The 72089-nt window shown below is 39.5% G+C and overlaps 1 long non-coding RNA gene and 1 other non-coding gene across 2 annotated transcripts; one reads left to right on the top strand and one right to left on the bottom strand.

Annotated features, from left to right (window-relative positions):
* Positions 1-5485: 5485 nt before the first annotated feature.
* On the bottom strand, positions 5486-5592 carry LOC132253984 (small nucleolar RNA R71). Its single transcript, XR_009465934.1, has one exon. It is a non-coding gene; the product is annotated as a small nucleolar RNA R71 (small nucleolar RNA).
* A 27089-nt stretch (positions 5593-32681) lies between these two features.
* Positions 32682-34102, top strand: LOC132253945 (uncharacterized). Its single transcript, XR_009465862.1, has 2 exons — positions 32682-32870; positions 33864-34102. It is a non-coding gene; the product is annotated as an uncharacterized LOC132253945 (long non-coding RNA).
* The last annotated feature ends 37987 nt before the right edge of the window (positions 34103-72089 follow it).

Here is a 72089-nt window from a genome sequence, read left to right on the forward strand (position 1 = left end):
ATGTTTCTGAGCTTTCCATTGCTTTTCCATGGATTCCAAATAAATCTCCTCAATCTCATATTGGTTTGGTGATCAAAAAGCTATCAAAACACCAAAACTTAACACAAATTGATTAGAAGTACTTGCAAAGGTCCTTAATATGTTAATTGGGTTAAAAGGCAATAACTACTACTCAAAAGTGTTTAAAAGAGTTAATTACAAGCTATGAAATAGCACTTTTTGAGTAGTGATCATAGCCTTTAAAGTCGTGAGCTCATGACCAAGAATCGTTCATATCATCTCCAACCTTGATTTTTTCATTCCATACAGAGGCATAAGCTCACAGGATCCAAATTCGTTCATATCTTCCAATACCCTGAGTTCTTCATAGCAACTTGAGTTGTAAGCTCATGACCCGGAGTAGCTCCGGTAACCCACAACCTTGAGTTATTCAGAGCATCTAAAGCCTTGAGCTCACGACTAGGACTCATTCTTGTCAACCATAACCCTGAGTTGTACATAGCATATAGAGCCCTGAGCTCACAACTAGGAGTCCTTCACATCATGCACTGCCCTTAGCTTTTTATAGAATATAAAGCCATAGGCTCATGACCAAGAACCATTCATATCATCCTCAACCCTAAGTTGTTCATAGAATCTAGAAGCCTAAGGTTATGGGATCCTGAGTCATTCATATCATCCACAATAATAAGGTGTTCATAACATTTAGGGTCCTAAACTCATGACCCGAAGTCGTATATTCATCCATAACCCTAAATTGTTCAATATAGATAGAGCCTTAAGTTCATGACCCAAAATTGTTCATATCATCCACAACACTAAGTTCTTCATAGCATTTAGATCCTTGAGCTCATGACCTAGAATCATGTGTATCATCCATAACATTAAGTTGTTGATAGCATCTAAAGACAAGAGCTCATGACCCAGAGTAGTTTATGTCATTAATAGGCATAAGTTGTTCATAGCATCTAGAGCCTTGAGCTCATGACTTGGAGTTGTTCATGTTAACCACAGGCCTATGCTCTTCATAATATGTAGAGCCCTAAGCTCATGACCTAGATTCATTCATGTCATCCACAACCCTGAGTTGTTCATAGGATCTAAAGCCCTCAACTCATAACCCAGAGTCATTCATGTCAACTATAACCTACAGTTGTTCATAACATCTGAAGTACTGAGCTCATGACCCAAAGTTGTTGATGTCAAACATAGTCTTGAGTTGTTCATAGCATCTAGAGCCTTAAGCTCACTACTTGGAGTCATTCATGTCATCTACAGCCCTCAGCTGCTCATAGCATTTAGAGTCATGAGCTCACGAAAAAAAACTATTCATATGATCCATAACCTTGAGCTGGTCATAGCATTTAGAGGACTAAATTCACAGGATCACGAGTCATTGATATCATCCACAACCTTGAGTTGTTCATAGCATCCAAATTTATTAGCTTATGACCCGAAGTAGCTCATGTCATTAACAACCGTGAGTTGTTTATACCATCTAGAGCCCTGAGCTCATGACCCAAACTCATTCTTGTAAGCCACAACCCTAAGCTTTTCATAACATATAGAGCCCTAAGCTCATGACTTAGATTCTTTCATGTGATGCACAATCTTGCGTTGTTCATAGCATTTAAAACTATTGGCTCATGACCAAGAATCATTCATATTATCCTCAACCCTTAGTTGTTCATAGCATCTAGAAGCTTGGTCTCACGGGATCCTAAGTCATTCATATCATCCATAACTCTGAACTCACGACTCATGATCATTCATGTCATCCACAACCCTAAGCTTATGAAGCAGATAAATTCATATCATCCACAATTTTGAGTTGTACTTAGAATCTAGAGTCTTGACCTCATGAGATCCTAAGTCATCCATATCATCCATAATGCTTAGTTGTTCATAGCAGCCATAACCCTCAGCTCATGACTTGGAGTAGTTTATATCATTCACGACCTTAGGCTATTCATAGCCTTTAGAGTCGTGAGCTCACGACTGAGAGTCATTCGTGTCAACCACAACCCTAAGTTGTTCATAGTATCTAGATCCCTAAGCTCACAACCTAGATTCATTCATGTCATCCATAGCCTTGAGGCATTTATAGCATTTAGAGTGTTGAGCTCATGACTAAGAGTTGTTCTGGTCAACCATAACCCTAAGTTGTTCATAGCATCTAGAGCCCTGAGCTCACTACCTAGGGTCGTTCATGTCATCCATAGCCTTAAGCTATTCATATCATTTAGAGCCATAGGCCCATGACCAAAAATCACTCATCCCATCCTTAGCCCTGAGCTATTCATAGCATCTATAGGCCTAAGCTTACAAAATCTCAAGTCATTCATATAATCTAATAGCCTGAGATCTTCATAGCATCCAAAGTTGTAAGCTCATGACCTAGAGTAGTTTGTGTCATCCATAATCCTTAGTTGTTAATAGAATCTAGAGCCCTAAGCTCATGACCCAAACTTCTTCTTATGAACAATAACCATGAGTAATTCATAGCATCTAAAGCCTTGAGGTCATGACCTAAGGTTGTTCATAGCATCCACAACCTTGAGTTGTCCATAGCATATAGAGGCTTGAGCGTATGATGTAAAATCATTACTAACATCCACAACCTTATGTAGTTCATAGCATCTGGAGGCCTCAAGTCATAGGAGATCGAGTCATTCATATCATCCATAACTATGAGCAGTTCATAGCATCTAGACCCCTAAGCTCACGACCCAAAGTTGTTGAGGTCGACCATAACCCTGACTTATTGATAGCATCTCGAGTCTTAAGCTCACAACCAGGAGTTGTTCATGTCATCCACAACATTGAGCAATTCATAGCATTTAAAGGCTTCAGCTCATGACACAAAATCATTCATATTTTTCCCAGCCCTGATCAGTTCATCAAATCTAGAGGACCGAGCTCACGGAATTCCAAGTCATTCATATCATCCACAACTTTGAGTTGTTCATAACTTGTAGAACCTTGAGCTCAAGACCCCGAAGCCTTTCATGTCATTCACAACCTTGAGTTGTTCATAGAATCTTGTGGCCATGACCTAGATTCGTTCATGTCATTCACAATCTTGAGTTGTTAAAAGTATCTAGAGCCCTAAGCTCATAACCTTGAGTCGTTCATATCAACCATAACCCTGAGTTGTTCATAGCATCTAGAAGCCTAAGATCATGACTCAAAGTGGTTTTTATCCACCACAGCCTTGAGTTGTTCATATCATCTAGAGCCTTAAGCTCATGACCAAGAGTTGTTCATGTCTGATTACTACCCAAAAAGTGCTATTTTGCGCCTTTAATTCATTATGTTTTAAGCACTTTTGTGTAATAGTTATCCATTTTTATTCCAATTGGCATGTTAAGGACCTAGCAATGACTTCTAATCATATTTGTGGCTAGTTTTAGTGTTTTGACAGTTTTTTGGATCATTAAGACAAGCCAAGTAAAGGAGAGAAGCAAAGAGGAAAAACAGAGGAAAGAAGCAGTTTTTGTAGCGTGCACTGTCACTTTGGGAGGCTCTATTTTGTTCATCGTGCAAAATCACCTTTCAAGAATCTCATATTCGGAACCGGCTTGGAATTGCTGACAAATCAAGTACCTATAGTAGTATATTGCCATTCGTATAAGGAGCTCAAAATGGCAAATTTCGCACTTTGTACTGTTCATGCGAAAATGCCATGCAAGTGCGAATTTCGCACCTTGTATTGTTCATGCGACTTTGGTGCGAAATCTCCTCTGTTCTGCCGACTCCACATGAGATATTTTCTTTTGTATTTTTTGATGTAAATTCCTTTCTTATCCTTGTAATTAGCCAATCACAGGCTTTGCTTTGTAAAGACTATAAGAGGGGTGGAAATCATCTCTCGAAATATAATTATTGTATATTTTACACTTAGTGAAATTTTCCTCTGGGGGGTACAAAGATCTCTTTGCTTTCCTTTTCTCTCTTCTATTTTCTTTTTCTTGGAAGCCAAACAACCTCTGAGGATGTTTTCCCAGAGGATGAGAGGCTAAACCTTTGGTTTCTTGGAGTGAAGGAAGCTAGGTGAAAACTCCAGATGCAAAAGTGGAAAACTCTCGTGCATTAAATACAGGTAGTTGGAGTTCATAAATGGCTTTTAAATCTAAAGTTTTGCTTTAAATCCCTTAGAATATCTTTGAATGGCCAATACATGATAAGCTTTTAGGTCTCTGTGGATACTTATTGCTAGATCCACATAAGACCATTAGTTATCATGTACGAGCCATTGGAAAGTGGCTCAAGGTGAAGACCCATAGTGTCTAAAGCCATTAATGGGACTTGACTACCATTTCTAGTGACTTTTTATGGATTAAATCTTCATTGTTAAACCTATACCGGTTCGGGAAACAACCATCCTTTATGTTGTTGTCCCCAATACGAGGAGAAAAATCCAGAATTTCCCACTTTGCATTCTGAACTTGATCCTAGCAACCTTTAGCTCCGGGAGACTTTCTTTCTTCCATTTTTACCTAGTTTTATGTTAGTTTAGTTTCAAACACCACTTTCAAAACAAATTTTATTTTCTTTTAAACTTTAAGTTTTTGACAAAGGAAATCATCAGATTCAATTTCTAATCTTTAGTCTATCACCGGTAGAGTGAAAACCCATCCCAGAGTTCGACCCTAGAGCTGCTATACTATAGTAGCTTTGCTACGCTAGTATGAGGTCATAGGATTTATAAATATTTTTGATTAAAATACCCAATTAGGCACGAATCAAAATGGCGCCGTTGCCGGGGATGGTGCCACGATACAGTGATACAACTTTTTAGAGGCTAATTATGATTTCCATCACAAGTTTGGTGAATTCCTTTTTCACTAACTTCATTTCCTTTCTTTTAATTGTAGAATTCCTTTTGTTAAGTTTACTTTTATTTTCTTTCTAACCTTAACTTTCTTCTAGTTTTCTTTTGTTTTTGTTGTCTTTGTTTTGTTTTCAGGGAATTTGTAACTTGTGCATGCCCTATTGGATTCGGGACCAAGAGGGAAGACTAGTAAGGATAGAGAATCCTCAAGACACAGAGTTGGATATCTCTGTAAACATCATGGACCCTCCACAAGAGGATCAGAATTCTCAACACGGTCAAGTGAATAATCCAAATGCATATCTATCCATGAGGGATAGAATGCACCCACCAAGGATGAGTGCACCCTCATGCATCGTGCCTCCTCTTGAGCAGCTGATTATAAGGCCCCATATTGTGCCCCTCCTACCAAATTTCCATGGAATGGAGAGTGAGAACCCATATGCCCCCATCAAGGAGTTTGAGGAGGTGTGCAATACTTTTAGAGAGGGAGGAGCTCCAATAGACTTGATGAGACTCAAGCTATTCCCTTTTACTTTGAAGGACAAGGCAAAAATATGGCTTAATTCTTTAAGGCCAAGGAGCATAAAGAATTGGGTTGATCTTCAGGCCGAATTTTTGAAGAAATTTTTCCCCACCCATAGGACCAATGGGTTGAAGAGACAAATCTCAAACTTTTCTGCAAAATAAAATGAGAAGTTCTATGAATGTTGGGAAAGGTATATGGAGGCCATCAATGCTTGTCCTCATCATGACTTTGATACATGGCTCTTGGTGAGCTATTTTTATGATGGGATGTCTTTCTCCATGAAGCAAATTCTTGAAACCATGTGTGGGGGAGATTTTATGAGTAAGAATCCGAAAGAAGCCATGGACTTTTTAAGTTATGTATCTAAGGTATCAAGAGGATGGGATGAGCCCAACTCAATAGAAACACAAAGGATGAAAGCTCCTGTAAATCCAAAGGGTGGAATGTACATGTTAAGTGAAGACATGGACATGAAAGCTAAGGTGGCAACAATGGCAAGGAGGTTGGAAGAACTTGAGTTGAAAAAAATGCATGAAGTCCAAGCCATTTCCGAGACACAAGCCCATGTCATGCCATGCACCATTTGCCAATCATGTGATCATGTGGTAGATGAGTGCCTAACCATCCCAACAGTGAGGGAGATGTTAGGTGATCAAGCCAATGTTGTGGGGCAATTTAGGCCCAACAACAATGCACCTTATGGAAACACTTATAATTTAAGCTAGAGAAACCATCCAAATTTTTCTTGGAAACCAAGGCCACCTCCATACCAACCACAAGCCCAAACCCAAGCACCTTGATTCGTGCCCAATTGGTGTCTCAGCTGATTCGTGTCCAGCTGGTGCTCCTTCATTGAGGGAGTAATCAACAAAATTTATAACCTATTACACCATTTACTAGGGTAGCAAAGACAAAGCTACTATAGCATAGTGGCTCTAGGATCTTTCACTGGGAAGGGTTTCCAAATTACAAATGATACCAATTCAAAGTGAATTGGTATTGTTTCATTTCAAGGTTAGCTCAAGAAATAAAATACACACTTTGATTGGCAAAGATTTAGATTTAAAATGACTACCAAGCAAGTGATGGAAATTACTTAGGAAGAAAACATTCCTTGGAGGGTCAGGTTCACTTGGGAGGTTCCTCATGCAAAAGACATAGCTCAGGTCAGTTGGTTCATTTCCTCGCGTGAGAGAATCAACATATAGTCAATTCTCTAACCGGTGTTGTACAGATACATCCTTTAATTAGATTTCAACTTTAATTCTCTCACTGATGCAACTTGCAATGGTTCAAGCCTCTCACTAAGCCTTAACCATTCAAGGTGATCTTTAACCTTGGACTTCCCTTCTCAAGCTCGCAAGAGATAACTAATAGATGTCTCCTTGGAGTCCAAAAGCTTACCAAGTGTTGGAAATTCCAGAAAATCCTACCTTAAAGTCACCTCCCAGAGGCTCGCAAGGGGTAAACTAGTGCATCTCCTTGGTTGGAGATCACTTGCCTTACCAAGTGTTGGCCTAGGTGACTCTAAGGTGTTTTAAGTTAACTAAAAACATAGAAATCACTAAAGGATTTCACTTCCTCTTCATTGATGGCTGAAACCACAAAGCTTTGCATTCTTGCACTTGGAACCTTCCCCGGCAACCTTAGCTCCAAGGAACTAGAGGTTTAGTTACTCATTCTCTGGGGAAAATTCCTCAGAGAGTGCATAACTTAGTAAGAAATAAATAATACAAAGTGAGAAGGTAAGACAAAACAAAGGGCCTGAACTTTACTTGCTTTTCAAAACTTTACAAAGGGTCTCCTCTCCTTCGAACAGGCTCTCGAAGAGTATATATATGAACATAATACAAAACTAATTATTACATAGATATTTTCTCTTTTTACTAACTTAAAAGCTAAGGAATCTTGTAATTGGTGGCTTACAAGGAGTATTTTGGGATTTAGACAACAAAAATCTGATGGAAAATATCTCCCAACGTCGGTAGCAAATATCGGGAAGCACTACGGACCATTTCGCAAGAGAAAATGATGTCTGCGAGATTTTGCAGACACACAAAAGGGCTGCGAAATCACTTCGTAGCAAAAGGTTATTCTCGCAGGGCTGCGAAGTTAGCTTCCATCTTGAGGTTCTCAGCTTCTAGCTTGTGGCATATATCAGGCAACTTCAGGAGGAAATACACCACACTATACAAAAAGGCTGCAAAATCACTTCGTAACAAAAGGGTGATTTCGCAACACTTTGCAAAATGCTTCCTTCAGCTTGGAGTGATTGACTTTCAATGGCTGTACTTTCTTCGTTTCAACTCTGAATTGTGCACCGTTTGAAGCATTGGATTGTTGACTTCCTGAGCTTTGAAATGGTATATAGCATGTATCAATTGGACTTCAGAAAGTGCTCCAAAAGTGGCTGCCACGACTGTCATCAAGAATATACTTCATGGCAGATTCTCTTTACTTCTTCTCCTTGCACTCCGGATTTACTCTTGGCAAATGACTTCCAAGCTTTGCCCAAGATTCCTCATAACTCTCCTCAATCTTGGATTGCTTTGGTGATCAAATTACTAACAAAAACACCAAAACTTACACAAAGTGATTAAAATTGCTTTCAAGGGTCCTTAACATGCCAATTGAGTTAAAAGGCCAAAACTACTACTCAAAAGTGTTTAAAAGGGTTTAATACAGGCTACCAAAGAGCACTTTTTGAGTAGTAATCCGTTTAAAAGTGTTTAAAAGTGTTCAAAAGTGTTTAAAAGTGTTTAAAAGTCATTTTCGCACCCACTTCGCAATCCGTTTCGCAGCTGCGAATTGAGTGTCACTGTGCTGCGAAGTGGCACACGTGTGCCAATATCGCTTTCGCAATTGCGAAATACCCTGCGAAATGGAACTTTGGTTGCGAAATCAGGGATTTTCACGCTTTATCGCTTCGCAGCCGTTTCGCAGCTGCGAAATGGGGGTTCCTGTGCTGCGAAGTGGCACACGTGTGCCAAAGTCGACTTCGCAGCTGCGAAAATTCTCGTAGAGAATTCCAATGTGTTGCGGAATGGTTTGGCAACAAAGTGCTCTTTTTGCAAAAGTTTTCCTCAGGCTGCGAAGTCTCGCAGAGTCTTGTTTTTGCTCTATTTTTGCTCCAATTTCGCTCCAATTTTTTTTCTTTCAATTTCCTTGCAATTTCTTCCACCTGGGATCATTCAAAAATATTAAAACACACATAAAAACATGATTTAAGATAAAAAAAAATAAGATCAAAAGTATGGAAAAAACTTGGAAAATTACAAAATTTACAAAAATTTTGGACTGTGGTAAAACCACGTCCACCAAACCCCTTTTTGCTTAGGCTTTTTGTGGCTCAAGGAGGTTGATTTCCTCCTTTTTCTGGTTTGAATGGCTCTATGAATGGCTTGAGACGATGTCCATTGACTCTAAAGGTGTCCTTGCCATTGAAATTCAATAATTCCACCACTCCATTAGCAAATACTCGGTGAATAATGAACGGGCCTATCCACCTTGACTTGAGCTTCCCAGGAAAGATATGGAGTCTTGTGTCATACAGTAAAACTCTTTGCCCTTTCTAAAATTCCTTGTTGGAGATTAGTTGATCATGCCACTTCTTCATCTTATGTTTTGCAACTTTGGAATTGATATAAGCATCATTTCTTAATTCCTCCATCTCATTAAGGTCTAGATATCTCTTTTCTCCAGCTCTAATCAAGTCCATGTTCAGCTTCTTTATTGCCCACCAAGCTTTGTATTCAACTTCCACAGGGAGATGACATGCTTTACCATACACAAGACGATAGGGAGACATGCCAAGAATAGTCTTATAAGCTGTTCTATACGCCCACAATGAATCATGAAGCCTAATAGACCAATCTTTTCTGCTGGAATTCACCACTTTCATCAATATATTCTTTATTTCCCTGTTAGCTAGCTCAACTTGCCCGGAAGTCTGAGGATGATAAGGTGTAGCTACCTTATGCTTCACTCCATACTTGGATAACAGAGCTTCAAAAGGTTTGTTGGAAAAATGAGCACCTTCATCACTGATTATGGCTTTGGGCACCCCAAATCTCGAAAAAATGTTCTCTTTAAGAAACTTGAGAACCATCCTGTGGTCATTTTGTTTACAGGGGATTGCCTCAACCCATTTAGAATCATAATCCACCCCCACCAAGATGTAAGAATTACCAAAATACATTGGGAAAGGTCCCATGAAGTCAATGCCCCATACATCAAATAGCTCAACTATTAGAATGGGGTTCATAGGCATTTGATTTCTTTTTGTTAGTTTTCCAAGCCTTTGGCATCTATCACAACTCCTACACATGATGTGGGCATCTTTGAAAAGAGATGGCCAAGTAAACCCTGATTGCAACACCTTCATGGCTGTTTTCTGAGAGGCAAAGTGGCCTCCACATGCATTTTCATGACAATGAGATAGAATCCCTTGCTGCTCATCTTCAGGAACACACTTCCTTATGATCTGATCTGCACAATACTTAAAAAGAAAGGGCTCTTCCCAATAATAAGCATGAATTTTTGCAAAGAAGTGCTTCCTGTCCCGTGCATTCCACTCACTTGGAATTTCACCAGTTACTAAATAATTAGCAATATGAGAATACCAAGGAGTTTTCACTAGAAACATGAGTGATTCTTCAGGAAAATTATCATTAATAGGCAAGGGATGGGAATTATGTGCTATAATTAACCTTGAAAGGTGGTCCACTCCTTTCTTATCTTTGATTTGGAGATCGAATTCTTGTAGCAAAAGAATCCATCTAATCAACCTTGCTTTTGCATCTTGCTTTGTCAATAAATACTTCAAGGCTGAATGATCAGTGAAGACAATGATGAAAGACCCCACTAAATAAGCACGAAATTTGTCCAAAGCAAATACCACAACTAACAATTCTTTCTCTGTAGTTGTGTAGTTCCTTTGAGCTTCATTCAGTGTTTTGCTCGCATAGTAGATCACATAGGGCTTCCCATCATCTCTTTGGCCAAGCACAGCTCCTATAGCAAAGTAACTGGCATCACACATCAGTTCAAAAGGTAGTTGCCAGTTAGGGGCCCTCACTATTGGAGTTGTTGTTAAAAACTTCTTCAGTTGATCAAAACTATTTCGACATCTTTTATCCCATATAAACATAGCATCCTTAGCTAACAGCTCACAAAGAGGTTTTGAAAGACTTGAAAAACCTTTTATAAACCTCCTATAGAACCCTACATGGCCAAGGAACTGCCTTACTCCTTTTACAGTTGTTGGAGATGGTAATTTGACAATAATCTCCACCTTTGCTTTATCAACTTCAATGCCTTTTTCAGAGATGATATGGCCAAGGACAATTCCTTGACGTACCATAAAATGGCATTTCTCCCAGTTGAGCACCAGGTCTTTTTCAATGCATCTGTGAAGAACTGTGATTACTACCAAAAAGTGCTATTTTGTATACCTAATTATAATGGTTTTAAGCACCTTTGATTAGTAATCATATTCATTTAACCCAATTAATTCATTAAGGTCCTTAGTAATTGGTTTTAACCATTTTGTGGCAAGTTTACATGTTTTTATCAGCTTATGAATCAATTCAAGCATGCCAAATGATGGAGGAGCTACTTGGACAAGTTATGGAAAAGCTTTTGGAAGCTCAAATTCATGAAGAACCAAGCTTTGGAGCTCCATAGCCCTTTGCCAAAGTCGTTCAAAGTATGCAAAGAGAAGCAAAGAGGAAAAGCAAGCAAAGTGAAGAGAAGCAAAGAGGACAGCAGCTGCAGTATTCTTTCGCACTTTTGGAGCACTTTCCAAAGTTCATTTTTTACATACTATATACCATTTCAAAGATCTGGAAGTCAAGAATCCAACGCTTCAAACCGTGCATGATTTGGAGTTGAAATGAGGAAGATATGGCCTTCTGAAGCCAACTGCTCCAGGTTATGCGAAATTCGCATAACACCTTCAAAATTCGCATAACCCATGCGTGTTGCGAATTTTCCTCTGCTTTTGTCGACTCCACTTTAGATATTTTCCTTTGTATTTTGTGATGTAATTTCCTTTCTTATCCTTGTAACTAACCAATCACAAGCTTTTGCTTTTGTAAAGACTATATAAGGGGTGGAAATCACCTCTTGAAAGATATAGAAGAGATATTACGTTTAACACTTAGAGAAAATATACAGAGCTCTCTCGTCTCTCTTTTCTCTTTACTATTTTATTTTCTTGGAAGCCAAACAGCCTCTAAGGGCTTTTCCTCAGAGGATGATTGGCTAAAACTTTTAGTTTCTCAAAGTATGGATGTTATGTGATGGCTTGAATGCAATCCCATGGAAATTTCTCGCACCCGGAAGGTAAGGTAGTCGTTTTTCATTAATGGTTCATTAATGCAAAGTTTGGTTTTTATTTCCTTTGGACAACTTCCAACGGCCAATACTTGATAAGCTTTTGGATTTCTATCCATTAGTTATCTCCTACGAGCTATTGGAATGTGAGGTTTTCAATTCCAAGTTTTGCATTAATCCCTTAGAACCAATTTCAATGGCCATTGAAAGGTGAGTTTATCACCTGAAATGACTTTGAGTTGCCAATATTTGGTAAGCTTTTGGCTTTAGACCGTTAGTTATCTCTTACGAGCCATTCAAAGGAAGTCTAAGGTGAATAACCATTGATGAAATTCACTACCATCTATTTTGCCATTTTAAAGGATTCAAACTTGATTTGCTAAATCCATACTGGTTCGGGAAGCAAGCATCACCATAGTTGCAACCCCAACGCGAGGAGCCTATCCTAAGATTTCCAATTTGCATAAGAGCTAGAGCATAGCTATCCTATCTTTGAGAAACTTGTTTTTACACCCTTTCATTTTAGTCTTTAATGTTAGCTTAGATTAGTTTAAATCTTTCTAAAACATTTACATCTTCTTTTAAAGCTAACATCCATAAGAAAATCACCTATTTTCCTAATTTGAATATCACTTGTGTTTGCGAAAACCCTTCCCAGTGAACGATCCTAGAACCACTATGCTATAGTAGCTTGGCTACTTTAGTAATAGTATTTAAGGTATAAATTTTGTTGATACGCCTTTAAAGCTAAGCTACCATGAGTCGAATCAAACTGCTTCTAAATTTATTAAGCATTCCTCAAATGTACCTCCATATACGGTGATGTCATCCATGAAAACCTCCATAATTCGCTCCACCATATCACTGAAAATACTCAACATACATCTTTGAAATGTTGCAGGTGCATTGCATAAACCAAAAGGCATTCTCCTGTAAGCATATGTTCCAAATGGACATGTAAAAGTGGTCTTTTCCTGATCTGCCACATCAATTTCAATCTAAAAATACCCTGAATACCCGTCCAAGAAGCAATAGAACGGATGTCCAGAGACTCTCTCCAGCTCTTGGTCAATAAATGGCAATGGAAAATGATCTTTCCTAGTTACAGCATTCAACTTTCTATAATCAATACACACCCTCCAACCTGAAGTGAGGCGTGTAGTAATTTCTTCTCCTTTTTCATTCTGAACTACTGTGATCCCTGACTTCTTTGGTACCACTTGAGTAGGACTCACCCAAGGGCTATCTGATATAGGGTAAATAATACCTGCTTGAAGTAGCTTCAGCACCTCAGCTCGCACCACCTCTTGTAAATGAGGATTCAATCTTCTTTGAAGTTGACGAATTGGCTTTGCTTCCTCCTCCATATATATATGATGAGTACAAACTAAAGGACTAATGCCTTTCAAGTCGGATATTTGCCATCCCATTGCCTTCTTACACCTCTTGAGAACTTCTATTAAACAATTCTCTTGATGACTGGTCAGAGATGAAGATATCACAACAGGACATTGATTATTTTCTTCAAGATATGTATATTTCAGCTCCACGAGTAGAGGCTTCAGATTGAGTTTTGGAGTCTCTTTTTCAGTAGCTGCCTCTTCTTCTTTATTGAACAAAGGTAGAATCTCTTCTATCCTTCTCCAACTTTGTAGAGTAGCAAGCACATTAGGGGGTTCAGACAAACCTTCCTCAAAATCCACAAGACTTTCATTCAGCTTGTCCTGCATATTTTGATTACAGTGCTCCTCTACTAGAGTGTCAATAATGCACACCTCTTCTGGACCCTCTTCTTCTTTCGGAGTGGTTTGCTTTTTAGACATATAGAAAATATTGAGATCAAGTGTCATGTTGCCAAAAGTGAGTTGCATAAGCCCATTCCTACAGTTGATGATTGCATTTGAAGTAGCAAGAAATGGCCTTCCAAGGATGATAGGAACTAAATTAGCTTCCTTTACAGTAGGATCTGTATCAAGAACAATAAAATCTACTGGATAGTAGAAATTATCCACTTGCACCAAGACATCCTCAATTACCCCCCTTGGAATTTTTACTGATCTATCTGCTAGAGATAGAATGATTGCCGTTGGCTTCAACTCTCCAAGTCCCAATTGCTTGTAGACAGAATATGGAAGCAAATTCACACTTGCTCCCAAGTCTAACAAGGCTTTCTCCACTACCTTCCCTCCAATCATGACTGAAATGGTAGGACTTCCCGGGTCTTTGTACTTCAAAGGAGACTTATATTGTAAGATTGCACTTACTTGCTCAGTCAAGAAGGCTTTCTTATTTACAGTCAACCCTCTTTTGATAGTACATAAGTCCTTTAGGAATTTTTCATACGTTGGAACTTGTTTAATCATATCCAGCAGTGGAATATTGACTTTCACTTGTCTCAATACTTCAAGGATTTCAGCTGCATTTCTAATTCCCTTTTTCCCATGTAATGCTTGAGGAAAAGGAGGAGAAGTTGACTTCTTCAGCATTTCTTCCTTCAGAAGTTCCTTCTCTGGAATTGCATTGATTGTTGAATCAGAGTCCTTCTTCTTTTCACTGATCTCCTTCTCTTTATCTTCCATTTCATCCCCTTTCTTTATCTCTTCTTCTTTCTCAACATGTGGCTTGGGTGTTGGGTGCTCAATTTTTTTACCACTCCTTAGAGTGATCAAGGCTTTGACATCTTTCATTTGTGCTGATTCTCCCTCTTGGCTTTCCACTTCATGGACACCTTTGGGGTTTTGGTGGGGTTGAGAAGGAAATCTTCCATTTTCTTGCACTGTGTTCAAATTTGTAAGCCTTGAAATTGAATATTGGATGTTATCAAACTTTTGGGCTATATCATTTTGCATTCCATCCATCCTTTTATTCAAAGTACTCTCCACTCTGTCAATTCTTTGATTGATTTGAGCATTGGTGGCTTCTTGGTTTCCAACAAAATCTCCCACTACCTTGCTGAGATTAGCCATTGCTTGTTCAAGACTTGAAGATTGTTGAGATGGTTGATCTGGCTGTTGGTACTGAGTTGCTCTGGCCTTCCATGAGAAATTTGGATGATTCCTCCAACTTGAGTTGTAAGTATTTCCATAAGGCGCATTGTTATTGGGCTTGAATTGTCCAACAACATTTGCTTGATCTCTAAACATTTCCCTTTCAGCTGAAATTGCAGGGCATTCCTCCACCAAATGTTCATATGATTGACAATTGGGACACAGCTTCACTTGCACTGGTGTTTCAACAACAGCTTGCACTTCATGAACTTTCTTCAGTTCCAGCTCCTCCAATCTTCTTGTCACAGCTGCCAATTTTGCTTTCATATCATCATCTTCTTTCAAGGTATACATCCCAGCCTTAGCATTAAAAACACTCAATTGAGACTTCATCTTCCCCACTTCTCCTTTGGTTGGTTCATCCCATCCCCTTGAAACATCAGCTACATAGCTCAAGAAATCCATAGCTTCCTCTGGATTTTTGCTCATGAAATCTCCTCCACACATTGTCTCGAGGAGTTGCTTCATTGAGGAAGACATTCCATCATAAAAATAGCTCACCAATAGCCAAGTATCAAAGCCATGGTGAGGGCAAGCATTTATAACTTCCATGTATCTTTCCCAACACTCATAGAATTTCTCATTCTCTTTAGCTGAGAAATTTGAAATTTGCCTTTTCAAGCCATTTGTTCTATGAGTGGGAAAAAATTTCTTAAGGAATTCAGCTTGTAAGTCAGTCCAAGAATGGATACTCCTTGGCCTTAAAGAATTAAGCCAAATTTTGGCCTTATCCTTTAAAGTAAAAGGAAATAACTTAAGCCTCATCAAATCGATTGAAGCTCCTCCCTCTTGGAATGTATTACAAACATCTTCAAATTCCTTGATGTGTGCATAGGGATTCTCACTTTCCATCCCATGGAAAGTTGGTAGAAGTGGAACAAGATACGGTCTGATCACTAGCTGCTCTGTAGGGGGCACTATACGTGATGGTGCACTCATACGAGGTGGATGCATGCGGTCCCTCATTGATCTGAATTCATTGAGATTGTCTTGACAACCTTGGTGACTATGCTAATCTTCAGGTGTAGCTTCCATGATATTCAAGCTCAATTCCAATTCTTTGTTATGAGGTGTATCACACTTAACAAGCCTTCATCCACTGTCTCATATCCACTTTGGCATACACAACTAGTATCTATCTGCAACTTGAATGAAAATAAAGGACAACAAAAGGAAATAGGGCTACAACAACCAAATTAAACTAAGCTGAATTTAAAAGATAAATTTGGATTATGAATAAATAAAGAAAGAATGAGAATTAGTAAAGTGAAAGAAATGTTACCAAACTTGTGATGAAAATCACAAGTGCTCTAAAAATGGTATCACTATAAACTTGACACCTTCCCCGACAACGACGCCATTTGATTCGTGCCCAATTGGTGTCTCAGCTGATTCGTGTCCAGCTGGTGCTCCTTGATTGAGGGAGTAATCAACAAAATTTATAACCTATTACACCATTTACTAGGGTAGCAAAGACAAAGCTACTATAGCATAGTGGCTCTAGGATCGTTCACTGGGAAGGGTTTCCAAATTACAAATGATACCAATTCAAAGTGAATTGGTATTGTTTCATTTCAAGGTTAGCTCAAGAAATAAAATACAAACTTTGATTGGCAAAGATTTAGATTTAAAATGACTACCAAGCAAGTGATGGAAATTACTTAGGAAGAAAACATTCCTTGGAGGGTCAGGTTCACTGGGGAGGTTCCTCATGCAAAAGACATAGCTCAGGTCAGTTGGTTCATTTCCTCGCGTGAGAGAATCAACATATAGTCAATTCTCTAACCGGTGTTGTACAGATACATCCTTTAATTAGATTTCAACTTTAATTCTCTCACTGATGCAACTTGCAATGGTTAAAGCCTCTCACTAAGCCTTAACCATTCAAGGTGATCTTTAACCTTGGACTTCCCTTCTCAAGCTCGCAAGAGATAACTAATGGATGTCTCCTTGGAGTCCAAAAGCTTACCAAGTGTTGGCAATTCCAGAAAATCCTACCTTAAAGTCACCTCCCAGAGGCTCGCAAGGGGTAAACTAGTGCATCTCCTTGGTTGGAGATCACTTGCCTTACCAAGTGTTGGCCCAGGTGACTCTAAGGTGTTTTAAGTTAACTAAAAACATAGAAATCACTAAAGGATTTCACTTCCTCTTCATTGATGGCTGACACCACAAAGCTTTGCATTCTTGCACTTGGAACCTTCCTCGACAACCTTAGCTCCAAGGAACTAGAGGTTTAGTTACTCATTCTCTGGGGAAAATTCCTCAGAGAGTGCATAACTTAGTAAGAAATAAATAATACAAAGTGAGAAGGTAAGGCAAAACAAAGGGCCTGAACTTTACTTGCTTTTCAAAACTTTACAAAGGGTCTCCTCTCCTTCGAACAGGCTCTCGAAGAGTATATATATGAACATAATACAAAACTAATTATTACATAAATATTTTCTCTTTTTACTAACTTAAAAGCTAAGGAATCTTGTAATTGGTGGCTTACAAGGAGTATTTTGGGATTTAGACAACAAAAATCTGATGGAAAATATCTCCCAATGTCGGTAGCAAATATCGGGAAGCATTACGGACCATTTTGCAAGAGAAAATGATGTCTGCGAGATTTCGCAGACACACAAAAGGGTTGCGAAATCACTTCGTAGCAAAAGGTTATTCTCGCAGGGCTGTGAAGTTGGCTTCCATCTTGAGGTTCTCAGCTTCCAGCTTGCGGCATATATCGGGCAACTTCAGGAGGAAATACACCACACTGTACAAAAAGGCTGCGAAATCACTTCGCAACAAAAGGGTGATTTCGCAACACTTTGCAAAATGCTTCCTTCAGCTTGGAGTGATTGACTTGCAATGGCTGTACTTTCTTCGTTTCAACTCTGAATTGTGCACCGTTTGAAGCATTTGATTGTTGACTTCCTGAGCTTTGAAATGGTATATAGCATGCATCAATTGGACTTCAGAAAGTGCTCCTAAAATGGCTGCCACGACTGTCATCAAGAATATGCTTCATGGCAGATTCTCTTTACTTCTTCTCCTTGCACTCCGGATTTACTCTTGGAAAATGACTTCCAAGCTTTGCCCAAGATTCCTCATAATTGTCCTCAATCTTGGATTACTTTGGTGATCAAATTACTAACAGAAACACCAAAACTTACACAAAGTGATTAAAATTGCTTTCAAGGGTCCTTAACATGCCAATTAAGTTAAAAGGCCAAAACTACTACTCAAAAGTGTTTAAAAGGGTTTAATACAGGCTACCAAAAAGCACTTTTTGAGTAGTAATCACACCTCAACAAACTTCTTTAGTGGAGCAAGCCATTGTGAACCTAAGTAAAGTCATGGGTGACTTTGTGGGTGAACAAAAGGCAATGAACTCCCAATTGCACCAAAAGATTGAAAATGTTGAGAGTTCTCAAATTAAGAGAATGGATGGGATGCAAAATGATCTATCTCAGAAGATAGATAATATTCAATACTCCATCTCTAGGCTTACCAACCTCAACACAGTGAACGAGAAAGGAAAGTTTGCCTCTCAACCAAGCCAAAATCCAAAGGGTGTTCATGAAGTTGAAACCCAAGATGGGGAGTCTTCAAAGTTGAGGGAGGTCAAAGCTGTGATCACCTTGAGGAGTGGGAAGGAGGTTGATCAACCCTTGCCTAAGGTGAGGCAAGATGAAGAACTCATGTCAAGGAGAACCTTGGTTAAAGAGAGCAATAACCAAGAAGAGAAGAGTGGGAAGAAAAATGCATCTAAATCAAGCATTGAAGAAGAGCCAAGGATAGTGATTAAAGAGGATATGATGAAGAAACATATGCCTCCCCCTTTTCCTCAAGCTTTACATGGAAAGAAGGGAATACAGAATTCATAAGAAATTCTTAAAGTTTTGAGACAAGTGAAGGTGAATATACCCTTACTTGATATGATCAAGCAAGTCCCCACATATGCAAAATTTTTAAAGGACTTGTGCACGGTCAAGAGAGGGTTAATTGTGACAAAGAAGGCATTCCTCACTGAGCAAGTAAGTGCCATCATTCAGTGTAAGTCTCCAGTTAAGTACAAAGATCAGGGATGTCCCACCATTTCAGTCAACATTGGAGGGACACATGTGGAGAAGGCTTTACTAGACTTGGGGGCAAGTGTGAATTTGCTCCCATACTCTGTGTATAAGCAACTGGGACTTGGAGAATTGAAGCCCACAACCATCACTCTCTGCTTAGCTGATAGGTCAGTCAAAATCCCAAGGGGGATGATAGAGGATGTTCTAGTTCAAGTGGACAAATTCTACTATCCCGTGGATTTTGTGGTGCTTGATACTGATCTCACTGTTAAGGAACCAAATTATGTGCCAATCATCCTTGGGAGACCTTTCCTAGCTACCTCCAATGCCATCATCAATTGTAGGAATGGGGTGATACAGCTCACATTTGGAAATATGACCTTGGAACTAAACATATTCCACCTATGCAAAAGGCATCTTCACCCTGAAGAGGAGGAAGGATTGGAGGAGGTGTGCTTGATCAACACTTTGGTTGAAGAGCATTGTGACAAGAATTTAGAAGAGAACTTGAATGAAAGCCTTGGAGTGCTTGAAGAAGGGTTACCTGAACCCTCTAATGTGTTAGCCATCATGTCTCCTTGGAGGAGAAGGGAAGAGATCTTACCCTTATTCAATGAGGAGGACTCACAAGGAGCAGCTAGGGAGGACCCTCCAAAGCTAGTTTTGAAGCCACTTCCTGTTGATTTGAAGTATGCATATTTGGAGGAAGATGAGCAATGTCCAGTGGTGGTTTCTTCAACTCTCACAAGTGATCAAGAGGATAGTCTTTTGGGAGTCCTCAGAAAATGTAAAAAGGCCATTGGATGGAAAATTTATGATCTGAAAGGGATTAGCCCTTTGGTATGCACCCACCACATCTACATGAAAGATGATGCAAAACCAGTGAGGCAGCCAGCCTCAGAGGAGGTTGAATCCTTACATGCAAGAGGTGGTAAGGGGTGAAGTTCTGAAGCTACTTCAAGCAGGGATCATATATCCCATTTCAGACAGCTTGTGGGTGAGCCCAACCCAAGTAGTCCCAAAGAAATCTGGAATTACTGTGATCCAGAATGAGAAAGGGTAGGAAGTCTCTACACGTCTTACCTCAAGATGGAGGGTGTGTATAGAATACAGGAGGTTGAATTCAGTGACTAGGAAGGACCATTGCCCTTCATGGACCAAGTCCTTGAGAGAGTCTCAGGGCATCCTTTCTACTATTTTTTGGATGGTTACTCAGGGTACTTCCAAATAGAGATTGATTTGGAAGATCAAGAAAAGACAACCTTCACTTGCCCCTTTGGTACTTTTGCCTATAGGAGGATGCCCTTTGGTCTATGTAATGCACCTGCAACTTTCCAAAGATGTATGCTAAGCATCTTCAGTGATATGGTGGAGCGCATCATGGAAGTCTTCATGGATGACATCACTGTATATGGAGGCTCTTATAAGGAGTGTTTATTGCATTTAGAAGCTGTTCTTCAAAGATGTATTGAGAAAGACCTAGTGCTAAATTGGGAGAAGTGCCATTTTATGGTACAACAAGGAATTGTCTTAGGACATATAATCTTCAAGAATGGCATTGAGGTAGATAAGGCAAAGATAGAGCCAATTGTTAAGTTGCCACCTCCCACAAATGTTAAAGGAATTAGCCAATTCCTAGGACATGCCGGGTTCTATAGGAGGTTCATTAAGGATTTCTTAAAAATCTCAAAACCTCTTTGTGAACTCTTGGTAAAGGATGCCAAGTTTGTGTGGGATGAGAAATGTCATAAGAGTTTTGAGGAACTGAAGCAATTCCTCACAACTGCACCAATAGTGAGAGCCCCAAATTGTAAATTACCTTTTGAGGTAATGTGTGATGCAAGTGATCTTACTATGGGGGCTGTTTTGGGGCAAAGAGAATATGGAAAGCCCTATGTGATTTATTATGCAAGCAAAACTTTGAATGAGGCTCAAAGGAACTACACAACTACTGAGAAGGAGTTGTTGGCAGTTGTTTTTGCCTTGGATAAGTTTCGTGCCTATTTGGTAGGGTCCTTTATAGTCGTGTTCACTGACCATTATGCTTTGAAGTAGTTGCTAACCAAGCAAGATGCCAAGGCAAGATTGATAAGATGAATCCTTTTGCTTCAAGAATTCAATCTCCAAATCCGGGATAAAAAGGGAGTAGAAAATGTGGTAGCTGACCACTTGTCAAGACTTGTGATAGCACATGACTCACATGGCCTACCTATTAATGATGACTTCCCTGAGGAGTCTCTTATGTCAATTGAGGTAGCTCCATGGTATTCTCACATTGCAAATTACTTGGTTACTGGAGAAGTTCCAAGTGAGTGGAGTGCCCAAGACAAGAAGCATTTCTTTGCTAAAATCCATGCCTATAATTGGGAGGAGCTTTTTCTCTTCAAATATTGTTCAGATCAAATCATAAGGAAATGTGTTCCTGAACAAGAGCAATCAGGAATTCTATCCCATTGTCATGATAGTGCATGTGGAGGTCATTTTGCTTCCCAGAAAACAACCATGAAAGTGGTCTAATCAGGTTTTTGGTGGCCCTCTCTTTTCAAGGACGCCCATGCTATATGCAAGGGATGTGATCGGTGTCAAAGGCTTGGGAAGGTAACACGCCGGAATATGATGCCCTTGAACCCCATCTTGATAGTGGATGTCTTTGATGTTTGGGGGATAGACTTCATGGGACCATTTCCAATGTCATTTGGACACTCCTACATTTTGGTAGGAGTGGATTATGTCTCTAAGTGGGTAGAAGCAATCCCATGTAGGAGCAATGATCATAAGGTGGTTCTCAAATTTCTCAATGAGAACATCTTTTCAAGGTTTGGAGTGCCTAAGGCCATTATCAGTGATGGAGGAACCCACTTTTGTAACAAGCCTTTTGAGACTCTTCTAGCCAAATATGGGGTCAAGCACAAGGTAGCTACACCTTATCACCCTCAAACAAGTGGCCAAGTTGAGTTAGCCAACCGGGAAATCAAGAATATACTGATGAAGGTGGTGAATGTAAACAGGAAGGATTGGTCTATTAAGCTCCTGGATTCATTATGGGCTTATAGGACCGCTTATAAGACCATTCTTGGAATGTCTCTTTATCGCCTTGTTTATGGCAAAGCGTGCCATCTCCCAGTGGAGGTTGAATATAAAGCATGGTGGGCAATCAAGAAGCTCAACATGGATTTGACAAGAGCCGGGTTAAAGAGATGTTTGGATTTGAACGAATTGGAGGAAATGAGGAATGATGCTTACCTCAATTCAAAAATTGCAAAACAGAGGTTGAAGAAGTGGCATGATCAGTTGGTAAATCAGAAGAATTTTACCAAGGGACAAAGAGTCTTGCTTTATGACTCTAAACTTCATCTTTTTCCGGAAAATTGAAATCAAGGTGGACGGGTCCTTTCATAATTCATGACGTGCAATCAAATGGAGTAGTGGAACTACTCAACTTCAAGAGCACTCGAACTTTCAAAGTGAATGGGCATGGTCTCAAGCCCTATATGGAATCATTTTCCCGAGACAAGGAGGAATTCATCCTCCTTGATCCACCTCTAACATGAAAACACTCAGTTCATGGTTGAACTTTGTCTCTTCAAAGACTAAAAAGTTCATCATCTTTTTGTTTCTTTTTAAGTTGATTTTAGTTTAATCTAGTGTTTTTCTTGTGTTTATACATGTTTTAAGTTTTATTTTTTACATTAATTTCATTCTAATGTGGTTTGAATTGGTTTTTGTGTTAACATGTAGGTAGGAAAGCTTGAAGAATGAAGTTAAGGGGAAAACAAAGGAAAACAGGGGAGAAAAGCCAAGGCCCAGCGAAATTCGCACCACCCAATTCTCTGGTGCGAAATTCACACCACCCTACCCCATTTGTGCGAAATTGCCTTTGTGACCATTTTCCAAAAAGCATGCTCTCGGTCCCTACCCAAAATCTCAGTGCGAAAATGCACAGGAATGCGAACCTTGTGCGAAATTGCCTTTATGACAATTTTCAAAAAAAGCATGCTCTCGGTCTTGGAAAATCTCAGGAATGCGAAAATTTTCGCACTTCACTATTCACCTTCTGCGAAATTCGCATTTGTTCTTTAAAAGCCAATTTCCCTTCTTAAAATCTAAACTTGTTCTTCTTCAATCCTCTTCACACCTCTTTTCTGATCACTCCTTTCCATCCACAAGGTCCTCTCCTTCATCATCTTCCATCCTCAATCCCACCATGGCCGGCCATCTCAAGAGCTTCAACCGCGGTATTTCACTATTCACCACAGTCCGTAAGCTCCATTTTCAGCTCTTTCTCCTCCTTCCACCATCAAAAACCCTTCATTTCTTCACTCAACATTCCAAATCCATCCCTAAACAAAACCCAACCTTGATTTTTCAAAACCAAAACCTCAAGCTAAGGATTCAAAGCCACAGTTTTGTCAAAAGAAACCCATTTCCGCGGCTATGGGAGCTTAGAAATTCTTCATTCTCTTCTTGTAAAGCTCCCATTTCCAAGCTTTCCCTCCATGAAAAACCCCTTTCCTACCTCAACCCGCATTTCCCACCCTCAAAAACCCAAAATTTTTGCCATTTGAAAGAACCACAAATTTTGCATCTTGCACAAGTGAATAGTGCATTGTGCGAAATTCGCACAACACTACTCCACTTGTGCGAAATTCGCACCAACCAATTCTCTAGTGCGAAATTCGCACCACCGTACCCCCTTGTGCGAATTTTTGGGATTTTCACCCTTACCCTCCCCAATCCCAAGCCTCTAAGCCTCATTTCTTTGCTCCTTTATGGCTAAGACCCAAGGAGGCTCTACCTCAGCTCCCCAGAGCAGTCACAAAGCTGCCCCTATGCGGGCCCCGCTAGATGCACCCCCACATTTACCTGATTCTGCCCCTCAGAGCAGATACTATACGAGGAGAGCAGCTGGCACACCTGTGGCCCCTACTCAGATTCCAGCTAGGAGTCCTCTAACAAAGAAGGCCAAGACTTCAGAGCCAGGAGAGTCCTCCAGAGCAGCTTGAGATTCACAGTCTCAGCCTCCTCCCACCAGACGCCCTATCCTCGCCAGCTCGCCCATTGAGGGCAACTCCGATTGCCGAGCAAGAGCATTCCATGATGAGACATATTTTGATCACTATGTTTTGCCACAGCAGCCTGAGTTGGGGGATTCATACAGCCTACTTGAGAGGTACCATCTTGTACCCTTTATGACCCCACCACAATTCTTTTATCCTCGAGTAGCTTTAGACTTTTACCAGTCTATGACTACTCGTGGCGTCCCGACACCCGCCTCGATCCTTTTTACCATTGATGGACGCCAGGGTATTTTGGGGGCTAGACAGATTGCTGAGGCTTTCCATATCCCATATCCACCAGCAGATCCAACTGCATTTAGACGATGGGCCCCACTTTCTAAGTGGGACATGGTTAATATACTATCTCGAGGGACATCTTCAGACAGGATCATTCTGAGGAAGGAGCTTCCCCTAGGGATGCTCCTAGTTGATGTGGTGCTTCGCACCAATCTTTTTCCTCTTCAGCATAGAGTGCAGAGGCGAGGGGCCATTCTAGAGGCATTATTCCGTATCTCTGAGGGCTACTACTTTGGCCCTCATCATTTGATTATGGCTTCCCTCCTCCATTTTGAGGAGAAGGTGCATAAGAGGCGTCTTACGAGGGTAGACACCGTTCTTTTACTTTTCCCTCGGCTGCTATACCATGTTCATGTACATATGGGTTTCCCTACAGACCCTCATTCTGAGACACGCCGCCATTGTCGAGGGAACTTCTCTCTCGACCAATGGAATCAGGTATTGCACCATCAACATTCCCCAGAACTTCCCGAGCCAAGGGAAGTTCCTCCACAGCCCTTACCATCTATATTTGCTCCGTCCACTTCAGCTCCCTCGAAGCCCGTACCAAAGGCAGTGATTCGTGCCCACTTGGTGTCTCAGCTGATTTGTGTCAAGCTGGTGCTCCTTGATTGAGGGAGTAATCAACAAAATTTATAACCTATTACACCATGAACTAGGGTAGCAAAGACAAAGCTACTATAGCATAGTGGCTCTAGGATCGTTCACTGGGATGGGTTTTCACTTCACAAATGATATTAATTCAAAGTTGAATTGGTGCCTTTTCATTTCAAGGTTAGCTTTAAAAGAAAACATAAAGATGTTTGAATGAAAAAGGTTTGGTTTTAAACTAACCAAAAATAGTAACTGATTTTACTTACAAAGAAAAATGTTTCTTGGAGTTTAGATTACTAGGCTCAGGTTCCTCATACAAAAAGGAGAGTTCCGGTCACTTGTTTCTTTTCCTCGCATTGGAGAATTAACATATAGTCAATTCTCTAACCGGTGTTGTACAAATGCTTCCCATTAATGGGTTCAAACACTAAATCCCTCTCACTGATGCATCTTGCAATGGCTCGTGCCTCTCACCTAGCATTTTCCATTCAAGGTGATCTTTAACCTTGGATTACCCGTCAAAAGCTCGCAAGAGATAACTAATGGATGTCTCCTTGGAGTCCAAAAGCTTACCAAGTGTTGGCTATTCTAGAAAATCCTACCTTCAAGTTACCTCCCAAAGGCTCGCAAGAGATAAACTAGTGAATCTCCATGGACGGAGATCACTTGCCTTACCAAGTGTTGGCCCAAGTGACTTCAAGGCGTTTTAAGTTAACTAAAAAGATAAAAACCATTAACGGGTCACACTTTCTCTTCATTAAAAACTAAAACAACAAAACTTCCAATTTATGCATGTGGAAACTTACCAGGCTTTCTTCACTCCAAGAGACGAAGAGCCTAGCCTCTCATCCTCTGAGGAAAAATCCTCAGAGTTTGGTTGGCTAGAAATAAAAAGAAATGAAAAATGAAAGAGAAGGAAAAACATAGCAAGGCTTTGTATATTCTATATATTTATCTATCTATATTCCGTCGGATTACATGATGCCCTGAGAACAAGCTCATGAGAGCTATATATAAAGAAAATTACAAAACAAAATATCTGAGGTTATTCACCTTTTTTCCAAACTTAATAACTAAGGAATCTTATGGTTGGTGGATTACAAGGAGAAAAATGGAAATTTATACAAAAATATCTGAAGAAAAATATCCAAAAGTGTCGGTCGCAACTATCGAGAAACTTCAGGAAAACACCCATGCACTGTGCAAAATGGCTGCGAAATTCTCGCAGCAAAAGGCTGATTTCGCAGTCGTGCAAAAATCTTCCTTCAGCTTGGAGTGATCTGCTTGAAATGGCTGTAACTCCTTCGTTTCAACTCCGAATCGTGCACCGTTTGAATCATTGGATTGTTGACTTCCTGAGATTTGAAATGGTATATAGCATGTAGAAAATGGACTTCGGTAAGTGCTCAAAAAGTGGCTGACATGACTATCATCAAGAATGCTTCATGGCAGATTTCTCTTTGCTTCCCCTCCTTGCATTCCAGATTTGCTTATGGAAAAGGACTTCAAAGCTTTGGTTCTTCATGTTTCTGAGCTTTCCATTGCTTTGCCATGGATTCCAAAGAACTCTCCTCAATCTTGGATTGCTTTGGTGATAAAAAAGCTATCAAAACACCAAAACTTAACATAATTTGATTAGAATTGATTGCAAGGGTCCTTAACATGTTAATTGGGTTAAAAGGTGATAACTACTACTCAAAAGTGTTTAAAAGGGTTAATTACAAGCTATGAAATAGCACTTTTTGAGTAGCAATTAGGCAGCATCGTCTGATGCGCCACATGTTGTTCCTCCTACCCCAGAGCCGCCCATTACTATCCCTGGTGCAGAGTATCGTGCCTTGCTCGCTTCTTTCCAGAATCTGACCACTACTCAGACGGACATTATGGAGAGGATGGACCACTTCCACTTCAGCAGGACCAGCAGACTCTCATTCTCCGTGAGATTCAGCAGCACCTCGGTCTTTTGCCACCAGCTCCACCTATTTCTCCTGTGCCTTCAGAGCCTTTTGCTTCAGCTGATGATTTTGATCCAGCTGATGATGCTACACCTGTAGCGATACCTTCCACAGTTGCAGCTGAGGACCTCTCCTATCCACCAGAGGAGCCTACTACTTGATCATACGATCACTCCTCTCTTTTTTTGTATCTATATTCTATGTTTTTGGATGTGATATATATTTTGAACCACTTTTATACTGGGATTGGATGTATTCCATGTTTATCTTGTATATTGTACTCTCTCTATTTATATAGACATCTTCCTTTTTGTGTATATTAGCTGTTCCTTTTTATTTCCTCTACTCATCACTCTTATGATTTTTTCTTTTGCAACATGTGGTTTCTCCTGTCCATTCAGAGTCCCTTACTATCAGGAGGTATCAGTTCCTCCCTTTTATTATCACTTGCTTGTGGAACATTGCGGACAATGTTCATCCTAGTTGGGGAGAGAGTTGAGGAAGTAATTTGTTGGATTTTTGGTTAGGTTATTTTGCTAACAAATTTTTGCAAACTCTCTTTGTTTCTCAAAGATATATTCTCAAAAGTAAATGGGAGAAATTAAATTCTTATCTTATTGCCATAGTCTCAGAGTTTGTATTATGCTTATTAAAGTTGATAAATTGTTGAAGCTCCTTTTGATTTCAATTTTAAGTCTTCCACTCTAATCATTTCACATACTGAACACATTAGATTCCAGTTATAAGATGGAAAACTTTCTCACCCCCCTAAACTTAAGAAATTTTCGACTTGGTGCCTTTGACCTCATTCTATTAGTGTTGGGACACCTTATAAAAGGCCAATGTGTCTTATGAAAAAAAAAAATTTTGCTTCACTTGCTTTGAAACCCGAGCAAGGTCCGAGGGGTATATGGTGAAAATCTTTGAAGCCTGGTGCCCTAAGCCTTTATTGGTTGGGAGTCACCGACCTCACTGCTCGTTACATGGGTGGATGGGTGGAGTTTTGAAAAAGGTGCATTCTTAGCCTTTTATATGGGGATTAGTGTTGCTAAAGTTAGAGAAAAACCTCAGTTGGGGGGAGAATATAGTTTGACATACTATAACTGGAAACTAAGCACCTTAACACTTAGATTTTTGTGGAAGATTAAGAGTTGGTCCTTTGGAAGTGGAAATTATTTTGATACTAAAATTTACATAATGCCCACTCTTTGTATGTTGTGATAGGTAAGTTATTTGATGACTCTTGTTGATGATTGAGTTTTATATCCTTGACTTGCCATGTGAGAGTTTGATCCAATCATGCCACTTGATTATTTTTTGGAGTGATCAACATGATTTTTTAAATTATTATATTATCTATTTTTCTTTTTTTTTCTCCCTTTCATTGCTAAGGGACTAGCAATGTGTTAGTTGGGGGGAGTGATTACTACCCAAAAAGTGCTATTTTGCGCCTTTAATTCATTATGTTTTAAGCACTTTTGTGTAATAGTTCTCCATTTTTATTCCAATTGGCATGTTAAGGACCTAGCAATGACTTCTAATCATATTTGTGGCTAGTTTTAGTGTTTTGACAGTTTTTTGGATCATTAAGACAAGCCAAGTAAATGAGAGAAGCAAAGAGGAAAAACAGAGGAAAGAAGCAGTTTTTGTAGCTGTGCACTGTCACTTTGGGAGGCTCTATTTTTTTTCATCGTGCAAAATCACCTTTCAAGAATCCCATATGCAGAACCGGCTTGGAATTGCTGACAAATCAAGTACCTATAGTTGTATATTGCCATTCGTATAAGGAGCTCAAAATGGCAAATTTCGCACTTTGTACTGTTCATGCGAAAATGCCATGCAAGTGCGAATTTCGCACCAGCCTATGCAAGTGCGAATTTCGCACCAGCCCATGCAAGTGCGAATTTCGCACCTTGTATTGTTCATGCGACTTTGGTGCGAAATCTCCTCTATTCTGCCAACTCCACATGAGATCTTTTCTTTTGTATTTTTTGATGTAAATTCCTTTCTTATCCTTGTAATTAGCCAATCACAGGCTTTGCTTTGTAAAGACTATAAGAGGGGTGGAAATCATCTCTCGAAATATAATTATTGTATATTTTACACTTAGTGAAATTTTCCTCTAGGGGGTATAGAGATCTCTTTGCTTTCCTTTTCTCTCTTCTATTTTCTTTTTCTTGGAAGCCAAACAACCTCTGAGGATGTTTTCCCAGAGGATGAGAGGCTAAACCTTTGGTTTCTTGGAGTGAAGGAAGCTAGGTGAAAAGTCCAGATGCAAAAGTGGAAAACTCTCGTGCATTAAATACAGGTAGTTGGAGTTCATAAATGGCTTTTAAATCTAAAGTTTTGCTTTAAATCCCTTAGAATCACTTTGAATGGCCAATACATGATAAGCTTTTAGATCTCTGTGGATACTTATTGCTAGATCCATATAAGACCATTAGTTATCATGTACGAGCCATTGGAAAGTGGCTCAAGGTGAAGACCCATAGTGTCTAAAGCCATTAATGGGACTTGACTACCATTTCTAATGACTTTTTATGGATTAAATCTTCATTGTTAAACCTATACCGGTTCGGGAAACAACCATCCTTTATGTTGTTGTCCCCAATACAAGGAGAAAAATCCAGAATTTCCCACTTTGCATTCTAAACTTGATCCTAGCAACCTTTAGCTCCGGGAGACTTTCTTTCTTCCATTTTTACCTAGTTTTATGTTAGTTTAGTTTCAAACACCACTTTCAAAACAAATTTTATTTTCTTTTAAACTTTAAGTTTTTGACAAAGGAAATCATCAGATTCAATTTCTAATCTTGAGTTTATCACTGGTAGAGTGAAAACCCATCCCAGAGTTCGACCCTAGAGCTACTATACTATAGTAGCTTTGCTACGCTAGTATGAGGTCATAGGATTTATAAATATTTTTTATTAAAATACCCAACTGGGCACGAATCAATGTCATCAACATCCTTAGGCAGTTCATAGAACTAAGACCTCTAAGCTCATGACTTGGAATCATTCATGTCAACCACAACCCCGAGTTGTTTATAGTATCTAGAGGATTGAGCTCAAGACCCAAAGTCATTCATGTCATCCATAGCCCTATGTTGTTCATAAAATCTAAAGCTATGAACTCATAACCCAATGTCATTCATGTCAACCACAACTTAGTGGTGTACGTTGCATCTAAAGCCTTGAGCTCACGACCTAGAGTCTCTCATGTCAACTAGCACCATCAGCAATTTATAATATCTAGAGCCCTATGATCACGACCAGAAGTTGTTCATGTCATTCACAACCTTGATTAGTTCATAACTCTCAACTATTAAAAGCATTTAGAGCCATGAGTTCACGAGCTAAAGTCATTCATGTCAACCATAACCCTGAGTTATGTATGGTATATAGAGCCTAGAGCTCACGACCTATATTATTCATGTCATCCACAACCCTGATTTGTTCATAGCATTGATTTCGTGCCCAACTGGCGTATATCCTGTTGATTGGTGTTCAATCAACTGGTGTACCTTGATTTTGGTCCTCGGACAGGAGTAATCAACAAAATTTATAACCTATATCACCATGTACTAGGATAGCCTCAGCTAGCATAGCATAGTGGCTCTAGGATCGTTCATTGGGAAGGGTTTTCAATTTACAACTGATATTAATTCAAAGTGGAATTGGTGTTTTTTCATTTCAAGGTTAGCTTTAAAAGAAAACATAAACTTTAGTTGAAAAGGGATTGGTTTTAAGCTAACCAAAAATACTAACTGATTTTAATTATAAAGAAAAGTGTTTCTTGGAGTTTTTGGATCACTGGGGTCAGGCTCCTAACACAAAAATAGAGTTCCGGTCACTTCAATCTTTTCCTCACATTGGAGATTTAACATATAGTTATTTCTCGAACCGGTGTGGTATAGATGCTTCCCCTTAATGGGTTCAAACACTAAATCCCTCTCACTAATGCATCTTACAATGGTTCATACCTCTCACCTAGTATTGGCCATTCAAGGTGATCCTTAACCTTGGATTACCCGTTAAAAGCTTGCAAGAGATAACTAATGGATGTCTCCTTAGAGTCCAAAAGCTTACCAAGTGTTGGCTATTCTAGAAAATCCTACCTTTGAACCACCTCCTAATGGCTCGCAAGAGATAAACTAGTGTATCTCAATGGACGGAGATCACTTGCCTTACCAAGTGTTGGCCCAGGTGATTTAAAGGTGTTTTAAGTTAACTAAAAACATAGAAACCATTAACGGGTCACACTTTCTCTTCATTAAAAGCTGAAACAACAAAACTTCCAATTTTTGCATTCGACACCTTACCTGGTTTCCTTAACCCCAAGAGACAAAAATCCTAGCCACTCATTCTCTGAGGAAATATCCTCAGAGCTTGTTTGGCTAGTGAGAAAAATACAATCAAAATGAGTAGGTAAGGCAGAGCAAAGCTCTGTGTATTACTTCCTTCAAAACTATACAAAAATTTGGTCTCTAAGAACAAGCTCTTGAGATGTCTGTGTAAAGAAAATTAAAAAACTATATATCAGAGGTTATTCACCCTTTGCACTTACTTATTAACTAGGGAATCCTATGATTGGTAGATTACAAGGAGAAAATGGGGATTTAAACAACAAATATCTGAAGAAAAAAATCTAAAAGAGTCGGTCGCAAATATCTGGAAGCACTCAGGTGGATTTCATAGACATGCAATGATTACTACTCAAAAAGTGCTATTTCATAGCTTATAATGAACTCTTTTAAACACTTTTGAGTAGTAGTTATTGCCTTTTAACCCAATTAACATGTTAAGGACCCTTGCAATCAATTCTAATCAAATTGTGTTAAGTTTTGGTGTTTTGATAGCTTTTTTATCACCAAAGCAATCCGAGATTGAGGAGAGTTATGTGGAATCTTTGGCAAAGCAATTTGAAGCTCAGAAACGTGAAGAACTAAAGTTGTGAAGTCCTTTGCTGCCATGAGTAAATCCTGAATGTAAGGAGAAGAAGCAAAGAGAAATCTGTCATGAAGCATATTCTTGATGACAGTCATGTCAACCACTTTTGGAGCACTTTCTGAAGTCCAATTTATGCATGCTATATGTCTTTTCGAAGCTTAGGAAGTCAACAATCCAATGCTTTAAACGGTTTGCAATTTGGAGTTGAAATGAAGGAGTTACAGCCATTGGAAGCTGATTACTCCAAGCTGAAGGAAGAATTTTGCACAGCGCTGCGAAATCACCCTTTTGCTGCGAGATGATTTCGCAACCTTTTTGTACAGTGCTGTGTTTCCCCCCTTGAAGTTTCCTGTAATGACCGGGTATTTTATGCCATGTTAGCAATTTTAGTCTAAAAATTCTTATTTTGTGTGATGGTTGAAAAGTCAAAAAGAAAAGTGTTTGGAGAACACGTGTCAATTTCGGATTGGTAAAGTTCGTTTTATTGTGTCGGTCAATTAAACGAGTTGAAAATTTTATGCCATGTCAGCCTTAGGATAGAAAATTCTTAGGATTTTAGAAATTGGAAATTTCCGGGAACGAAAAACGAAAACGAAAATGAAAAATAAATAAATTAAGATTAATTAGAATTAATTAAGAAAAATAAATTAATTAATTAAATTAAATTGATGAATAATAATATTGAGAAAATTAGTTTTTAATTGGTGTTAATAAATAAAATTTATGTGTTAAAAAAAATGAATTGGAAATCAAATAAAATAATTAGAATAAACAAAAGAAAATAAAATAAAAGAAATAAAATAAATATATTCAATGGGCTTTGAATATGGGTTGTTAAGGTAATGGGTTGTAAAAGAAAAAAAAAATTTAATGGAGTTGGGCTTAAGTGGCTGGTGGCTTTTAAAAGCCTAGTGGGCTGTTAATAAAAAGAAAGAAAAAAATGGGTTGGGCTTTTGAAGTTTGGGCCAGGCTTGTGTGGCTGGATGGTTAGTAAAAAGAAAAAAAAAAGAAAAGGGGCAGTAGCACGCACGCGGGAGAGAGAAACAGAAAAGGGCACTGTGCATAAATTAGGGCACTCGCCGGAATTTTGATCGGACGTTTGGACGGCCAAACGATCTCCGTTTCGGCCCAAATTCGGAGGAAGTACTCTATTCGACTAGACGAACAACCCTGCGGTGGCTGATTTCATTTTTAACGACTAAATTTTCAGATCTGAGGTAGGGGACCCTAACCCTAAAACTTAAATTTTTATGTTTTTCCCTTGGAAAAAAATTATAGATATTGTCATTTTGAGTTAATTAGGAATTATAAGTGTTGTATGAATTTTTCTAGAATATTTGGGATTTGTTTGGAATTTTTGGAATTTCGGGAAATTGATTTTGATTGATAATTAATTGTTTTGAAAGGTTAAAAATTATTAGATGGGTTGGAAAATTCCAAAATTTGGGTTAAATTTTAAATATAATGAATTGTGAATTTTTAGGCATTGGTTAGAATATTTTCGAAAATTTTAGGGTAAATAGTTAGTTAATTTTGGATATTAGAAATTATTATAATGGTTGAAAATTTTTGTAAGTGTGGTAAAATCTCAAGATTGTTGATATGCAATTTTTTTTAATATTTATTTGGGATATTATCGGAAATTGTAATGTGTTAAATTGTTTGATTGGATTATTGGGGAATGTTGAGATTGTTGAATTATTGAGGAACATTGGAATTGTGGCATTCATTGCATCATGGTTATGTGAAAAAATAAATAAATAAATAAAATCATGAAGATTGTGAAAAGTGTATGAAATGGAAAAAAATGAAATAGAGAGGAGAAGTGGAAGCCCGTGTGAGGCGAATTAAGAAGGGAGAGAGATCCCTAGGGTGAAAGACCCAAAAGTTTACCCCGGGAAGACTCCGAATGGGGAGTGTATTTGGGTGCGGACGCGTATCCTTCGGTGAAAGCCCGAGAACAATAGTGCATTGTATGACTGTGTGTTACACATTCATGTGCATTCATGTAATTGTTGAATATTGTGAGATTGTGTATAATATTATATATTAAACTATGTGATTAATTGATACTGTTGAATTGTTCTCTTTGTATTGAAGTGTCTTTTTCGTATTCTTTGAAACTTAGTAATCCCCTTAACCCCTTGGGTGCTAGGCACCCTACTGAGCAATGTGGAAATGCTCACCCCTTCCTTGTTACACCTTTTTAGATGCAGATATCTCTCCTGAGGATCCACAGGTGGGACAGGGAGGACTTCAGGATGCTCCTGGAGCGGCCTAGTGGAGCGTGGCATTTATTTGTTATTGTGTTCCTTTTTGGATTTTGGGGATTTGTTTTAGCAATTATGACTCATGGATTTGCTATGAAGCTTTATTTGATTAAGTTGTTAATTGTGAACTTTTATTTTGGACTATAATGAATATTTATTTAATCTTGTTGTTTTGAGTAGTTTTGGGATATTGTAATTTATGAGAATTCTAGTGAGATGTATAAAAAAAAAATCCAGAGTGTTTTGGTTGACTGCCAACATGGAATAGGAGGAACCCTTAGGGTCAAACCTTTGACCTGGGGTCACGGGTCAAATTTTGGGTCGCCCGGAATTTGGGTCGTGACATTTCCCGTCACGATGGAATCCGAATACTACAAGTTGAAAGACCACTTCGCAGCGTTGCGAAATCAGCCGTTTGCACTTGCGAAATGATCCCTAGTGCTTCCCGATATTTGCTACCGACATTGGGAGATATTTTTCATCATATTTTTGTTGTCTAAATTCCAAAATTCTCCTTGAAAGCCACCAATTATAAGATTCCTTAGCTTTTAAGTTAGTAAAAAGAGTAAATAGACATGTAATAATTAGTATTTGTTTTTGTTGATATAAATAGCTCTCGAGAGCCTGTTCTCAGGGAGAGGAACCCTTTTGTAAAAGTTTGAAAGCAAGTAAAATTCAGGACCTTTGTTTTGCCTTATCTTCTCACTTTGTATTTTTCATTTTTTCTAAGTTATGCACTCTCTGAGGAAGTTTCCCCAGAGAATGAGTAACTAAACCTTTAGTTCCTTGGAGCTAAGGTTGCCGGGAAAGGTTCCAAGTGCAAGAATGCAAAGCTTTGTGGTTTCAGCCATGAATGAAGAGGAAGTGAAATCCTTTAGTGATTTCTATGTTTTTAGTTAACTTAAAACACCTTAGAGTCACCTGGGCCAATACTTGGTAAGGCAAGTGATCTCCAACCATAGAGATGCACTAGTTTACCCCTTGCGAGCCTCTGGGAGGTGACTTGTAGGTAGGATTTTCTGGAATTGCCAACCCTTGGTAAGCTTTTGGACTCCAAGGAGACATCTATTAGTTATCTCTTGCGAGCTTGAGAAGGGAAGTCCAAGGTTAAAGATCACCTTGAATGGTTAAGGCTTAGTGAGAGGCTCGAACCGTTGCAAGTTGCATCAGTGAGAGAATTAAAGCTGAAATCTAATTAAAGGATGTATCTGTACAACACCGGTTAGAGAATTGACTATATGTTGATTCTCTAACGCGAGGAAATGAACCAAGTGACCGGAGCTATGTCTGTTGCATGAGGAACCTCCCCAGTGAACCTGACCCTCCAAGGAATGTTTTTCTTCCTAAGTAATTTCCATCACTTGCTTTGTAGTCATTTTAAATCTAAATCTTTACCAATCAAAGTTTTTGTTTTATTTCTTGAGCTAACCTTGAAATGAAAAAGTACCAATTCACTTTGAATTGGTATCATTTGTAATTTGGAAACCCTTCCCAGTGAACGATCCTAGTGCCGCTATACTATAGTAGCTTTTTCTTTGCTACCCTAGTATATGGTGTAATAGGTTATAAATTTTGTTGATTACTCCCTCAATCAAGGAGCACCATCTGGACACAAATCAGCTGAGACACCAATTGGGCACGAATCAAATGGCGCCGTTGCCGGGGAAGGTGTCAAGTTTATAGTGATACTATTTCAGAGCACTTGTGAGTATCATCACAAGTTTGGTAACGTTTCTTTCATTTTACTATTTCTCATTCTTTCTTTACTAATTCATAATCCAAATTTATCTTTTAAATTCAGCTTAGTTTAATTTTGTTTTTCGTAGCCCTGTTTCCTTTTGTTGTCCTTTATTTTCATTTTAGTTACAGATAGATACTAGTTGTGTATGCCAAATTGGATACGAGACAGTGGAGGAAGGCTTGTTAAACGTGATACACCTCATAACAAGGAATTGGAATTGAGCTTAAATATCATGGAAGCTCCACCTGAAGATCAGCATAGTCACCAAGGTCGTCAAGACAATCTCAATGAATTCAGATCAATGAGGGACCGTATGCATCCACCTCGTATGAGTGCACCATCATGTATAGTGCCCCCTACAGAGCAGCTAGTGATCAGACCGTATCTTGTTCCACTTCTACCAACTTTCCATGGGATGGAAAGTGAAAATCCCTACGCACACATCAAGGAATTTGAAGATGTTTGTAATACATTCCAAAAGGGAGGAGCTTCAATCGACTTGATGAGGCTTAAGTTATTTCCTTTTACTTTAAAGGATAAGGCCAAAATTTGGCTTAATTCTTTAAGGCCAAGGAGTATTCGCACTTGGACTGACTTACAAGCTGAATTCCTCAAGAAATTTTTTCCCACTCATAGAACAAATGGCTTGAAAAGGCAAATTTCAAACTTCTCAGCTAAAGAGAATGAGAAATTCTATGAGTGTTGGGAAAGATATATGGAAGCTATAAATGCTTGCCCTCACCATGGTTTTGATACTTGGCTATTGGTGAGCTATTTTTATGATGGGATGTCTTCCTCAATGAAGCAACTCCTCGAGACCATGTGTGGAGGAGATTTCATGAGCAAAAATCCGGAGGAAGCTATGGATTTCTTGAGCTATGTAGCTGAAGTTTCAAGGGGATGGGATGAACCAACCAAAGGAGAAGTGGGGAAGATGAAGTCTCAACTGAGTGCTTTTAATGCTAAGGCTAGGATGTATACCTTGAAAAAAGATGATGATATGAAAGTAAAATTGGCAGCTGTGACAAGAAGATTGGAGGAGCTGGAACTGAAAAAAGTGCATGAAGTGCAAGCTGGTGCTGAAGCACCAGTGCAAGTAAAGCTTTGTCCTAATTGTCAATCATATGAACATTTGGTGGAGGAATGCCCTGCAATTTCAGCTGAAAGGGAAATGTTTAGAGATCAAGCAAATGTTGTTGGACAATTCAAGGCCAATAACAATGCGCCTTATGGAAATACTTACAACTCAAGTTGGAGGAATCATCCGAATTTCTCATGGAAGGCCAGAGCAACTCAGTACCAACAGCCGGATCAACCATCTCAACAATCTTCAAGTCTTGAACAAGCAATAGCAAATCTCAGCAAGGTAGTGGGAGATTTTGTTGGAAACTAAGAAGCCATCAATGCTCAAATCAATCAAAGAATTGATAGAGTGGAGAGTACTTTGAATAAAAGGATGGATGGAATGCAAAATGATATATCCCAAAAGTTTGATAATCTCCAATACTCAATTTCAAGGCTCACAAATTTGAACACAGTGCAAGAAAAGGGAAGATTTCCTTCTCAACCCCACCAAAACCCTAAGGGTGTCCATGAAGTGGAAAGCCTTGAGGGAGAATCATCACAGATGAAAGATGTCAAAGCCTTGATCACTCTAAGGAGTGGTAAAAAAATTGAGAAGCCAACACCCAAGCCACATGTTGAGAAAGAAGAAGAGATAAAGAAAGGGGAGGAAATGGAAGACAAAGAGAGTGAGATCAGTGAAAAGAAGAAGGACTATGATTCAACAATGAATGCAATTCCAGAGAAGGAGCTTCAAAAAGAAGAAATGCTGAAGAAATCAACTTCTCCTCCTTTTCCTCAAGCATTGCATGGGAAAAAGGGGATTAGAAATGCATCTGAAATTCTTGAAGTATTGAGACAAGTGAAAGTCAATATCCCATTGCTGGATATGATTAAACAAGTTCCAACATATGCAAAGTTCTTAAAGGACTTATGTACTATTAAAAGAGGGTTGACTGTAAATAAGAAAGCCTTCTTGATTGAGCAAGTAAGTGCAATCTTACAATGTAAGTCTCCATTGAAGTACAAAGATCCGGGAAGTCCTACCATTTCAGTCATGATTGGAGGAAAGGTAGTGGAAAAAGCTTTGTTAGACTTGGGAGCAAGTGTGAATTTGCTTCCATACTCTGTCTACAAGCAATTGGGACTCGGTGAGTTGAAGCCAACGACAATCACTTTATCTCTAGCAGATAGATCAGTAAAAATTCCAAGGGGGGTAATTGAGGATGTCTTGGTTCAAGTTGATAATTTCTACTATCCGGTAGATTTTATTGTTCTTGATACAAACCCTATTGTAAAGGAAGCTAATTTAGTTTCTATCATCCTTGGAAGGCCATTCCTTGCTACCTCAAATGCAATCATCAACTGTAGGAATGGGCTTATGCAACTCACTTTTGGCAACATAACACTTGATCTCAATATCTTTTATATGTCTAAAAAGCAAACCACTCCGGAAGAAGAAGAGGGTCCAGAAGAGGTGTGCATTATTGACACTCTGGTAGAGGAGCACTGTAATCAGAATATGCAGGACAAGCTGAATGAAAGTCTTGTGGATTGTGAGGAAGGTTTGTCTGAACCCCCTAATGTGCTTGCTACTCTACAAAGTTGGAGAAGGATAGAAGAGATTCTACCTTTGTTCAATAAAGAAGAAGAGGCAGTTGCTGAAAAAGAGACTCCAAAACTCAATCTAAAGCCTCTACTCGTGGAGCTGAAATATACATACCTTGAAGAAAATAATCAATGTTCTGTCGTAATATCTTCATCTCTGACCAGTCATCAAGAGAAGTCGCTAATGGAAGTTCTCAAGAGGTGTAAGAAGGCAATAGGATGGCAAATATCCGACTTGAAAGGCATTAGTCCTTTAGTTTACACGCATCATATATATATAGAGGAGGAAGCAAAGCCAATTCGTCAACTTCAAAGAAGATTGAATCCTCATTTACAAGAGGTGGTGCGAGCTGAGGTGCTGAAGCTACTTCAAGCAGGCATTATTTACCCTATATCTGACAGCCCTTGGGTGAGTCCTACTCAAGTGGTACCAAAGAAGTCAGGGATTACTGTGGTTCAGAACGAAAAAGGGGAAGAAATTACTACACGCCTCACTTCAGGTTGGAGGGTGTGTATTGACTATAGAAAGTTGAATGCTATAACCAGGAAAGATCATTTTCCATTGCCATTTATTGACCAAGTACTGGAGAGAGTCTCTGGCCATCCGTTCTATTGCTTCTTGGACGGGTATTCAGGGTATTTTCAAATTGAAATTGATGTGGAAGATCAGGAAAAAACCACCTTTACATGTCCATTTGGAACATATGCTTACAGAAGAATGCCTTTTGGTTTATGCAATGCACCTGCAACATTTCAAAGATGCATGTTCAGTATCTTCAGTGATATGGTGGAGCGAATTATGGAGGTTTTCATGGATGACATCACCGTATATGGAGGTACATATGAGGAATGCTTAGTCAATTTGGAAGCGGTTCTTCACAGATGCATTGAAAAAGACCTGGTGCTGAACTGGGGGAAATGCCATTTTATGGTTCGTCAAGGAATTGTCCTTGGCCATATTATCTCTAAAAAAGGCATTGAAGTTGATAAAGCAAAGGTGGAGCTTATTGTCAAATTACCATCCCCAACAATTGTAAAAGGAGTAAAGCAGTTCCTTGGCCATGCAGGTTTCTATAGGAGGTTTATAAAAGGTTTTTCAAGTCTTTCAAAACCTCTTTGTGAGCTGTTAGCTAAGGATGCTAAGTTTATATGGGATGAAAGATGTCAAAATAGCTTTGATCAACTGAAGAAATTTTTAACAACAACTCCAATAGTGAGAGCCCCTAACTGGCAACTACCCTTTGAACTGATGTGTGATGCCAGTGACTTTGCTATAGAAGTTGTGCTTGGCCAAAGAGAATATGGGAAGCCCTATGTGATCTACTATGCAAGCAAAGCATTGAATGAAGCTCAAAGGAACTACACAATTACAGAGAAAGAATTGTTAGTTGTGGTATTCGCCTTGGACAAATTTCGTGCTTATTTAGTAGGGTCTTTCATGATTGTTTTCACTGACCATTCAGCCTTGAAATATTTATTGACAAAGCAAGATTCAAAAGCAAGGTTGATTGGATGGATTCTTTTGTTACAAGAATTTGATCTCCAAATCAAAGATAAGAAAGGAGTGGAGAATGTGGTAGCCGACCATCTTTCAAGGTTAGTTATAGCACATAATTCCTATTCATTGCCTATTAATGATGACTTTCCTGAGGAATCACTTATGTTCCAAGTAAAAACTCCTTGGTATGCTCATATTGCTAATTATCTAGTTACTGGTGAAATTCCAACTAAGTGGAATGCACAGGACAGGAAACATTTCTTTGCAAAAATTCATGCTTATTATTGGGAGGAGCCCTTCCTTTTTAAGTATTGTGCAGATCAGATCATAAGAAAGTGTGTCCCTGAAGATGAGCAACAAGGGATTCTAAACCATTGTCATGAGAATACATGTGGAGGTCACTTTGCCTCTCAGAAAACATCCATGAAGGTGTTGCAATCAGGGTTTACTTGGCCATCTCTTTTCAAAGACGCCCACATCATGTGTAGAAGTTGTGATAGATGCCAAAGGCTTGGAAAGTTAACAAAAAGAAATCAAATGCCTATGAACCCCATTCTAATAGTTGAACTATTTGATGTATGGGGCATTGACTTCATGGGGCCTTTCCCAATGTCTTTTGGTAATTCTTACATTTTGGTGGGGGTGGATTATGTTTCTAAATGGGTTGAGGCCATCCCCTGTAAACAAAATGATCACAGGGTGGTTCTCAAGTTTTTTAAAGAGAACATTTTCTCGAGATTTGGGGTGCCCAAAGCCATAATCAGTGATGGAGGTGCTCATTTTTGCAACAAACCTTTTGAAGCTCTATTATCCAAGTATGGAGTGAAGCATAAGGTAGCTACGCCTTATCATCCTCAGACTTCCGGGCAAGTTCAGCTAGCTAACAGGGAAATAAAGAACATATTGATGAAAGTGGTGAATTCAAGCAGAAAAGATTGGTCTATTAGGCTTCATGATTCATTATGGGCGTATAGAATAGCTTATAAGACTATTCTTGGCATGTCTCCCTATCGTCTTGTGATTCGTGCCCAATTGGTGTCTCAACTGATTCATGTCCAGCTGGTGCTCCTTGATTGAGGGAGTAATCAACAAAATTTATAACCTATTACACCATATACTAGGGTAGCAAAGACAAAGCTACTATAGTATAGTGGCTCTAGGATCGTTCACTAGGAAGGGTTTCCAAATTACAAATGATACCAATTCAAAGTGAATTGGTACTTTTTCATTTCAAGGTTAGTTCAAGAAATAAAATACAAACTTTGATTGGCACAGATTTAGATTTAAACTAACTATAAAACAAGTAATGGGAATAACTTAGGAGGAAAAACATTCCTTGGAGGGTTAGGTTCACTGGGGTGGTTCCTCATGCAAAAGACATAGCTCCGGTCAGTTGGTTCATTTCCTTGTGTTAGTGAATCAACATATAGTCAATTCTCTAACCGGTGTTGTACAGATACATCCTTTAATTAGATTTCAGCTTTAATTCCCTCTCACTGATGCAACTTGCAATGGTTCATGCCTCTCACGAGCACTTACCCTTCAAGATGATCTTTGACCTTGGACTTCCCTTCAAAAGCTCGCAAGAGATAATTAATGGATGTCTCCTTGGAGTCCAAAAGCTTACCAAGTGTTGGCAATTCTAGAAAATCCTACCTTCAAGTCACCTTCCAGAGGCTCGCAAGGGGTAAACTAGTGCATCTCCATGGTTGGAAATCACTTGCCTTACCAAGTGTTGACCCAGGTGACTTTAAGGTGTTTTAAGTTAACTAAAAACATAGAAATCACTAAAGGATTTCACTTCCTCTTCATTCATGGCTGAAACCACATAGCTTTGTATTCTTGCACTTGGAACCTTCCCCGGCAACCTTAGCTCCAAGGAACTAAAGGTTTAGTTACTCATTCTCTGGGGAAAATTCCTTAGAGAGTGCATAACTTAGTAAGAAATAAAAAATACAAAGTGAGAAGGTAAGGCAAAACAAAGGACCTGAACTTTACTTGCTTTTTCAAAACTTTACAAAAGGTCTCCTCTCCGAGAACAGGCTCTCGAGAGGTATTTATATGAACATAATATAAAACTAATTATTACATGGATATTTTCTCTTTTTACTAACTTAAAAGCTAAGGAATCTTGTAATTGGTGGCTTACAAGGAGTATTTTGGGATTTAGACAACAAAAATCTGATGGAAAATATCTCCCAATGTCGGTAGCAAACATCAGGAAGCACTATGGACCATTTCGCAAGAGAAAATGATGTCTGCGAGATTTCGCAGACACTCAAAAAGGGCTACGAAATCACTTCGCAGCAAAAGGCTATTCTCGCAGGGCTGCGAAGTTGGCTTCCATCTTGAGGTTCTCAGCTTCCAACTTGTCGCATATATCAGGCAACTTCAGGAGGAAATCCACCACACTGTACAAAAAGGCTGCGAAATCACTTCGCAACAAAAGGGTGATTTCGCAACACTTTGCAAAATGCTTCCTTCAGCTTAGAGTGATTGACTTGCAATGGCTGTAACTTCTTCGTTTCAACTCCGATTTGCATATCGTTTGAAGCATTGGATTGTTGACTTCCTGAGCTTTGAAATGGTATATAGCACGCATCAATTGAACTTCATAAAGTGCTCCAAAAGTGGCTGCCACGACTGTCCTCAAGAATATGCTTCATGGCAGATTCTCTTTACTTTTTCTCCTTGCATTCCGAATCAACTCTTGGAAAAGTGCTTCAAAGCTTTAGTTCAAGATTCCACATAACTCTCCTCAATCTCGGATTGCTTTGGTGATCAAATTACTAACAAAAACACCAAAACTTAACACAATTTAATTAGAAACGATTGCAAGGGTCCTTATCATGCCAATTGAGTTAAAATGCCAAAACTACTACTCAAAAGTGTTTAAAAGGATTAATTAAAAGCTATCAAATAGCACTTTTTGAGTAGTAATCACTCCCCCCAACCGACATATTGCTAGTCCCTTAGCAATAAAGGAGAGAGAAAGAAAATATAAAAGCAAACTAAACTATAATTTACAACATCATGCTGAAAAACAATTTTCAAGTGGCATGATGATCTAACTCTCACATGAGACCTTAAAGAAATACAAACCCAAATTTGAACAAGAGTTATAACAAACTATGCTAAACATTGTCAATCAAGGGAATGCATTATGCAAACTGAAGTTTTAAAATCATTTCCACTTTCAAAGAACCAAACTTTATTCTTCCTCAAAAATCTATGTGTATTGGTTCCTTAGGTTCCGAAAATAATATGCTAAAATAATCTCTCCCCCCAACCTATCTCTTTTCAACACTTAGCAAACTGACCAAAATCAATAAGAAAAGAACACACTTTTTTTTTTTTTTTTTTTTTTTTTTTTATTTTTTTAAGAAGGCTTAATGGGGTACTCTTTCTGAATTGTCCATGTAATGGGGGTCCATCGATGACTCCCAACCAATTAAGGTTTAGGGCATCAAGCTTTAAGGATCTTTCAACCACTAACTCCTCGGATTTTTCCCCGGACTTTTGAGAATGAATTTCTAATACCCAAGCACCTACCATATGCTAACTCTACCTATTCACCCTTGTAACGAGCATTGAGGTCGGTGACTCCCAACCTATTAAGGCTTAGGGCACCAGGCTTTAAAGATTTTCACCATATACCCCTCAGACCTTGCTCGGGTTTCAAGGCAAGCAAACAATTTTCTTTCTTTATTTCAAAGGCTCATTGGCCTTTCATAAGGTGTCTCAACTTTATCAAATGAGGTCAAATGTACCAAGTCCCAAAATTATCCTAAGTCAAGAGGGAAATAGTTTTTCATCTTATAATCGGAATCTATTGTGCACAGTGTGTGAATAGCTTAAAGTAGAAGAACTAAATTCAATTTCAATTGAACCACTTTACTAAGCATAATCCATACTCTAAGTCAAGTGAAAAGCAACAGTTCAATTCCTCCTATTTTAATTTGAAAATTTTTCCTCAAAATCCATAGAGAATAGAATAAAAAGAGTAAAAAGCAAAAACTACAACTGATTTACCAATATAATTGTATTACCAAAATGACTTAGCATACTTCCTTTAACTTAGCATACTTCTTTCCTCATTTTCTCCCGTCCTTCCCCCCCAACCGAACTGAGCATTGTCCTCAATGTGATATGAGTGATTGCAATTAAAGGGAGGAAGTGGTACCTCCTGAGTGATATCATTTTCGAATACTGATTGGAGAAACCACATGTTTCAAAAAAATAAAAGTTGTGAGAAAAGGAAATAAGAATAAATTAATGCTAAAGGTTAACAAAAAATATTAGACTTGTATTACTTTGAATCCATTTGAGTACAATAAAAGAGAAGGCAATACAAGCAATCCCATATATGGTACCAAAATAATGGGATTTCTTAAAAATTAAAAAAAAGGAAATACATAAAAGACATATGCAATAGATATATATAATGATGTGATGAGTGGGTGGTGTTGGGGCTAGGCAGATGGGTCTGCCTCTTCAGTAGCTGCTCTAGATGGGGCCTGAGGCTCTGTGGGATGAGAGTGTGGCACTGCTGTGGTAGAGGTGGAGGGCTCATCAGTTGGTGGCAGATCAAAATGATGCTGGAGCTGCCTTAAGATGGCAGTGTGCAGAGCCTGGGTGGCCAACATCTGCTCTTGGCATGCTCGAATGGCTGCCATCTCATGAGCAAGGCTACTCTAAGATGCTGTGAGGGTGTCCAATGAACGACATAACTCTCTGTATTCAGAAATGGGAATGGCCATCTTGGTTCAACTGAAATGGATGGCTAAGATGAAGCTGGAGTAACTGGTGGAGCTCTGGGAATGGCAGGAGCATCAATAGGTATACCCTCAGGTATATGTCGTGGGGATGCTCTCCTAGCAGCTGGCTGTGAGCGCTCAGGCTGGTCAACTCTATAGGTTGTCATATTGTTCCATTTGTCGAGAGTAAATACCTCTCGACAAATGTGTTTGCGCTCCAACTGAGGCTCAGAAGGATACCCCAGGTGCTCCATAATTTGGCACAGCAGCCTTAGAAAGAGAAGAGGAATAGCATCAGCTCTCTGCAACTTCTTTTTATGTACCTTCTCTTCAAAATAGAGAAGGGCTGCCATAATTAGATGGTGAGGGCCGAAAAAATATCCCTCAGACATCTTGAACAGGGCTTCTAACAAGACTCCTCTCCTTTGAGTCCAATGTTGCAGTGGGTAGAGGTTATGACGCAAAAATGCATCAATAAGAAACATGATTGGAAGAAGCTCCCCCCTCAACAGATGTGGTCGTGGGAAAGCTCCTCTAGACAGGATATCCACCATTTCCAGCTCAGTGGGACTGGTCCACACTCTAAAATCATCAAAATGGCTCGGCTCATAGGGTATATGCAAGGCCTCAGCTATATGGCGAGCTCCCAATATGCCATGCCTCCCATCAATGGTAAAATGAATTAGAGTTGGATCCCTGACCTGTTTGGTAGTCATGGACTGATAAAAATCCATGGCTACCCTAGGGTAGAAGAAGTCTCTAGGGGTCAGCAGGTGTTGCATATGGTATCTTCGCAGCAGGTGGAATGACTGTGCAAGCTCCGGCCGCAATTGGAATGTAGCTATGTCAAAGCACAGCTCTGAGTGGAACGACCGAGCTCTACAGTCCAAATTCCCCTTAATTGGAGGCTGAGTAAGCATCGGCCGCCTGATTACTGCTTTAGGGGCTATCTCAGATGGATTTTGGGGCTCGGGAAGTGGTGGCTGAGGCTCTTGAGGCTCTGCTGGCGGCGCAGGAGATGGCACCGGAGATGGAACTGGCGATGGAACTGGCGAGGGTTCTGGGTACTGCTCCGTTAAATCAATGGGTTCTAAGCTTTCAACCCTGGCTCTCTTTTGCAGTGGCCGACCCCCTGACCTGGTGAGATAACGCCTCGCCGGAGGCTTCTACGGCGCGGGCTTCAACAGAGGAGAAACTGCTTTTGGCCGCGGAGGCTCAGAAATGGGACCTGGAACGGGCTCCTCTCGCGGGACTTTCTTGCGGCTTGAAGGAGAGGAAGACTTGGCCCCTCTGGTTCGCGCCATTTCGGGTTGCCGAAATGTGGCCGAAATTGATGACCGGAGAAGATGAACGGAGGTTTGTGCGGTGTTGGGCTCGAGGAAGGAGATGAATAGTCTGCGAGAATGGCGCGCTCTATTTTTGAAACCCTTTCGCAGCTCAAATGACCGGTATATATAAAAATAACGGAAGATTAAGGGTCATTTTGAGTTTCGCAGAAAAAGGCCAATTTTACAGCAAAAATCCATTTTCGCAGCCACTTCGCAATCCGTTTCACAGCTGCGAATTGAGTGTCACTGTGCTGCGAAGTGGCACACGTGTGCCAAAATCGCTTTCGCAATTGCGAAATACCCTGCGGAATGGAACTTTGGTTGCGAAATCAGGGATTTTCACGCTTTATTGCTTCGCAGCCGTTTCGCAGCTGCGAATTGGGGGTTCCTGTGTTGTGAAGTGGCACTCGTGTGCCAAACTTGGCTTCGCAGCTTCGAAAATTTTCGTAGAGGAGAAAATAGAGCTGTGAAATGATTTCGCAAAGGATGGCCGCTTTGGCAGAGAAACGTCGATTCCGCAGCGCTTCTTTTAGGTTGCGAAATGGCTTCACAGCGAAGTGCTAATTTCGTAGAGGTTGCGAAATCTCGCAGACCCCTGTTTTTGCTCTGTTTACACTCTGTTTTTGGTCTGATTTCGCTCCGATTTCTTCTTTTGAATTTCTTTGCATTTTCTTCCACCTGGGATCATTCAAAAAGATTAAAACACACATAAAAACATGATTTAAGATAAAAAACTAAGATCAAAAGTATGGAAAAAACTTGGAAAATTACAAAATTTACAAAAAATTTTGGGCTGTGGTAAAACCACGTCCACCAAACCCTTCTTTGCTTAGGCTTTTTGTGGCTCAAGGAGGTTGATTTCCTCCTTTTCTGGTTTGAATGGCTCCATGAACGGCTTGAGACGATATCCATTGACTCTAAAGGTATCTTTGCCATTGGAATTCAATAATTCCACCAGTCCATTGGCATATACTCAGTGAATAATAAACGGGCCTATCCACCTTGACTTGAGCTTCCTAGGAAAGATATGGAGTCTTGAGTCATACAGTAAAACTCTTTGCCCTTTCTAAAATTCCTTGTTGGAGGTTAGTTGATCATGCCACTTCTTCATCCTCTGTTTTGCAACTTTGGAATTGATATAAGCATCATTTCTTAATTCCTCCATCTCATTAAGGTCTAGATATCTCTTTTCTCCGGCTCTGATCAAGTCCATGTTCAGCTTCTTTATTGCCCACCAAGCTTTGTATTCAACTTCCACAGGGAGATGGCATGCTTTGCCATAGATAAGACGATAGGGAGACATGCCAAGAATAGTCTTATAAGCTGTTCTATATGCCCACAATGAATCATGAAGCCTAATAGACCAATCTTTTCTGCTGGAATTCACCATTTTCATCAATATGTTCTTTATTTCCCTGTCAGCTAGCTCAACTTGCCCGGAAGTCTGAGGATGATAAGGTGTAGCTACCTTATGTTTCACTCCATACTTGTCTAATAAAGCTTCAAAAGGTTTGTTGCAAAAATGAGCACCTCCATCATTGATTATGGCTTTGGGCACCCCAAATCTCGAGAAAATGTTCTCTTTAAGAAACTTGAGAACCAGCCTATGATCATTTTGTTTACAGGGGATTGCCTCAACCCATTTAGAAACATAATCCACCCCCACCAAGATGTAAGAATTACCAAAAGAGATTGGGAAAGGTCCCATGAAGTCAATGCCCCATACATCAAATAGTTCAACTATTAGAATGGGGTTCATAGGCATTTGATTTCTTTTTGTTAGCTTTCCAAGCCTTTGGCATCTATCACAACTTCTACACATGATGTGGGCGTCTTTGAAAAGAGATGGCCAAGTAAACCCTGATTGCAACACCTTCATGGCTGTTTTCTGAGAGGCAAAGTGGCCTCCACATGCATTCTCATGACAATGGTTTAGAATCCCTTGTTGCTCATCTTCAGGGACACACTTTCTTATGATCTGATCTACACAATACTTAAAAAGAAAGGGCTCTTCCCAATAATAAGCATGAATTTTTGCAAAGAAGTGCTTCCTGTCCTGTGCATTCCACTCACTTGGAATTTCACCAGTAACTAGATAATTAGCAATATGAGCATACCAAGGAGTTTTCACTAGGAACATGAGTGATTCTTCAGGAAAGTCATCATTAATAGGCAAGGAATGGGAGTTATGTGCTATAACTAACCTTGAAAGGTGGTTAGCTACCACATTCTCCACTCCTTTTTTATCTTTGATTTGGAGATCGAATTCTTGTAACAAAAGAATCCATCTAATCAACCTTGCTTTTGCATCTTGCTTTGTCAATAAATACTTCAAGGCTGAATGGTCAGTGAAAACAATGATGAAAGACCCTACTAAATAAGCACGAAATTTGTCCAAAGCAAATACCACAACTAACAATTCTTTCTCTGTAGTTGTGTAGTTCCTTTGAGCTTCATTGAGTGTTTTGATTGCATAGTAGATCACATAGGGCTTCCCATCATCTCTTTGGCCAAGCACAACTCCTATAGCAAAGTCACTGGCATCACACATCAGTTCAAAGGGTAGTTGCCAGTTAGGGGCTCTCACTATTGGAGTTGTTGTTAAAAATTTCTTCAGCTGATCAAAGCTATTTTGACACCTTTCATCCCATATAAACTTAGCATCCTTAGCTAACAACTCACAAAGAGGTTTTGAAAGACTTGAAAAACCTTTTATAAACCTCCTATAGAACCCTGCATGGCCAAGGAACTGCCTTACTCCTTTCACAGTTGTTAGGGATGGTAATTTGACAATAAGCTCCACCTTTGCTTTATCAAATTCAATGCCTTTTTCAGAGATGATATGGCCAAGGACAATTCCTTGATGTACCATAAAATGACATTTCTCCCAGTTGAGCACCAGGTCTTTTTCAATGCATCTGTGAAGAACCACTTCCAAATTGATTAAGCATTCCTCAAATGTACTTCCATATACGGTGATATCATCCATGAAAACCTCCATAATTCGCTCCACCATATCATTGAAAATACTCAACATACATCTTTGAAATGTTGCAGGTGCATTGCATAAACCAAATGGCATTCTTCTGTAAGCATATGTTCCAAATGGACATGTAAAGGTGGTTTTTTCTTGATCTTCCACATCAATTTCAATCTGAAAATACCCTGAATACCCGTCCAAGAAGCAATAGAACGGATGGCCAGAGACTCTTTCCAAAACTTGGTCGATAAATGGCAATGGAAAATGATCTTTCCTGGTTACAACATTCAACTTTCTATAATCAATACACACCCTCCAACCTGAAGTGAGGCGTGTAGTAATTTCTTCCCCTTTTTCATTCTGACCCATAGTAATCCCTGACTTCTTTGGTACCACTTGAGTAGGACTTACCCAAGGGCTACCAGATATAGGGTAAATAATACCTGCTTGAAGTAGCTTCAGCACCTTAGCTCGCACCACCTCTTGTAAATGAGGATTCAATCTTCTTTGAAGTTGACGAATTGGCTTTGCTTCCTCTTCCATATATATATGATGAGTACAAACTAAAGGACTAATGCCTTTCAAGTCGGATATTTGCCATCCTATTGCCTTCTTACACCTCTTGGGAACTTCCATTAAACAATTCTCTTGATGACTAGTCAGAGATGAAGATATCACAATAGGACATTGATTATTTTCTTCAAGATATGTATATTTCAGCTCCACAGGTAGAGGCTTCAGATTGAGTTTTGGAGTTTCTTTTTCAACAGCTGCCTCTTCTTCTTTATTGAACAAAGGTAGAATCTCTTCTATCTTTCTCCAACTTTGTAGAGTAGCAAGCACATTAGGGGGTTCAGACAAACCTTCCTCAAAATCCACAAGACTTTCATTCACCTTTTCTTGCATATTTTGATTACAGTGCTCCTCCACCAGAGTATCAATAATGCACACCTCTTCTGGACCCTCTTCTTCTTCCGGAGTGGTTTGCTTTTTAGACATATAGAAGATATTGAGATCAAGTGTCATGTTGCCAAAAGTGAGTTGCATCAGCCCATTCCTGCAGTTGATGATTGCATTTGAGGTAGCAAGAAATGGCCTTCCAATGATGATAGGAACTAAATTAGCTTCCTTTATAGTAGGATCTGTATCAAGAACAATAAAATCTACCAGATAGTAAAAATTATCAACTTGAACCAAGACATCCTCAATTACCCCCCTTGGAATTTTTACTGATCTATCTGCTAGAGATAGAGTGATTGATGTTGGCTTCAACTCTCCAAGTCTCAATTGCTTGTAAACAGAGTATGGAAGCAAATTCACACTTGCTCCCAAGTCTAACAAAGCTTTCTCCACTACCTTTCCTCCAATCATGACTGAAATGGTAGGACTTCCCGGATCTTTGTACTTCAATGGAGACTTACATTGTAAGATTGCACTTACTTGCTCAGTCAAGAAGGCTTTCTTGTTTACAGTCAACCCTCTTTTGATAGTACATAAGTCCTTTAGGAATTTTGCATACGTTGGAACTTGTTTAATCATATCCAGCAATGGGATATTGACTTTCACTTGTCTCAATACCTCAAGAATTTCAGATGTATTTCTAATCACCTTTTTCCCATGTAATGCTTGAGGAAAAGGTGGAGAAGTTGATTTCTTCAGCATTTCTTCCTTTAGAAGTTCCTTCTCTGGAATTGCATTCATTGTTGAATCAGAGTCCTTCTTCTTTTCACTGATCTCCTTCTCTTTATCTTCCATTTCATCCCCTTTCTTTATCTCTGCTTCTTTTTCAACATGTGGCTTGGGTGTTGGCTTCTCAATTTTTTTACCACTCCTTATAGTGATCAAGGCTTTGACATCTTTCATCTGTGATGATTCCCCCTCAAGGCCTTCTACTTCATGGATACCCTTGGGGTTTTGGTGGGGTTGAGAAGGAAATCTTTCCTTTTCTTGCAATGTGATCAAATTTGTGAGCCTTGAAATTGAGTATTGGAGATTATCAAACTTTTGGGACATATCATTTTGCATTCCATCCATCCTTTTATTCAAAGTACTCTCCACTCTGTCAATTCTTTGATTGATTTGAGCATTGATGGCTTCTTGGTTTCCAACAAAATCTCCCACTACCTTGCTGAGATTTGCTATTGCTTGTTCAAGACTTGAAGATTGTTGAGATGGTGGATCCGACTGTTGGTACTGAGTTGCTCTGGCCTTCCATGAGAAATTTGGATGATTCCTCCAACTTGAGTTGTAAGTATTTCCATAAGGTGCATTGTTATTGGGCTTGAATTGTCCAACAACATTTGCTTGATCTCTAAACATTTCCCTTTCAGCTGAAATTGCAGGGCATTCCTCCACCAAATGTTCATATGATTGACAATTGGGACAAAGCTTTACTTGCACTAGTGCTTCAGCAACAGCTTGCACTTCATGCACTTTCTTCAGTTCCAGCTCCTCCAATCTTCTTGTCACAGCTGCCAATTTTGCTTTCATATAATCATCTTCTTTCAAGGTATACATCCCAGCCTTAGCATTAAAAACACTCAGTTGAGACTTCATCTTCCCCACTTCTCCTTTGGTTGGTTCGTCCCATCCCCTTGAAACATCAGCTACATAACTCAAGAAATCCATAGCTTCCTCTGGATTTTTGCTCATGAAATCTCCTCCACACATTGTCTCGAGGAGTTGCTTCATTGAGGAAGACATTCCATCATAAAAATAGCTCACCAATAGCCAAGTATCAAAGCCATGGTGAGGGCAAGCATTTATAGCTTCCATGTATCTTTCCCAACACTCATAGAATTTCTCATTCTCTTTAGCTGAGAAATTTGAAATTTGCCTTTTCAAGCCATTTATTCTATGAGTGGGAAAAAATTTCTTGAGGAATTCAGCTTGTAAGTCAGTCCAAGTGCGGATACTCCTTGGCCTTAAAGAATTAAGCCAAATTTTGGCCTTATCCTTTAAAGTAAAAGGAAATAACTTAAGCCTCATCAAATCGATTGAAGCTCCTCCCTCTTGGAATGTATTAGAAACATCTTCAAATTCCTTGATGTGTGCATAGGGATTCTCACTTTCCATCCCATGGAAAGTTGGTAGAAGTGGAACAAGATACGGTCTGATCACTAGCTGCTCTATAGGGGGCACTATACATGATGGTACACTCATACGAGGTGGATGCATGCGGTCCCTCATTGATCTAAATTAATTGAGATTGTCTTGATGACCTTGGTGACTATGCTGATCTTCAGGTATAGCTTCCATGATATTCAAGCTCAATTCGAATTCTTTGTTATGAGGTGTATCACACTTAACAAGCCTTCCTCCACTGTCTCGTATCCACTTTGGCATACACAACTAGTATCTATCTGTAACTAAAATGAAAATAAAGACAACAAAAGGAAACAGGGCTACAAAAACAAAATAAAACTTAGCTGAATTTAAAAGATAAATTTGGATTATGAATAAATAAAGAAGGAATGAGAATTAGTAAAATGAAAGAAACATTACCAAACTTGTGATGAAAATCACAAGTGCTCTGAAATAGTATCACTATAAACTTGACACCTTCCCCGGCAGCAGCGCCATTTGATTCGTGCCCAATTGGTGTCTCAGCTGATTCATGTCCAGCTGGTGCTCCTTGATTGAGGGAGTAATCAACAAAATTTATAACTTATTACACCATATACTAGGGTAGCAAAGACAAAGCTACTATAGTATAGTGGCTCTAGGATCGTTCACTGGGAAGGGTTTCCAAATTACAAATGATACCAATTCAAAGTGAATTGGTACTTTTTCATTTCAAGGTTAGTGCAAGAAATAAAATACAAACTTTGATTGGCACAGATTTAGATTTAAACTAACTATAAAACAAGTAATGGGAATAACTTAGGAGGAAAAACATTCCTTGGAGGGTTAGGTTCACTGGGGTGGTTCCTCATGCAAAAGACATAGCTCCGGTCAGTTGGTTCATTTCCTTGCATTAGTGAATCAACATATAGTTAATTCTCTAACTGGTGTTGTACAGATACATCCTTTAATTAGATTTCAGCTTTAATTCCCTCTCACTGATGCAACTTGCAATGGTTCATGCCTCTCACGAGCACTTACCCTTCAAGATGATCTTTAACCTTGGACTTCCCTTCAAAAGCTCGTAAGAGATAACTAATGGATGTCTCCTTGGAGTCCAAAAGCTTACCAAGTGTTGGCAATTCTAGAAAATCCTACCTTTAAGTCACCTCCCAGAGGCTCGCAAGGGGTAAACTAGTGCATCTCCATGGTTGGAAATCACTTGTCTTACCAAGTGTTGGCCCAGGTGACTCTAAGGTGTTTTAAGTTAACTAAAAACATAAAAATCACTAAAGGATTTCACTTCCTCTTCATTCATGGCTGAAACCACATAGCTTTGTATTCTTGCACTTGGAACCTTCCCCGGCAACCTTAGCTCCAAGGAACTAAAGGTTTAGTTACTCATTCTCTGGGGAAAATTCCTCAGAGAGTGCATAACTTAGTAAGAAATAAAAAATACAAAGTGAGAAGGTAAGGCAAAACAAAGGACCTGAACTTTACTTGCTTTTTCAAAACTTTACAAAAGGTCTCCTCTCCGAGAACAAGCTCTCGAGAGGTATTTATATGAACATAATATAAAACTAATTATTACATGGATATTTTCTCTTTTTACTAACTTAAAAGCTAAGGAATCTTGTAATTGGTGGCTTACAAGGAGTATTTTGGGATTTAGACAACAAAAATATGATGGAAAATATCTCCCAATGTGATTCGACTCATGGTAGCTTAGCTTTAAAGGTGTATCAACAAAATTTATACCTTGAATACTATTACTAAAGTAGCCAAGCTACTATAGCATAGTGGTTCTAGGATCGTTCACTGGGAAGGGTTTTCGCAAACACTAGTGATATTCAAATTAGGAAAATAGGTGATTTTCTTATGGATGTTAGCTTTAAAAGAAGATGTAAATGTTTTAGAAAGATTTAAACTAATCTAAGCTAACATTAAAGACTAAAATGAAAGGGTGTAAAAACAAGTTCCTCAAAGATAGGATAGCTATGCTCTGGCTCTTATGCAAATTGGAAATCTCAGGATAGGCTCCTCGCATTGGGGTTGCAACTATGGTGATGCTTGCTTCCCGAACCGGTATGGATTTAGCAAATCAAGTTTTAATCCTTTAAAATGACAAAACAGATGGTAGTGAATTTCATCAATGGTTATTCACCTTAGACTTCCTTTGAATGGCTCGTAAGAGATAACTAATGGTCTAAAGCCAAAAGCTTACCAAATATTGGCAACTCAAAGTCATTCCAAGTGATAAACTCACCTTTCAATGGCCATTGAAATTGGTTCTAATGGATTAATACAAAACTTGGAATTGAAAACCTCACCTTCCAATAGCTCGTAGGAGATAACTAATGGATAGAAATCCAAAAGCTTATCAAGTATTGGCCGTTGGAAGTTGTCCAAAGGAAATAAAAACCAAACTTTGCATTAATGAACCTTTAATAAAAAACGGCTACCTTACCTTCCGGGTGCGAGAGATTTCCATGGGATTGCATCCAAGTCATCACATAACATCCATACTTTGAGAAACTAAAAGTTTTAGCCACTCATCCTCTGAGGAAAAGCCCTCAGAGGCTGTTTGGCTAATAAGAAAATAGAAACGGGAAAGAACAGGAGAAGAGAGAAAAAACAGAGCAAGGCTCCGTCTCTGTATATATGCGTCTATCTCTTCAAGAGGTGATTTCCACCCCTTATATAGTCTTTACAAAAGCAAAAGCTTGTGATTGGTTAGTTACAAGGATAAGAAAGGAAATTACATCACAAAATACAAAGGAAAATATCTAAAGTGGAGTCGGCAAAAACAGAGCAAAATTCGCAACACGCATGGGTTATGCGAATGTTATGCGAATGTTATGCGAATTTCGCATAACACCTTGTGGAATGCGAAATTTTCGCATAACCTGGAGCAGTTGGCTTCCGAAGGCCATATCTTCCTCATTTCAACTCCAAATCATGCACGGTTTGAAGCGTTGGATTCTTGACTTCCAGAGATTTGAAATGGTATATAGTATGTAAAAAATGGACTTTGGGAAGTGCTTCAAAAGTGCGAAAGAAGACTGCAGCTGCTGTCCTCTGTTTTCCTCTTTGCTTGCTTTTCCTCTTTGCTTCACTTTGCATACTTTGAACGACTTTGGCAAAGGGCTATGTAGCTCCAAAGCTTGGTTCTTCATGAATTTGAGCTTCCAAAAGCTTTTCCATAACTTGTCCAAGTAGCTCCTCCATCATTTGGCATGCTTGAATTGATTCATAAGCTGATAAAAACATGTAAACTTGCCACAAAATGGTTAAAACCAATTACTAAGGACCTTAATGAATTAATTGGGTTAAATGAATATGATTACTACTCAAAGGTGCTTAAAACCATTATAATTAGGTCTACAAAATAGCAATTTTTGGTAGTAATCACAATGTCGGTAGCAAACATCGGGAAGCACTACGGACCATTTCGCAAGAGAAAATGATGTCTGCGAGATTTCGCAGACACTCAAAAAGGGCTGCGAAATCACTTCGCAGCAAAAGGCTATTCTCGCAGGGCTGCGAAGTTGGCTTCCATCTTGAGGTTCTCAGCTTCCAACTTGTCGCATATATCGGGCAACTTCAGGAGGAAATCCACCACACTGTACAAAAAGGCTGCGAAATCACTTCGCAACAAAAGGGTGATTTCGCAACACTTTGCAAAATGCTTCCTTCAGCTTAGAGTGATTGACTTGCAATGGCTTTAACTTCTTCGTTTCAACTCCGATTTGCGTACCGTTTAAAGCATTGGATTGTTGACTTCCTGAGCTTTGAAATGGTATATAGCACGCATCAATTGAACTTCATAAATTGCTCCAAACGTGGCTATCACGACTATCATCAAGAATATGCTTCATGGCAGATTCTCTTTACTTTTTCTCCTTGCATTCCGAATCAACTCTTGGAAAAGGGCTTCAAAGCTTTAGTTCAAGATTCCACATAACTCTCCTCAATCTCGGATTGCTTTGGTGGTCAAATTACTAACAAAAACACCAAAACTTAACACAATTTAATTAGAAACGATTGCAAGGGTCCTTATCATGCCAATTGAGTTAAAAGGCCAAAACTACTACTCAAAAGTGTTTAAAATGATTAATTACAAGCTATCAAATAGCACTTATTGAGTAGTAATCATCTTGTCTATGGCAAAGCATGCCATCTCCCTATGGAAGTTGAATACAAAGCTTGGTGGGCAATAAAGAAGCTGAATATGGACTTGATCAGAGCCGGAGCAAAGAGGTGTCTAGACCTTAATGAGATGGAGGAATTAAGAAATGATGCTTATATCAATTCCAAAGTTGCAAAACAGAGGATGAAGAAGTGGCATGATCAACTAATCTCCAACAAAGAATTTCAGAAAGGACAAAGAGTTTTACTTTATGACACAAGACTCCATATCTTTCTTGGAAAGCTCAAGTCAAGGTGGATAGGGCTGTTCATTATTCACCAAGTATATGTCAATGGAGTGGTGGAATTATTGAATTCCAATGGCAAAGATACCTTTGGAGTCAATGGATATCGTCTCAAGCCATTCATGGAGCCATTCAAACCAGAAAATGAGGAAATCAACCTCCTTGAGCCACAAAAAGCCTGAGCAAATAAGGGTTTGATGGACTTGGTTTTACCACAGTCCAAAATTTTTGTAAATTTTGTAAATTTCAAAGTTTTTTCCATACTTTTCATTTTAATTTTTGATCTTAAAGTATGTTTTTATATGTAATTTAATCTTTTTGGACGATCTCAAGTGAGATAAAATGCAAAGAAATTGAAAGAAAGAAATCGGAGCGAAATCGGACCAAAAGCAGAGTGAAAACAGAGCAAAAACAGGGGTCTGCGAGATTTCGCAGCCTCTGCGAAATTAGCACTTCACTGCGAAACCATTTCGCAACTTAAACGAAGCCGCTGCGAAATCAACATGTCTCTACGAAAGCGACCATCCTTTGAGAAATCATTTCGCAACTCATTTGACTCCTCTACGAAAATTTTCGCAGCTGCGAAACCAAGTTTGGCACACGAGTGCCACTTCGTAGAACAGGAGCCCCCATTTCGAAGCTGCGATTGGCTGCGAAGCTACAAAGCGTGAAAATAGCCGTTTTCGCAGTCAAAGCTCCATTCCGCAGGGTATTTTGCAACTGCGAAACCAAGTTTGGCACACGAGTGCCATTTCGAAGCACAGTGACATCCATTTCGAAGCTGCGAAGTGGGCTGCGAGAACAGCTTTTTGCTGCGAAATCGACGTTCTTCTACGAAACTCAAAATGACTTTTAATATTCCGTTATTTTTATATATACCGGTCAGTTGAGTTTCAAAAGGATTTCAAGAGGAGGGAACGCCATAGCAGCCGTCTGTTCATCTCCTTCCCCGAGCCCGACGACGCGCGAACCTCCGATCATCTTCTCCGGTCATTACTTCCAGCCAAATCTCGACATTCTGATATGACGCTGATTCGCGTGTAACTCCAAATGGGTCATTTAATAAAAAATATTTATAAAACCTATGACCTCATACTAATGTAGTAAAGCTACTATAGTATAGTGGCTCTAGGGTCGAACTCTGGGATGGGTTTTCATTCTACCAGTGATATATTCACAATTAGAAATTGTATTTAATGATTTCCTTAATCAAAAACTTAAAGTTTAAAAGAAAATAAAATTTGTTTTGAAAGTGTTTGAAACTAAACTAACATAAACTAATTAAAAATGGAAGAAAGAAAGTCTCCCGGAGCTAAGGGTTGCTAGGATCAAGTTCAGAATAGAAAGTGGAAAATTCCGGATTTTTCTCCTCGCATTGGGGATTTAACCTATAGTTATTTCCCGAACCGGTATAGGTTTGACAATGAAGATTTAATCCATAAAAGGTCAATAGAAATGGTAGTCAAGGTCCATTAATGGCTTAAGACTCTATGGGTCTTCACCTTGAATCACTTTCCAATGACTCGTACATGATAACTAATGGACTAATATGAATCTAGCAATAAGCATCCATAAAGACCTGAAGCTTACCATGTATTGGTCATTCAAAGTGATTCTAAGGGGTTTAAAGCAAAACTTTGGATTTAGAAGCCATTTATGAATTCCAACTACTTGAATTTAATGCACGGGAGCTTTCCACCATTTCATCTGGACTTTTCACCTAGCTTCCTTTACTCCAAGAAACCGAAAGTTTAGCCTCTCATCCTCCGGGCAAACATCCTTAGAGGTTGTTTGGCTTCCAAGAAAAAGAAAATAGTAAAGAGAAAAGAGAACGAGAGAGCTCTATAAAATTCTAAGTGTAAAAACGTAATACGTATTCCATATTTTTCAAGAGGTGATTTCCACCCCTTATAAAGTCTTTACAAAAGCCAAAGCTTATGATTGGTTAGTTACAAGGATAATAAAGGAAATTACATCACAAAATACAAAGGAAAATATCTAAAGTGGAGTCGGCAAAGGGCAGAGCAAAATTCGCAACACGCATGGGTTATGCGAACCAAATGCGAATGTTATGCGAATTTCGCATATGCTCTTGTGGAATGCGAAATTTTCGCATATGCTGGAGCAGTTCGCTTCCGAAGGCCATATCTTCCTCATTTCAGCTCCAAATCATACACGGTTTGAAGCGTTGCATTCTTGACTTCAAGAGCTTTAAAATGGTATATAGCATGTAAAAATTGAACTTCGGGAAGTGCTCCAAAAGTGCGAAAGAAGACTGCAGCTGCTACATTTTGATTTTTCTTCACTTTGCTTCTCTTTGGTTTTCTCCTTTGCTTGACTTGTTTTAACGATCCAAAAAGCTGTCAAAACATTAAAACTAGCCACAAATATGATTAGGAGACATTGCTAGGTCCTTAACATGCCAATTGGACTAAAGATGGAGAACTACTACACAAAAGTGCTTAAAACATAATGCATTAAAGGTGTAAAATAGCACTTTTTGGGTAGTAATCAGGCGCGAACAAGAGGAGCCAAATCTTCCTCTCCTTCCAGCCGCAAATGAGTTCCGTGAGAGGTACCTGTTCAAAGCCCCACCTCTGAACCTCCGCGGCCAGAAGCTGTTTCCCCTCCGGCGAAGCCCGCGCCTAAAAACCCTTCGGCGAGGCGTTATCTCACTAGGTCAGGGGGTCGTCCCTTGCAAAAGAGGGCCAGAGTTGAAAGCTCAGAGCCCATAGACTTAACAGAGCAGTCCCCGGTTCCCTCACCAGAGCCCTCTCCAGCGCCATCTCCGGTGCTGCCAGCACAGCCTCAGGAGCTCCAACCGCCACTTTCTGAACCCCAAATTCCATCTGGGGTAGCTCCTGAAGTGATAATTAGGCGTCCGATGCTTACTCAGCCGCCAATAGAAGGGAATTTGGACTACAGAGCTCGACTATTCCACTTTGAGCTATGCTTTGAGATAGCCACCTTCCAATTGAGGCCGGAGCTTGCAGATTCTTTCCTCCTATTGCGTAGATATCATATGGAGCATCTGTTGGCCCCGAGAGACTTCTTCTACCCCAGGGTAGCCATGGATTTTTATCAGTCCATGACTACCAAGCAAGTCAGAGATCCTACTTTAATCCATTTTACTATAGATGGTCGGCATGGCATTTTGGGAGCTCGCCATATAGCAGAGGTCTTGCATATACCATACAAGCCAACTCATTTTGAGGATTTCAGAGTATGGACTAGTCCCACTGAGTTGGAGATGGTGCATATCTTGTCCAGAGGAGCTTCCACACGTCCACATCTATTGAGGGGGGAACTTTCTCCAAGCATGTTTCTTATTGATGCATTTCTGCGTCATAACATCTACCCACTCCAGCACTGGACTCAGAGGAGAGGAGTTCTTTTGGAGGCCCTGTTCAAGATTTCTGAGGGATACTTATTTGGCCCTCACCACCTAATTATGGCTGCCCTTCTCTATTTTGAAGAGAAGGTGCATAAGAAGAAGCTGCAGAGAGCTGATGCCATTCCACTTCTCTTTCCACGGCTGCTATTCCAGATTTTGGAGCATCTGGGGTATCCAACAGATCCTTAGTTGGAGCGCAAACTTATTTGCCGAGAGGTCTTTACTCTCGACAAATGGAACAATATGACAGCATATAGAGTTGAGCAGCCAGGGCAGCCACAGCCAGCTGCAATACCAGCTGCCAGGAGAGCATTTCCACGCCATATACCTGAGGGTATACCCATTGCCTCTCCTGCCATATCCAGAGCCCCTCCAGTCACTCCAGCCTCATCACAGCCATCTTCTTCAGCTGAGCCAAGGATGGCCATTACCATTTCTGAGTATAGGGAGTTATGTCGCTCACTGCAGACTCTCACTGCATCTTAGAGCTGCCTTGCTCAGGAGATGGCAGCTATTCGAGCATGCCAGGAGCAGATGTTGACCACCCAGGCTCAGCACACTGCCATCCTGAGGCAGCTACAGCATCATTTCGATCTTCCATCAGCTGCTGAGCACTCCACCTCACCACTACAGTGCCACACTCGCAGGCCACAGAGCCTTAGGCCCCTCCTGAAGAAGCTACTGAAGAGGCAGAGCCATCTGCCTAAGCCATTAGTTCCAGCACCATCTACCCATCTCATCATATATATCTACTACATATTTCCTTTATGTATTTCGTTTTTTTTTCTTTTTCTTAGTCTTTTATGAAATCCCATTAATTTGGTATCATATATGGGATTGCTTGTATTGCCTTCTTTTTCATTGTACTCAAATGAATTTAAAGCAATACAAATCTAGCATTTTTGTTAACTCTTAGCATTAATTTATTCTTATTTCCTTTTCTCACATCTTTTATTCTTTTTGAAACATGTGGTTTCTCCAATCAGTATTCGAAATTGATATCACTCCGGAGGTACCACTTCCTCCCTTTAATTGCAATCACCCATATCACATTGAGGACAATGCTCAGTTCGGTTGGGGGGGGGAGAAATGAGGAAGGAAGTATGCTAAGTTATTTTGGTAATGCAATTATGTTGATAAATTAGTTGTAATCTTTTACAGTCCACTCTAATCTCCATGGATTTTGAGGAAAAATTTTCAAATTAAAACAGGAGAAGCTGAACTGTTGCTTTTCACTTGACTTAGAGTATGGATTATGCTTACTAAAGTGGTTCAATTGTTGAAGCTTCTATTGAAATCGAGTTTAGTTCTTCCACTTTAAGCTATTCACACACCGTGCACAATAGGTTCTAAGTATAAGATGAAAAACTATTTCCCTCTTGACTTAGGAAAATTTTGGGACTTGGTACCTTTGACCTCAGTTGATAAAGTTGAGACACCTTATGAAAGGCCAATGAGCCTTTGAAATAAAGAAAGAAAAATGTTTGCTTGCCTTGAAACCCGAGCAAGGTCTGAGGGGTATATGGTGAAAATCTTTAAAACCTGGTGCCCTAAGCCTTAATTGGTTGGGAGTCACCGACCTCAATGCTCATTACAAGGGTGGATAGGTGGAGTTAGCATATGGTAGGTGCTTGGGTATTAAAACAATCATTCTCAAAAGTCCGGGGTAAAATCCGAGGAGTTAGTGGTTGAAAGATCCTCAAAGCTTGATGCCCTAAACCTTAATTGGTTGGGAGTCATCGATGGACCCCCGTTACATGGACAATTTAGAAAGAATGCCCTTTAAGCCTTGTGCCTTCTAAAAAAAAAAAAAAGTGTGTTCTCTGCCTATTGAATTTGGGTTAGTTTGCTAAGTGTTGAAAAGATATAGGTTGGGGGGAGAGATTAGTTTAGCACATTATATTCGGAAGCTAAGGAATCATACACTTAGATTTTTGTGGAAGAATAAAGTTTGGTTCTTTGGAAGTGAAAATGATTTTAAAACTTCAATTTGCATAATGCATTCCCTTGATCAATAGTGTTTAGCAAAGTTTTTTATAACTGTTGTTGAAATTTGGGTTTATATTTCTTTAATGTCTCATGTGAGAGTTAGATCATCATGCCACTTAAAATTTTTTTGAAGTAATCAGCATGATGTTGTAAATTATAGTAATTTTTAATGTTTATTTTTATTTTTCTCTCCTTCATTGCTAAGGGACTAGCAATATGTCGGTTGGGGGGAGTGATTACTACTCAAAAAGTGCTATTTCATAGCTTATAATTAACTCTTTTAAACACTTTTGAGTAGTAGTTATTGCCTTTTAACCCAATTAACATGTTAAGGACCCTTGCAATCAATTCTAATCAAATTGTGTTAAGTTTTGGTGTTTTGATAGCTTTTTGATCACCAAAGCAATCCGAGATTGAGGAGAGTTATGTGGAATCTTTGGCAAAGCAATTTGAAGCTCAGAAATGTGAAGAACTAAAGCTGTGAAGTCCTTTGCTGCCATGAGTAAATCCGGAATGTAAGGAGAAGAAGCAAAGAGAAATCTGTCATGAAGCATATTCTTGATGACAGTCATGTCAACCACTTTTGGAGCACTTTCTAAAGTCCAATTTATGCATTCTATATGTCATTTTGAAGATCAGGAAGTCAGTAATCCAATGCTTCAAACGGTGTGCAATTTGGAGTTGAAATGAAGGAGTTACAGCCATTGGAAGCCGATCACTCCAAGCTGAAGGAAGAATTTTGCACAGCGCTGCGAAATCACCCTTTTGTTGCGAGATGATTTCGCAACCTTTTTGTACAGTGCTGTGTTTCCCCCCCTGAAGTTTCCTGTCACGATGGAAGCCGAATACCACAAGTTGAAAGACCACTTCGCAGCATTGTGAAATCAGCTGTTTGCTGCGAAGTGATTTCGCAGCCCTTTTTGTGCCTCTGCGAAATCTCGTAGACCTCGTTTGCACTTGCGAAATGATCCCTAGTGCTTCCCGATATTTGCTAAAGTCGTTCATATCTTCCATAGCCTTGAGTAGTTCATAGCATCTAAAGGATTAAGCTCATGACACAAAATCGTTCATATCATCCATGAACCTAAGTGGTTCATAGTATCAAGCGGTCTAAGCTCATGGGATCCTGAGTCATACATATAATCAACAACTTTGCACTATTTATAGCATCGAGAGGCCTAAGATCATAATCTAGAGTGGAACATGTCATCCATAGCTCTAAGTTGTTCATAGCATCTAGAACCTTGAGCTCACGACCTAGAGTCATTCATGTCATCCACAACCCTGAGTTGTTTATAGTATCAAGAGCCCTGAGCTCATGACCTAGACTCTTCCTTGTCATCAACAACCCAGACCTATGTATAGCATGTAGAGCCTTAAGCTCATGACCTGGAGTCTTTCATGTCATCGACAACCTTAAGTTGTGTATAGGATTTAGAGTCCTACACTCACGACTCAGATTCTTTCATGTCAACCATAGCCTTAAGTTGTTCATAGAATCTAGAGGCTTAAGCTCATGACCTAGAGTCATTCATGTCATCCACAACCCCTAAGTTGTTAATAACATCTAGAACCTTAAGCTCATGGCCCAGAGTTGTTCATGACAATTATAACCCTGAGTTGTTCATAGTATCTAAAGCCATGAGCTCACGACTTGGAATTATTCATTTCAACCATAAACCTAAGCTACTCATAGCATTTAGAGCCTTTAAATCAGGACCTAGAGTCGTTCATCTCAACTATAGCCCTAAGATGTTCATAACATCTAGAGCCTTGAACTCATGACTGATTCATGCCCAATTGGTGTCTCAGTTGATTCATGTCCAGCTGGTGCTCCTTGATTGAGGGAGTAATCAACAAAATTTATAACCTATTACACCATATACTAGGGTAGCAAAGAAAAAGCTACTATAGCATAGTGGCTTTAGGATCGTTCACTTGGAAGGGTTTTCAAATTACAATTGATATTAATTCAAAGATGAATTGGTGTTGTTTCATTTCAAGGTTAGCTTAAGAAATAAAACACAAACTTTGGTTGAAAAAGGTTTAGATTTAAACTAACGGCACAGCAAGTAATGGAAATTACTTATGAAGAAAAACATTTCTTGGAGATTTAGGTTCACAGGGGAGGTTCCTCATGCAAAAACATAGCTTCGGTCAGTTGGTTCATTTCCTCGCATTAGAGAATTAACAAATAGTCAATTCTCTAATCAGTGTTGTACAGATGCATCCCTTAATTGGATTTCAGCTCTAATCCCCTCTCATTGATGCAACTTGCAATGGTCCGTGCCTCTCACTTAGCATTTACCATTCAAGGTGATCTTTAACCTTGGACTTCCCTTCTCAAGCTCACAAGAGATAACTAATGGATGTCTCCTTGGAGTCCAAAAGCTTACCAAGTGTTGGCAATTCTAGAAAATCCTACCTTCAAGTCACCTCCCAGAGACTCGCACGGGTAAACTAGTGCATCTCCATGGACAGAGATCACTTGCCTTACCAAGTGTTGGCCCAGGTGACTCCAAGGCGTTTTAAGTTAACTAAAAATATAGAAAACACTAAAGGATCACACTTTCTCTTCATTCATGGCTGAAACCACAAAGCTACTAATTCTTGCACTTGGAACCTTTCCCGGCAACCTTAGCTCCAAGGAACTAAAGGTTTAGTTACTCATTCTCAGGGGAAACTTCCTCAGAGAGTGCATAACTAGTAAATGAAAAATACAATCAAATTGAGAAGGTAAAGTAGAGTAAAGCTCTGTATTTTACTTTCTTTCAAACTTTTACAAAAGGTCTGTCGTCCTCCTCTCGAGAACAGGCTCCCGAGAGCTATTTATATGAAAATTACAATAATAATTATTACATGGATATTTTCCTTTTTTTCTAACTTAATAGCTAAGGAATCCTATAATTGGTGGCTTACAAGGAGAGTTTGGGGATTTAGACAACAAAAATCTGAAGAAAAATATCTCAAAGTGTCGGTCGCAAATATCGGGAAGCACTAAGGACCATATCGCAGGTGAAAATGAGGTCTGCGAGATTTCGCAGACGCACCAAAAGGCTGCGAAATCACTTCGTAGCAAAAAGCTGATTTCGCAGCGCTGCGAAGTTGGCTTTCAGCTTGCGGTGTTCGGCTTCCAACGGCTGTAACTCCTTTATTTCAGCTCCGAATTGTGCATCGTTTGAAGCATTGGATTTCTGACTTCCTAAGCTTTGAAACAACATATAGCATGCATAAATTAGACTTCAGGAATTGCTCCAAAAGTGGTTGACATGACTGTCATAAAAAATGCTTCATGACAAATTTCTCTTTACTTCCCCTCCTTGCATTCCGGATTTGCTTATGGCAAAGGACTTCAAAGCTTTGGTTCTTCATGTTTTTGAGCTTTCCATTGCTTTTTCATGGATTCCAAATAACTCTCTTCAATCTCATATTGCTTTGGTGATCAAAAAGCTATCAAAACACCAAAACTTAACTCAAATTGATTAGAAGTACTTGCAAAGGTCCTTAATATGTTAATTGGGTTAAAAGGCAATAACTACTACTCAAAAGTGTTTAAAAGAGTTAATTACAAGCTATGAAATAGCAATTTTTGAGTAGTAATCACTCCCCCCAACCGGCATATTGCTAGCCCCTTAGCAATGAAGGAGAGAAAAAATAAAAATAAAAAGTAAAAAAAATAAACAATACTATAATTTACAACATCATGCTGATTACTTCAAAAAAATTTAAGTGGCATGATGATCTAACTCTCACATGGAACATTAAAGAAATATAAACTCAAATTTCAACAAGAGTTATCAAAAACTTTGCTAAACACTATTGATCAAGGGAATGCATTATGCAAATTGAAGTTTTAAAATCACTTTCACTTCCAAAGAACCAAAATTTATTCTTCCACAAAAATCTAAGTGTAAGATGATAGCTTTCAAATATAGTATGCTAAACTAATCTCTCCTCCCAACCTATCTCTTTTCAACACTTAGCAATCTGACCAAATTCAATAGGCTGAGAACACACTTTTTTTTTTTTTTTTTTTTTTTTTAAGGTACAAGGCTTAAGGGGTATTCTTTTCTGAATTGTCCATGTAACGGGGGTCCATCGATGACTCCCAACCAATTAAGGTTTAGGGCATCAAGCTTTAAGGATTTTCCAACCACTAACTCCTAGGATTTTACCCCGAACTTTTGAGAATGAATTTTTAATACCCAAGCACCTACCATATGCTAACTCCACCTATCCACCCTTGTAATGAGCATTGAGGTCGGTGACTCCCAACCAATGAAGGCTTAGGGCACCAGGTTTTAAAGATTTTCACCATAAACCCCTCAGACCTTGCTCGAGTTTCAAGGCAAGCAAATATTTTGCTTTCTTTCTCTCTTTTTTTTTTTTTTTTTTCAAAGGCTCATTGGCCTTTCATAAGGTGTCTCAACATTATTAAGTGAGGTCAAAGGTACCAAGTCCCAAAATTTTCCTAAGTCAAGAGGGAAATAGTTTTTCATCTTATAATCATAATCTATTGTGCACAGTGTGTGGATAGCTTAAAGTTGAAGAACTAAACTTGATTTCAATAGAAGCTTCAACAATTGAACCACTTTAGTGAGCATAATCCAAACTCTAAGTCAAGTGAAAAGCAAAAGTTCAGTTTCTCCAATTTTAATTTGAAAATTTTTCCTCATAGTCCATGGAGATTAGAGTAAAAAGTAGAAAACTAAAACTAATTTACCAACATAACTGAATTACTAATTTAACTTAGCATACTTCCTTCCTCATTTCTCCCCCCCCCCCCCCCCCCCCCCCCTCCCCCCCAACCGAGCTGAGCATTGTTCTCAATGTGATATGGGTGATTGAAATTATAGGGAGGAAGTGGTACCTCCTGAGTGATATCAATTTCGAATATTGATTGGAGAAACCACATGTTTCAAAAAGAATAAAAGATGTGAGTAAAGGAAATAAGAATAAGTTAATTCTAAGAGTTAACAAAAAAAAAATGCTAGACTTGTATTACTTTAATTCATGTGAGTACAATCGGAAAGAAAGCAATACAAGAAATCCCCATATATGATATCAAAATGATGGGATTTCATAAAAGACTAACAAAAATGAAATACATAAAAGAAATATATAGTAGATATATAAATGATCAGATGGGTGGATGATGCTGGAGCTGATGCCTTAGGCAGATGGCTCTGCCTCTTCAGTAGCTGATTCAGGAGGGGCTTGAGGCTCTGTGGCCTGTGAGTGTGGCACTACAGTGGTGGGGGTGAGATGCTCAACAGCTGATGGAAGACCGAGATGATGCTGGAGCTGCCTCAAGATGGCAGTGTGCTGAGCCTGGGTGGTCAACATCTGCTCCTGGCGAGCTCGAATAGCTGCCATCTCCTGAGCAATGCTGCTCTGAGACGCGGTCAGGGTTTGTAGTGTGCGGCATAAATCTCTATACTCTGAAATGGGAATGGCCATCCTTGGCTCAGCTGAAGTATAGGGCTCTAATGAGGCTGGAGTAATTGGAGGGGCTCTGGATATGGTAGGAGAAGCAATGGGTATACCCTCAGGTATATGATCTGGAGATGCTCTCCTAGCAGCTGGTATCTCAGCTGGCTATGGGAGCTCTGGTTGCTCAACTCTATACACTGTCATATTGGTCCACTTGTTGAGAGTAAATACCTCTCGGCATATACGCTTGCGCTCCAGCTGAGGATTTGATGGATACCCAAGATGCTCCAGAATCTGACACAACAGCCGTGGAAAAGAAGTGGAATGGCATCAGCTCGCTGCAGCTTCTTCTTATGCACCTTCTCTTCAAAGTAGAGAAGGGCAGCCATAATTAGGTGGTGAGGGCCAAAGAAATATCCCTCTAAAATCCTGAACAGGGCTCTAAAAGAACTCCTCTCCTCTGAGTCCAGTGCTGTAGTGGATAAATGTTGTGACGCAAGAGTGCATCAATGAGAAACATGCTCAGAGGAAGTTCCCTCCTCAATAGATGTGGATTTGTGGAAGCTCTTCTGGACAAGATATGAACCATTTCCAGCTGAGAGAGACTAGTCCATACTCGGTAATCCTCAAAATGGCTTGGCTCGTATGGTATATGCAAGGCCTCTGCTATATGACGAGCTCCTAAAATGTCATGCCGGCCGTCAATAGTAAAATGGATTAGAGTAGGATCTCTGACCTGATTAATAGTCATGGACTGATAAAAATCCATGGCTACTCTGGGATAGAAGAAATATCTTGGGGTCAGCAGATGCTCCATGCCATATCTGTGTAGTAGGTGGGATGAATCTGCAAGCTCCAGCCGCAATTTGAAGGTGGCTGTGTCAAAGCACAGCTCAGAGTGAAATGGTTGAGCTCGGCAGTCCAAATTCCCTTCAATTGGCGGTTGAGTCAGCATCAGACGCTTGATTAGCACTTCAGGAGCTATCCCAGATGGAATTTGGGATTCTGAAAATGGCGGTTGGTGCTCCTGAGACTCTGCCGGAGGCTCTGACGACGACGCCGAAGATGGTGCCGGAGAAGGCTCTGGTGAGGGAACCGGGGACTGCTCTATTAAGTCTATGGGCTCTGAGCTTTCGACCCTGGCTCTCTTTTGCAGGGGACGGCCCCCTGACCTAGTGAGATAATGCCTCGTCGGAGGATTCTACGGTGCGGGCTTCGCCAGAGGTTAAGCAGCTTCTGGCCGCGGAGGTTCAGAGGTGGGGCCTTGAACAGGCACCTCTCGCGGGACTCATTTGTGGCTGGAAGGAGAGGATGATTTGGCTCCTCTGGTTCACGCCAGATCGGACTGATGAAATTTGGCTAGAAGTGATGATCGGAAGAGATGACCGGAGGTTCGCGCGTCGTCGGGCTCGGGCAAGGGAATGAACAGACGGTTGGTATGGCATTTTCTCTTTCTGAAACCCTTTTGCAACTCAAATGACCGGTTTTTATAAAAAATAACGGAATATTAAATGTCATTTTGATTTTCGCAGAAGAAGACCGATTTCGCAGCAAAAAGGGGTTTTCGTAGAAAAAAACTATTTTCGCAACCCATTTCGCAACTGCGAAACGGAGGTCACTGTGCTGCGAAATGACACTCGTGTGCCAAAATTGGTTTCGCAGCTGCGAAACACCCTGCGGAATGGAGCTTTGGCTGCGAAATTGGGAATTTTTATGCTTTGGAGCTTCGCAGCCATTTCGCAGCTACGAAATGGGGGCTCCTGTGCTGCGAAGTGGCACTCGTGTGCCAAACTTGGTTTCGCAGCTGCGAAAATTTTCGCAAAGGAGTCAATTGAGTTGCGAAATGATTTCGCAAAGGACGACCGTTTTCGCAAAGACACGTTGATTCCGCAGCGAAGTGCTAATTTCGCAAAGGATTCTCTTAGGCTGCGAAATCTCGTAGACCCCTTTTTTTGTCCTGTTTTTCGCTCCGAAAGACTTCCTTTCAATTTCTTTGCATTTTCTCCTACCTGAGATCATTCAAAAAGACTAAATTACATATAAATACACAATTTAAGATCAAAAAATAAAATCAAAAGTATGGATAAAACTTTGAAATTTACAAAAATTTTGGACTTTGGTGAAACCAAGTCCATCAAACCCTTATTTGCTGAGGCTTTTTGTGGCTCAAGGAGGTTGATTTCCTCATTTTCTGGTTTGAATGGCTCCATGAATGGCTTGAGACGATATCCATTGACTCTAAAGGTGTCCTTGCCATTGGAATTCAATAATTCCACCACTCCATTGATATGTACTTGGTGAATAATGAAAGGACCTATCCACCTTGACTTGAGCTTTCCAGGAAAGATATGGAGTCTTGTGTCATAGAGTAGAACTCTTTGTCCTTTCCGAAATTCTTTGTTGGAGATTAGTTGATCATGCCACTTCTTCATCCTCTGTTTTGCAACTTTGGAATTGATGTAAGCATCATTTCTTAATTCCTCCATCTCATTAAGGTCTAAGCACCTCTTTGCTCTGGCTCTGATCAAGTCCATATTCAGCTCTTTGATTGCCCACCAAGCTTTGTATTCAACTTCCACAAGGAGATGGCATGCTTTGCCATAGACAAGACGATAGGGAGACATGCAAAGAATAGTCTTATAAGCTGTTCTATATGCCCATAATGACTCATGAAGCTTAATAGACCAATCTTTTCTACTTGAATTCACCACTTTCATCAATATGTTCTTTATTTCCCTGTTTGCTAGCTCAACTTGCCCGGAAGTCTGAGGATGATAAGGTGTAGCTACCTTATGCTTCACTTCATACTTGGCTAATAAAGTTTCAAAAGGTTTGTTGCAAAAATGAGTACCTCCATCACTGATTATGGCTTTGGGCACCCCAAATCTTGAAAAAATGTTCTCTTTAAGAAACTTGAGAACCACTCTGTGATCATTTTGTTTATAGGGGATTGCTTCAACCCATTTAGAAACATAATCCACCCCCACCAAGATATAAGAATTACCAAAAGACATTGGGAAAGGTCCCATGAAGTCAATGCCCCATACATCGAATAGCTCAACTATTAGAATGGGATTCATAGGCATTTGATTTCTTTTTGTTAGCCTTCCAAGCCTTTGGCATCTATCACAACTTCTACACATGATGTGGGCATCTTTGAAAAGAGATGGCCAAGTAAACCCTGATTGCAACACCTTCATGGTCGTTTTCTGAGAGGCAAAGTGGCCTCCACATGCATTCTCATGACAATGGTTTAGAATCCGTTGTTGCTCTTCTTCAGGGACACACTTCCTTATGATCTGATCTACATAATACTTAAAAAGGAAGGGCTCTTCCCAATAATAAGCATGAATTTTTGCAAAGAAGTGCTTCTTGTCTTGTGCATTCCACTCACTTGGAATTTCACCAGTAACTAGATAATTAGCAATATAAGCATACCAAGGAGTTTTTACCAGGAACATAAGTGATTCCTCAGGAAAGTCATCATTAATAGGCAAGGCATGGGAATTATGTGCTATAGCTAACCTTGAAAGGTGGTCAGCTACCACATTCTCCACTCATTTCTTATCTCTGATTTGGAGATCGAATTCTTGTAACAAAAGAATCCATCTAATCAACCTTTCTTTTGCATCTTGCTTTTTCAATAAATACTTCAAGGCTGAATGGTCAGTGAAAACAATGATGAAAGACCCTACCAAATAAGCACGAAATTTGTCTAAGGCAAATACCACAGCTAACAATTCTTTCTCTATAGTTGTGTAGTTCCTTTGAGCTTTGTTCAATGTTTTGCTTGCATAGTAGATCACATAGGGCTTCCCATCTTCTCTTTGGCCAAGCACAACTCCTATGGCAAAGTCACTGGCATCACACATCAGTTCAAAGGGTAGTTGCCAGTTAGGGGCCCTCACTATTGGAGTTGTTGTTAAAAATTTCTTTTGTTGATCAAAGCTATTTTGACATCTTTCATCCCATATAAAATTAGCATCCTTAGCTAACAACTCACAAAGAGGTTTTGAAAGATTTGAAAAATCTTTTATAAACCTCTAATAGAACCCTGCATGGCCAAGGAACTGCCTTACTCCTTTTACAGTTGTTGGGGATGGCAATTTGACAATAAGCTCCACCTTTGCTTTATCAACTTCAATGCCTTTTTCGGAGATGATATGGCCAAGGACAATTCCTTGACGTACCATAAAATGGCATTTCTCCCAGTTGAGCACCAAGTCTTTTTCAATGCATCTGTGAAGAATCGCTTCCAAATTGACTAAGCATTTCTCAAATGTACCTCCATATACGGTGATGTCATCCATGAAAACCTCCATAATTCGCTCCACCATATAACTAAAGATACTCAACATACATCTTTGGAATGTTGCAGGTGCATTGCATAAACCAAAATGCATTCTTCTGTAAGCATATGTTCCAAATGGACATGTAAAAGTGGTCTTTTCCTGATCTTCCACATCAATTTCAATTTGAAAATACCCTGAATACCCGTCCAAGAAACAATAGAATGGATGGCCAGAGACTCTCTCCAACACTTGATCGATAAATGGCAATGGAAAATGATTTTTCCTTGTTACAGCATTCAACTTTCTATAATTAATACACACCTTCCAACCTGAAGTGAGGCGTGTAGTAATTTCTTCTCCTTTTTCATTCTGAACCACAGTAATCCTTGACTTCTTTGGTACCACTTGAGTAAGACTCACCCAAGGGCTGTCAGATATAGGGTAAATAATACTTGCTTGAAGTAGCTTTAGCACCTTAGCTCGTACCACCTCTTGTAAATGAGGATTCAATCTTCTTTGAAGTTGACGAATTGGCTTAGCTTCCTCCTCCATATATATATGATGCGTGCAAACTAAAGGACTAATGCC

Source organism: Vitis vinifera, chromosome 6 (genome assembly GCF_030704535.1).
Source record: "Vitis vinifera cultivar Pinot Noir 40024 chromosome 6, ASM3070453v1".
Taxonomy (NCBI): domain Eukaryota; kingdom Viridiplantae; phylum Streptophyta; class Magnoliopsida; order Vitales; family Vitaceae; genus Vitis; species Vitis vinifera.